General features: G+C 37.5%; 1 protein-coding gene and 1 non-coding gene across 3 annotated transcripts; one reads left to right on the top strand and one right to left on the bottom strand.

Annotated features, from left to right (window-relative positions):
• Positions 1 to 5,055: 5,055 nt before the first annotated feature.
• Positions 5,056 to 52,555, top strand: CCDC186 (coiled-coil domain containing 186). 2 transcript variants are annotated; one of them, XM_029245801.1, is made up of 16 exons: positions 5,056 to 5,251; positions 13,857 to 14,552; positions 18,963 to 19,089; positions 25,729 to 25,857; positions 31,176 to 31,388; positions 32,292 to 32,411; positions 35,749 to 35,853; positions 36,320 to 36,418; positions 36,582 to 36,668; positions 38,239 to 38,381; positions 41,539 to 41,794; positions 42,445 to 42,634; positions 43,826 to 43,906; positions 46,398 to 46,608; positions 47,858 to 48,077; positions 48,759 to 52,555. In XM_029245801.1, exons 2-16 carry the CDS (start codon positions 13,891 to 13,893, stop codon positions 48,840 to 48,842), a joined length of 2,727 nt encoding a protein of 908 aa, XP_029101634.1. In that variant the 5' UTR covers positions 5,056 to 5,251; positions 13,857 to 13,890; the 3' UTR covers positions 48,843 to 52,555. The 2 variants fall into 2 exon arrangements, with proteins under 2 accessions (XP_029101634.1, XP_029101635.1); XM_029245802.1 differs by lacking the exons at positions 5,056 to 5,251; positions 13,857 to 14,552 and adding an exon at positions 17,171 to 17,221.
• Positions 52,556 to 58,803: 6,248 nt separating this feature from the next.
• Positions 58,804 to 58,908, bottom strand: LOC114883502. The gene has a single exon (XR_003790599.1). It is a non-coding gene; the product is annotated as a U6 spliceosomal RNA (small nuclear RNA).
• Positions 58,909 to 61,912: the final 3,004 nt, after the last annotated feature.

Here is a 61,912-nt window from a genome sequence, read left to right as displayed (position 1 = left end):
GGCGACGTGCTGCCGCTGCGGCGACGTGCTGCCGCTGCGGCGACGTGAGCTCTCTGCGCGTTGGGAGCTGCGCCCTAGGCTCGGGGGCGCCATTTTTGTGCTCTAACGTCGGTACAAAAGCTGCAGGGTCAGAGGGAGGTCCACTGCGGAAACTTAAGATAGTCGTTTTTGTTTCTTCTAGAAAGGAGTCCCTGGAAACTCCAAGGGCAAAAATGCAGACCTTGTCTCCGCAAGGGTCACTTGAGTTATATTAATCACTTAAAGTCTTAAGAAGTTTTCTCAAATCAATCCACTGCTTCTGCCTGCACGCGGAAACCAGGTACACGTGATCACACTGTTTGCCCTGAGAGCACGTAATTATAGGTTGATGTTGCTCAAAGAAAAAATATTTTTAACTATTTTTTGAACTATGACCTTTAAAATTCAGAAGAAAAAGGGTACCCTTATGTAACCATCACCCAGTTCAATATTATCAATTTACGGTCAATCTTGCCTGCATGTGTACCCCACATACTCTCCATCCATTGTTTTGAGGCAAATTCCGACTTGTATATTGTTTTCTTTTTAATAGATTTTATTTTTAGAACAGTTTTAGAAATACAAATAGATTGAGAAGACAGTATGGAGAATTCCCACATAAGCCACACCCAGTTTTCCTTATTAGTTGCATTATATTAGTAGGATATGTTTGTTACAATTAAGGAACCAATATTGATACATTATTACTAAAGTCCATATTTTATTTAGATTTTCGTAGTGTTTACTTATTGTCCTTCTTCTGAGCCAGGATCCCATTCAGGATAACACACTTATTTAGTTGTCATGTCTCCTTAGGCTCTTGGCTGTGGCAGTTTTTCAGACTATCCGTGTTTCGATGGCCTTCCCGGCTTCCAGGAGTAATGGTGAGGCATTTTTGTACGATGCCCCATTGATGGAATTGGTCTGATATTTTTCTCATGTTAAAAGAGTAGTTATGGGTTATTAGAAGGAAGACTACAGAGGTAAAGTGTCATTCCTATAGCATCATATGAAGGGTACATTCTATGAGCATGATTTATGACAGTTGATATTTTCCATGATCACCTGGCTAGTACTTGTCAGGTTTCCCTACTATAAAGTTACTTTTTTCCCCTCCCTTTACATACTATACACTTTGGAAGAAGTCATTATGTGCAGTCTACACCTAAGGAAAGGGGGTTATGCTTCACTTCCTGAAGGGCAGAGTACTTACAGAAATTATTTAGAATTTTTTAAATATAAATTTATTTATTTTTAGCTGCATTGGGTCTGTGTTGCTGCGTGAGGGCTATCTCTAGTTGTGGCGAGCAGGGGCTACTCTTCGTTGTGGTGTGTGGCCTTCTCATTGTGGTGGCTTCTCTTGTTGTGGAGCACAGGCTCTAGACATGCAGGCTTCAGTAGTTGTGACACATGGGCTCAGTAGTTGTGGCTCACGGGCTCTAGAGCGCAGGCTCAGTAGGTGGGCTGCACGGGCTTAGTTGTTCTGCGGCATGTGGGATGTTCCCAGAGCAGGGCTCGAACCCGTGTCCGCTGCATTGGCAGGCGGATTCTTAACCACTGTGCCACCAGGGAAGTCCCTATTTAAAATTCTTTTGCATGGGAGATTTGTCTCTCCTCTTCTATTTATTAATATATTCAATCATCTCTATCAGTAGGAACTCATAGATATTTATTTTATACTTTGGGTTATAATCCAATACTACTTTATTTCCTTGCTCAAATTTCAACTTTTGCCATTGGGAGCTCCTTCAGTCCTTCTTTTTTTATAAATTTATTTATTTTATTTATTTATTTTTGGCTGCATTGGGTCTTTGTGCTGCGCATGGGCTTTCTGTAGTTGCGGTGAGCGGGGGCTACTCTTTGTTGTGGTGTGTGGGCTTCTCATTGCGGTGGCTTCTCTTGTTGTGGAGCACGGGCTCTAGGTGCTCGGGCTTCAGTAGTTGTGGTACGCAGGCTCAGTAGTTGTGGCTCGTGGGCTCTAGAGAGCAGGCTCAGGAGTTGTGGCCCATGGGCTTAGTTGCTCCGTGGCATGTGGGATCTTCCTAGACCAGGGATCGAACCTGTGTCCGCTGCGTTGGCAGGTGGATTCTTAACCACTGCACCACCAGGGAAGTCCCCTCAGTTCTTTTTTGTTCTCCTTTGACATGCTCCCATCAATATGGGGTTGTTTTTATTTTTTTGAGCACGTTCTTACTTTCTGGGACATTGTATATTTACATCCATATATATTTAAGGATGTATTTTTAAAAGATTATGACTGTTAAAAAACATCATCAAAATTTATCCCACCTTTAAAAATAGTTTCCTAATGTCATCAAATTAGTATTGAAAATTTCCAGATAGTCTCAAATGATTTTTAACAGTTGGTATGGTCAAATCAGATCCTACATTTGCATTCAGTGATGTATTTTAAAAAGAGATTTCTTGCAGCTTATGTATTGAAGTAACTGCAGTTTTTCTCACAATTTTGTTGATTACATCCTCTCTAGCAAGAATACTTCACAGGTGGTGTGTTCCTCTATTGCTCCACATCAGAAGACACTTAATATCTAGCCCTTTCTCTTTGGGGGATATTAAAATTAACTTAGCAGGTTCTAATGTTGTCAGACCTATCCATGCACTGTAAAGTTTCCAGTCAGCTTTTCATCTAATGATTCTGGATTCACTGATGATCATTACCTGGATACATTATTTCACTAGGGTTTCCAAAATGGTGATAGTCTGTCTTTTCCTCTGCATTTATTACCTGAAATTCTATAAAGAACTTTCTCACATCAACTACTTGACTGAGATTCAGTTTGTAACAGAAAAGGTAGGATGCTTTATTCTTTTATCAGTTTTCAGAATGTGATGATTCCTTGGCATCCTCCAAAGGTGATCAATGACATTTTAAAAAATCAATGCTCATTGATTTTTAACCTGGTAGATGTATCTCTATTGCTGTTATTTTTGAATGCTAAAATTGTCCTATCTTTGACCAGTGGGAACACCTTTGAATTGCCTCCTGAATCTTTTTGACACAACTCCTATGATCTTTGCTTTCTTCTTTGCTTTCTGATACAACCAAAATGTCCTAGGCTTTCTTGTACATTTCTTGCCCCAGATGTAGATTTAGCCCTTGAGCTTCAAGGATCCCAGGTGACTTTTAGTGGTAAATTATATTTAGAGATGATAGGAGAATAGGGGTGTGCATTGGGTTGATCATTGTTCTAGGCCTTTCCAGTGGACAGCCTTTTTTTTAAATGGAAATGAAATGTGCCATGAGTTCATACTGATATTTCTAAATTCAAATTTAGGGTTGTAGTGTTTTTACTTAATTTCTTTGATTTTTATATGTGTATTTCCTTTCTCCAATACTGAAAATCTTGGTTCCCAAGGATTACATATACGCTTTATACTAATATATTTCAGAAATAACAGTATGAATGTTATTACTGACAATATGCACACTGAAAAAGCTTAAAGTTTCTTTTTTAATTTTTCCCCTTGGAATAACATATCAGTAGGAATATTTGGTCAATTTATTGTTTAAAAGTCAAATCATTTCTTGGGACTTCCCTGGTGGCTCAGTGGTTAAGAATCCCCCTGCCAATGCAGGGGACACAGGTTCGAGCCCTGCTCCAGGAAGATCCCACATAGCCCGTGTGCTGCAACCACTGGGCCTGTGCTCTAGAGCCCGCAAGCCACAACTACTGAGCCGACGTGTCACAACTACTGAAGCCTGCACGCCTAGAGACTGTTCTCCACAACAAGAGAAGCCACCGTAATGAGAAGTCCACGCGTGGCAAGGAAGAGTAGCCCCCGCTCTCAGCAACTAGAGAAAGCCCGTGCACAGCAGCGAAGGCCCAACACAGCCAACAACAACAAAAAAAGCCAAATAATTTCTTTACTGTCACACTTTCACTACATAATGTGCTTTAATCAGTATCTTCATTTAAGGAGGGAGGTGCCATTTCCTGTTGAAAGGAAAGAGGAACAGAGTTACAAAATGTTGAATTTTTTAAAGTGGGGTTTGTTTTTTGGTTTTGTTTTTTAGGTTTTTCTTTTTGTTTTTGGTGTGTGTGTATGTGTGTGTGTGTGTGTGTGTTTTGCCAGCAGTTAGTATCAAAGAAGTTTAACCGAAAAAGAAGTTTTTCTTTATAAACTCTTGAATTGACTTGTCAGAATCAACTATATTCACGCAGGAGTTGTATGTAAGATATCTTAAAGAACAGCACTTAACTGGACAGAGTAGGTTTGCAAACCCTCCAGACTGAAACTGCTCTCACCTTACTTCTCAGGACGCGATTAGGCAATTATATTGAATACACATCCTCCACCCACCCACCCCCCCCGGCCCCCAGTACCCTTTTTAAAGTTTTTTGCTAATTATTGAGCTGCTCCAGCATGTCATCCCCCACGCTGCGTGCGGGGTTGAGGACACTTCCAGCGCTCAAGGCTCACAGTGCAGTACAGGAGACGAACGCACCAACAGTTTATTATTAAACAATGGCAGTAGGGGCCGCGTGGTGGACTCGAACGCGGTGTTCAGGAAACCCCCAGAACCTCTCCCAGAGATGAACTGACGGGCAGGTAGGCTGCTCCTGCTGACGCCGCCCACGTCAGGTGCAAGACTTACGCATCAAAGCTTGTAAGTCACAATTTTGAATTCTCATTTTTATAACTTTATGTCCCTGACTATGATGAGTAAGGGCCAAAGGGTTCAGAGGGAACATCTCCAAGTAGCGCGCTCTACAGGAAGCAATAACCTGCTTGGGCCGGGGAGGGGCGTGAGAGATAGGTCGGGAACTAGAGGCGGGAGAACCGGTTCGCCGGGTCGACCGGGGATGCGGGGGAGTGGGAGGTGCCCAGCAAGTCTAACTCTCGTGCCTGGCGCTCCCGGGGTAGGAGACAGCGCTGCGCCGGCCCCGCCCACTGCAGACAGGTTACCCAGGCATCAAGGGGCGTCGCGTCACGCCGCCCGCGCCGTGCTGATTGGCTCCTCCAGGGAGCCCCGCCCCCTCAGCTGTAGTGGGGCCGGCTTCAGCGTCGCCGCCATCTTTGTTGATGTGTCAGCTCTGCGGGGGTTTGGGGAAGTCGCGGCGGAGGGAGCTTGGTGTCGGCCTTGTTCCTCACCGCTGCCCCCCGCCCCCGCACTTCCTGTTCTTCTGGACCCCTTTACGGAGAAGTTGGCCCCTACGCGGGAATTCCAATGGCCTCTTTAGGGGTGTGGCCTAAGGCTCGAAGAAGTGGGGTAAGTGCCTGAGGGATGGCAGGGGCGGGCCGGGGAGTCGCGGTGGCGGCGCGGCGGGCTGCTCATCTTCCGCGCCGTCGTGCCCACCTTCAGCGCCGTCCTGCAGGTCCCGGGGCGGCTCCCTGCCTGGCTTCTCGAGGGGGCGAGGCGAGCGCTGGGGGAAGGAGTTCGGAATCCCCTCCTCTCCCTGCCTCCTTTCCTCAGTCCCGGGCGCCGGGGCAGGAGGCGGCCGAGGGGTCGCCGGGGGCCGTGCCTCCAGAGCGGTGCCTAGAGAGCGGCGGAACTTGGGCCGCCTGCCTGGTCTCCTAATGCGAACTGTAGCTAAGCCCTACCTGCTCGGCCATCCCTCATAGACTCAGTCGCCTATTTCTCCTTTCCTCTCCAAGTTCGCTGTGTATATGTTTTATGTTGACTGTTAGCGACTTTTTAAACTCTCTTACAAACACTTCCATTACTGTGATTTTAAGTAATTTAGAGACGATTCTTTGGGATTGTGGATATGAGAGAAATCGTTCTTGGTGTTTATGTTGCCTTTTTTCCAAGGACATCAAGGCATTTGATAAACCTTGGTTGGTAAGGATCATGTTTCAAATTTGAGCCTCTCTCAAACTTGTAAAATGGTAAAACCCCTTCTACATGTTCCCTAGTAGCAGTCTTGGGGAACAGGTGTAATTATTGCTTGGCTGTTAACAGTTTAATAACTTGAGCTAATATTTACATTTTGATATTGTTTTGAGGAAAGAGGCCTGGATTTGGAACATTTGGATTACCTTTGACATGATAATCTTGTTACCTAGGAGCGTTGTTTAGAAGGCCATGCAGCCCCAGGCGTTTGGCAGTTTTCTCCGTGTATGCGTGTGTAACGTACCTTTGATGCCTAGCTTTGTTATTTTTTCCGAAATGATAGGTTGGGAGTTTTTCTAAGGAAATTGTGCGGCAAATTAGTGGAAGTGTTTCAAGAGGTGTGTTGGTAGTCACTCAAAAAGAAAAATCTATTAAGTGTTTAGGTATGGTAGTTGTGGGTGCAGCCTTCCCAACTACTAACTACATTGTCATATTTGCAGTGTGTGGGAAAGGTTAAGGTTCAAGAGATATTGATAGTAAAACTGAACTATCTGCTTGTGTATAAAGTCTGCTCGTCTCTGTACAGCTACTTTCCAATTCTTTATCCATCATTACACAAATAGAAAACAGTGATGATTGGCCTTGTTCTTTTTTTTTTTTCTTCCTTTTTGGTCTTTTCCTTTTATTTTAAATTCAGTGACAGTATTGAGTGATTAACAAATTTTGCAGTATAAAGAATTAAAACTCCTTATTACATTGTAATAAGCAAGCATGTATAATTACTGAAGATTCTACCTGGAAATGCCTGGATTGTGTTTATATTGGTTTTATTCTTTTTAAGACCTTGTCTAATTCCTAATACCTGGATATAAACTCAGAGGTTTCTTTAAACAGCGGAGATTCCTTAGAGTTTCATTGGTATTTCAGAGTCTTGTTCGTTGCTAACAGGAAAGGAGTGGTGTAGCACAGTAACCACTCTTTAACCTTTTAGTTCCTTCAACCATAAACTGAAGAGTTGTTCTTTGATGCTGTACAGTAACAGCATAGCTGATAATGATTACTTATTCACTTTAAAACCATCTATTTACAGCTACATGCTGACATTCTGGAATGAAGGTAAAACAGTGAAGTATACTCACTCTTTAGGGAGAGATGATAGGTTGAAGCAGCCTTTATTTAGAGATTTAGAAAAATCATCTTTCTCTTTGAAGGGAATCATCTTTCCCTAATTTGTGCTAGTTTTTCAAATTCATTTAACAGTTTCATGTTAAAGTAAGAGTCCTTAACCTGAAGTTCTGTTTCTTTTCTTTCAGTAAAATTTAGGTCTTTCTTTTATCCCTTATCTCTAGCTTTAAATAATTAAAGCTGATTCTTGAGTTTCTCATAAACATGTCATGCTGCTTGCAGTGTTGGGAATGTTATGCTCAGTGTCATTTCAGGGCAACCTTGGGAGCATAGATAATTTAAATTTGCAAATTAACCCTGTAATCTTATCATATTATTGCAAATGTCACCTTTAAACTTTATTTCTCAGCTACTGAGATTTTAAAAATCTATTTGGGCTAAGAAGTAAACAAAAGAAAAAGTATTGGCATGAAGGGGCAATAAACACAAAGTGGAAATCAAACCCAGCAAAGTATTGATTGGATTGTGAGTATAGTTGTCAGTCATTAAGGCACATGAACTGTTAGTCTATTTCAGGGATGATTAATTAGTAGCTAATGAATAATTTATCTTTTTGGTCAACTACATTGTACCAAATTAACCAAGCCCAGGCCAAAGGTGGCTTCAAAATTTAAACATTAACCAGAACTTCTTAATATAATATAAGGCAGACTTAAAACTTAATTTTTTTTTAAGTTATTAGCCTTCCTTTTTGAAAAGGGAGCTATAGGCCAATTACCCCCCCCCTTTTTTAGCTTTCAGATTTGGGGGGGAAATTAGCTGAAAATACTTTTCATGTTTTCTTAGACTTATTAAAGTGCATTTGGTGAGCTCTGTACAAGTAGCTTCAAACTGAGATTTCTGTATTAAAATTTTTTCTATTTTAAAACTTACTATTAGAGATACATAAAATTGCATGGATCTAAGATACCAAACTGATAATATGACATATACTTGATAATGTGATGTATGATGTGGCTACTTACTCTCTTTTTCCTGGAATCTTGATGGACTGTAATGTCTTCTGTTTTCATGTCACAGGATTTGGTACTGTTTGGGGTGGGGGTGGGGTATCCTGCTGCATCTATTGCCCTGAGTCTTTTCAACATCTTTTTTTTTTTTGGTGATATAGTGTACACACTGTAAAATTCACAATGCCCTAACCCTTGGTTGCAAAACTAAACAAATCCCTACAGGGATAATTGACCTTGGCCTCATATAATATGCTTTTTAACCTAGCGGACTAAAGACAACTTTTAAGAGCAAGTAATAATGTTTCACATAAAGGAAACTCGGTATATTAAATTTTACCCAAAAGCTTAGTTATAATGTGACTACTTTACAAATATATCTTACTTTTGGTAAAATTAGAGTTCTTTGAAATAACCAGCTCAGTTTTTAATTGCTTCTGATTTTAATTGCCATTTTAGAACCTTGTTACAACTGGTCGGAAAGATAGGTCATTATTTTGTTTATGCTGCTTTCAGAGTGTATTCGGGGAGTGTGTAAAAGACCTTTGGATGTACTTACTTTTCCTTCAAAGGACAGTAAACCATTATATTGAAGAACAGGAGTGCCTTCACAGGCTCAACTTGCTTATCTTAATGGACATTATTTGAGAAGCTATAGCTGGTATTATTTGAGACTTGGTACAGTTTGTAAGTTTAAAATTTGTAGTTTGTTGTAACACTTATGCTGAACTGAGTCACATGTTTCTGTGGGACTTAAACACTCATGCATTTGGACTTAGACACTCATGCATATCTTATATAGCTTCTGATGGAACACTGACAGACCTTCAAATTAAAATACTGTAAACACAATGCTGCATTTATTGAATAAGCTTAAGTTCTTTTGTTGTTGTTTATACTGCTGTTTACTGAGAAACAAGAAATAGTACTAAAAGCTGTTAAAGACAGTGTTTTCGTTTATAAGGCTTTTGCTTGGAAATAATTTTGTAGAATTGCTAGTTCTTTGATTAAGAAATAAAATCCAAGGTGGATAATGGTTGGCTTTAAGGCAAGTAAATGTTTCTGGACCAGTTGCCTACAGCTGACGAGCTCCAGTAAGAGCGAAACCACTTCTCACTCCACTGAAACAATTTTGAAGTGTGAATTGGTCCTGTAGTACTGTGTCAGAAACAGAAACAACTCTCAGGGGGGAAAAAAGTGCTTGAATTAAGAGGAATTTTGTGACTGTTAAATTTAAATACAGTATTTTCCCCTAATGAGCAAGAGTTACTAAAAAGTCAAATAACCTGTGTTACTTCTTACCTCAAAAAAGCAACAGGTATTGTAATCTGTAATTGTAGTCGCTATATCTATATACATGAGTGTGAATTTGATTTATACAAGCACTTCTTAATTAAAACAATCTTGTAAACAAATGTCTAGTTTTACATCCTACCCCTTTAATCTACTTCTAGGCTATTCAGTCCTCAGTAGCTTTAATGATAACTACCCCCACCCCTAAGAAAAAACTTGGACAGCAGCCAAATTGGCCTATATCACCATTGCCAACTGGAGGCCCACAAGAGGAGTCAGCTGACTCTTTTTTCCCCTGGTTAATCGTGGACAATCAAGCTCATCATGGCTCCCCTCCCCGCACCATTCTTGTACAGTTATTTACTCTTTAGTGATGGCTTTTTACATATATACACATAAATCTTCTTTAACTTCTCTCCTTTTTCTTTTGCCTCCAATCAGTATTCATTTGAGCATCAGAAAACTATGTTTGCAAGTTAAGTGATTCTCAGATGCCAGTTCATCTGAAGAGTTTTTTCAAAGGTCATGGGCATATTACTGAGCAACAGTATAGAAAGTGATTGTCTTTTTTTTTTTTTTTTTTTTTGCGGTACGTGGGTCTCTCACTGCTGTGGACTCTCCCGTTGCGGAGCACAGGCTCCGGACGCACAGGCTCAGTGGCCATGGCTCACGGGCCCAGCCGCTTCGCGGCACGTGGGATCCTCCCGGACCAGGGCACGAACCCGTGTCCCCTGCATCGGCAGGCGGACTCTCAACCACTGCGCCACCAGGGAAGCCCAGTGCTTGTCTTTTGAGGTTGAACTAAGCCTTCTTTAATTTACAGGAGAATAATACGTAAAACAGTCAAAGCTGAGGTAATTATATATATATTTTTTACCTAGATGAATATCCAGCAGAATGAGACCTTTTTGTTGTTCTGTACTGTCTTACACATGACAAGTCTTCTTACAACCTGGTTCCCACCTTCTAAATGTCCTTCAACACCCCCCCCAGCTCATTGTGTAAACCCAATCCCACCCTCACTGAGAACCACTGAACAGCCTTTGCAAGAATGACTGTAAAGGCAGTAGAGAATATATTTGTTAGATTTATTTATCTATTTTTTATTACTATTATATTGCTTGAGATTTAAGAAGTTTGATTCAGTTCAGAGTGTGGTTCCTCTTCTTTGCAAGAGATCATTTAAAAGGCTGTTCAGAAATGTCACAAGGAAAAACAAAAACAAAACAAAACAAAAAAACAAAGAACTGTCACAAGGAAGGCTGCCACTATGTACCTGATGAGTATAAATGAAGTATGTTTTCATTTACATGAGAGATTATTTTTGTACTTCTCATGAGGGAAAATTTGAAGGAAAATGTGGCCTTAGAATATGTCCTTTAAATATAATTAGGCTCTGGATAGACTGAAGGGAAGAACGTTCTAGATTAGAGCAAAGCCATGGAAATGTTAATGAGCACACTGTTTGGAGGAATCTTGAATAGACTGGTCAGGGACTGGCAAAGTATAATACTATAGTGAAGTACTAGGATTTTAAGAATGTGTTGAGAGATAAGATTGGAAAAATACTGCAACTGGTTTATTGAGGAATTGCAACTATGAGGTATAAACATGAAATGCTCACATCCCCTCCACTTCCCTCTGAGGTGCAATCCTTCAATAATGTCTTGGTTTGATGTCATAACTCTTCTGCTGCCACTTTTGATAACCAGAAAAAACTTATTCCAGAAATTAAGACAGGTTTCATTCGCTTACAAAACAAAAGCAACAAAAAATGTTAGTCATAAACTCTATCATCTCCCTAAAGAAGTGTTGAAGCTGTTAGTTCCCAGCTGCTTGGATTAAAGAAGAAGAGGTGTAATTTGGCTCTAAAATATGTTCCCTCTCCTTTCTCTAACTAGCCCTTTTGGAGTTGGGGGAAGAAAACCAGCCAGTGGAGGCAGAGTTCTCACTCTCTGAAACTTTAAAGAGGGAAGAGATAGCTCTGGCCTTACTCTGGTCCATCTGGTTGTATTTGATGGTGGTCTCTGGAGGTGGTATGTGTGGATTTCTGGGGGGCAGTGTTGTAGCTCCCTGGACCCTTGTGTCATTGAGGACTTGCTTCATAGGGCAGCTCCTGTTCCCCTTTGGCAGAGCCAATGTAGTATACTCTTCAACCCCTTCTCTGGATTGGGTGACACAGGAGGGAGGAATGGAGTGAGACTGAGAAACCAACAATTCAGTGTTCCAGGTAGGAAGTTATCAGGCCTGGGTTGGGTTGCAGGTTGGGGACAGTGACAGTAGAAAGGAGGGTATAATTGCAGGAGACATGAAATTAGTAAAAGAATATGAGGCTAAAGGAAAGGAAGGAGTCATGACTAAGAAAAATGATACCATTGACAGAAATAAAGAAAAGATTATCTGGGGGTACTCAATTTTAGAAGCTATTGTTATGATTTTGGATTTAACCATTTTTGAGTTGAGCCATTGGAAATGCCTCTATTCATTTGAGATTTTTTTTTTTTTTTCATTTGAGATTTTATTTTATGTAGAGATAGAGTGAAGACAAAGAGATAATTCATTATCTGTAACTCAAGAGCACAGGAATGAAAATAATTAAAGTGGGCATCAACTGTGAGTTTTTGGTTTAAGTTATCAAAGTGGATGAATTCTGGGAAGGAAAATAAAGTTGAGGACTGAACCCTGGGGAATATGAAAGCTGGATGAGAAGATAACGATTGTTTGCGTAATGCTTTTCTGTTCGCAAAGCATGGTGCACAGGCAAGAGCCTTAAGAGTTCTCAAATGAGAGGTTTTTTTCACTTGCTATCTATGCTGGAGAGTCACAATGCCTTCATAGACTCATTCTCTTTTAAATAGATTCTTTATCTGCTTTCCATTACATTTGGTCAGCTCTGAATTTGACTTCAGTAGATATCACATAGCATTGACTAGTTATGATGTTTCTAAATTAAGATTTCAAATTCAGCAGCAACTCGTTCACAAGTTGTATCTTGAAATTAGTTTCTTTGAGGAAGGTAACGTAGGCGGCTAATGTCCCTGTTTGAGAATTACTTTGTCCTAGATTTGGAATACAGCATACTCACAAGGCTTTTTGTTACTGCATTTATTTGTATTGCCTAAACCAAACCTTTATTGCTAGTGTGGACTTTGTCTTAGTATGCAATATATGCAGCAAGATAATAATGATAATTTGTTTGATTGTTTGGAAATATGTTTTACAGGTAGGTAATTTATAGTATTAAGGCCAATGTCTGTATTAGTCGATGCCAGAGTATTCAACAAACAAGGTGGTTTTCTTTTCCTTTCTTAGAATTATTCTTCCCATTTTCTGCGTTCCTAGTCCTCAAATACTGCTTTTCTCATATTACTTCTTGCTTTAATTTCACAATTATTTGAAAACCTAGTATGTGCTAGAAATTCTATGGTATAATCAAGTATACAAGTCTGTCATGATTTATCGTCCTTCTTAACAACCTTCACTCCTGCATATCATTCTGAGGATTCTACCTGACCATCTTCTCTTACCCTTTTTCACCATCCTCTGACCACCACCTTCACCACAGACCAACGTAAACATGTATCTTTCTTTTATTCAAATATTAGTCTTTCTGTTTTCCATTTATACCTTACATCTGGAAGTATTTTTTCCCTAGTTTCTTTCAAAACTATGATCTGCCCACATTTTTATCCAACCTCACATGACTCCAGTACATGCTTGGTTGATGTCTGACAAAAGAAGTTGACAATTCTTCTTCATCAAGATTGCTGGAATGTTTTTATATTTCTGTCTCAGGATAATTTTTAAAGTTGACTAATTTTCAGAAAATAGCTAGATTAGTAACCCTCATAAACAGCATAAAATATATTTTAACATTGTTGAATTAGTTTTGTAAATGTTTCTTTTATGACCTAAGCAATGTATATGAGGTCCATTTGAGTTGTACTGAACATTGTGTGTTCTTGACGAGAATGTTTGGAAATCGCCATGGTACTTCCTGCAACCCTGGGTGAAAAATGAATTCCTGTCAGGGATCCTTTACACCCTGACTTCTTTCAGCTCAGCTCTAGGTGTCTGGACTATAGGTAGCTGTGTTTTGTTATTGTTTAGTTTTCCTTTTGCAGTAAATATCATTGTTAATGTACATTGTTTTATTATCTTGATTTGTAATTTCTTGCCTCGTGTTTTCATTGCTATCTTATTTCCCCAATAGTTTCTTACAAATTCTTTAGGTAGTCTTTTTCCCTTTGTGGAGCTGAAGGAATTCTAAACAATTCTTGGGCACTAATCTTCCTGTTATTAGTATCATTCCATACCCAACGTCTTATGGGGGTGATTGGGGAATGCCAAACTGCAACTGAAGTGAAGTTGTAGGACTGGACTGAAGGAGAAAAGAGAATGAGCCTTTGTAGCACCTGACTGGTTGTGGCTCACGTGGGTCAGCTGTTATATTCTTCCCCCCCCCCCCCCCCCACGAAAAAAATTTTTAAAAATTATTAGTGGTAAAATGTGCAGCCTTAGATTTTCCACATCATGGAATGTGTGCAAATATATATGGGGTCTTGGTTTAAAAAAACTTCTTTAAAAAAAGTTTTATGTTTTGACTTTCTCAGATGTAAAACGAAGATCAGGAACAGCTTTGAAGAGATGCAAAGTGAATTGGTGCCAGTCAGCATGTCAGAAACAGAGCACATAGCCTCCATTTCCTCTGATCAAAATATTGAGAAAACATCTGAAATAAAGGAAGACTCATGCAATTCGTTTTCTGGTGATGAAAACAGCAGCTTAGAAAATGAGTCCAAACTGTTGTCATTAAAGTTTGATAAAACTTTATGTCAGCCTAGTGAACACAATAATCAAACTGAAACACAGGAGAATTATATTCCAGATCATGGTGGAGGTGAGGATTCCTGTGCTAAAACAGACATATGCCCAGAAAATTCTGAACAAATAGCTAATTTTCCTGGTGGAGATTTTACAAAGCAAGTTTTGAAAACAAATGAAGCAGAACAAACAGTAACACAAATATTGGCGGAATTAAGGTCATCTACATTTACAGAAGCAGCTAATCAAAAGACCTATTCAGAAAGTCCTTATGATACAGACTGCACCAAGAAACTTATTTCAAAAATGAAGAATGTTTCAACATCAGAGGATTTGTTGGAAGAAATAGAATCTGAGCTCTTATCTACTGAGTTTGCAAAAGAACACCGACTACCAAATGGAATGAATAAGGGAGAAAATGCATTAGTTATGTTTGAAAAGTGTGTGCAAGATAAGCATTTGCAGCAGGAGCATACCATAAAGAAGTAAGTGTTTTATTCTTTCAGGTTATTTTTTTCCACAGGGATTAAAGATTGAATTCTTTAAAGGAAGGTATCATTTTATCTACTTTTATTTCCACAATAGAGCCATGCACATGGTAGTTGAGCAGATGTCAAGTTTGCCTAGTTATTTAATATATAACTCTGTTTTTTCTTAGAATGTGGTATTGTATTTTCATTATTTTAGAAATAATAGGTAAACAGTGTTTTTATGAGAGTTATATATAATATACCTATGTCAAATACGTTAGCATATATGGAAACATGTATCTATGTATAAAGGCACTGTTTTGAATATGATTCAAAATTTCTGTTTTACATATGTCTTAGTGTATAAGTTTAAAAGAATAAATGTTTTATTAAAGTGTTAGTTTATTAAAGATCTAGAAAGATTTATAAAGAGAAATAAATTTATATTCTTTCAAATTTTTCAGTTTTGAAAGAATGTAAAGCATAATGTCAGAATTAAGATAAATAAAAGGAATGACAAGTTATAAAATTCAAAAAATTTTCTTAAAATTCCCACTGTAAATTCATTGGTTTAAAAAATTAAAATTAGAACAGAAGAATTGGTTTAGTGTCATTCAGTAAATAAGAACATAGTTATTTTTAGACTTCTCTTGGATTTATGGAGTTAATTTCTATTTTAACAACAGTTTAATTTCATTTTATCTTTTCCTAATAATATTATATCACTCTTTGTTTTAGATTTATATATGTGAGTGATGCATATGTTTAGGTACTCCTATAACCTTTAATAAAGGAAAATAAAACTTGCTAGCCTTCACTAAAATACAGACAGATTCTCTTTTTAAAAAAGTGATACTTTAAAAAAATTTTTGGAATGGTAAAAAAATTTTTGGAATGGGAGGGGTGTGTGTAGAGAAAGGGGAGGAGGAAATCTACACGCTAGAGGAGGATGACAGAGGAAAATATACCATAATCCAAATATTGCTTGATATGCAATTGACTTTTAATGATCTCCTTGCTTCTAGTATTTACTCTTCCAGATTATCAGTAGATCAGTCTTCCCCAAGCCAGCTCACCCTTCATTGGTTTACCCAATGAATTTTAATCTCAGCATCCAGAGCCCTTCTTTTTTCTATTTTTTTATTTTTCAATTGTGATAAAATACACATAACATAAAATTTACCATCTTAAACATTTTTAAATGTGTGCAGTTTGGTAGTGTTAAGTATATTCACATTATTGTACAACCGATCTCCATAGCTTTTTCATCTTACAAATCTGAAATTCTATACCTATTAAACAACAGCTCCCTGTTTGCCCCTGCCCCAGCCCCTGGTAACCACCATTCTACTTTGTTTCTAAGAGTTTAACTGCTTTTGATACTATTTGCCGTTTTGTGACTGGCTTATTTCACTTAGCAGATGTCCTCAAGTTTCATCCATATTGTAGCCTGTGTCAGAGCTTCCTTCCTTTTTAGGGTTGAATAATATTCCATTGTATGTATACATACCACATTTTGTTATCTGTTCATCCATCAGTGGACATTTGGGTTGCTTCTACATTTTGGCTAGTGTGAATAACGTTGCTGTTAACATGAGTGTACAAATATCTCTTGAGAATCTAATACCTTTCTTAATACTATGCAAAAACCAATGTCAGCTACTGCTGCTTATAACTTTACTGGAATGCTGCTATTATTGAAAAAAGTGTGATTTTATACTTGAACCATCAGTATTTCTGCCATTCTTGCTTTTTAGGGTAACTTCCTCATTTTCCTGTTATCTGTGCTTACCTCTTAGACCTTCCCTTTGAGATCATCCTTGATGCCTCTACTTTCCTTAGATTTGGAGACTGAACCACTTTCAAGCTTCTCTTGTAAATTATAAGATGTTACAGATTTAATAATAATATCAGGAACACTTAAATGCTGTTAATTATGTGCCTGGCACTTTACATGTATTAACTCATGGAATCCTCACAACAACCCTATGTGGTATGAACTATTATTATTCCCATTTTACAGATGAGGTACTTGAAGCACAGAGAGGTTAAGTAACTTGCTTCAGGTCACATGCTAGTAAATGGCAAAGTTAAACCCAATTAGTCTGGCTTCAGTGGATTTTTTTAATGTGGTTATCTGAAATGAACAAGTTACATGTTATTAAATTTATCTAAAAACATTAGGAATACAATAGAAAATTAATTCCTCTTTTGTTCCGTCATGTCAGAACAGTGGCCACATGGTAGACTGGGGTGAGCACAGTTCTGGTCAGAAGCCCAGAGTTGGAAGATTCCCATTACCACTTGCACGCTGTTTCCTTAGTTAAATCAACCTCTCCAAGACGAAGATTTTTTCATCTTTATGAGGGGACAATACTTACCTGATGGGATTGTTTTGAGGACATTAAAGCATTATAAAAATGTCAAATATTATTTTAAATCTAAGTTAATTTTTTGTTATACATGTAATTTTTTTTTTTTTTTTTGCGGTACGCGGGCCTCTCACGGTTGTGGCCTCTCCCGTTGCGGAGCACAGGCTCCAGACATGCAGGCTCAGCAGCCATGGCTCATGGGCCCAGCCGCTCCGCGGCACGTGGGATCCTCCCGGACCGGGGCACGAACCTGTGTCCTCTGCATCGGCAGGCGGACTCTCAACCACTGCGCCACCAGGGAAACCCATACATGTAATATTTTAAATTTCAAATAAAATGCTTTGTGATTAAGGTTAGCTCTAAAACAACTCATTTTTTTTCTTTTGCCTTCATTTAATTTTCTGTAAAGAAAACTACCTTTCAATTCCTTTGGCTTAAATTTTCATGAATGCATCTATTTCCAAATGGCTTTGTTTATACATCCATTCCTCTATTTTCTAACATCAATATTATTGTCCAAGGTCCCAACCAGAATTCTTAATTAAGAACAGTTATTTGTGTACAAGATATGCATTTAGCCTGTAAGAATAACAATTTCAGGGCTTGCTGTTCTTCACTTCTCCCTCCCTAAATTGTTTACTTTCGAGGTATAGTCAGGATTCTTGTGTTTCAGATTGTTTTTCGCAACAAATTGAGTGTACACCTTAATCATGTACATAAACAAAGTTAAACCCCTGTGCCATAAAAGGCTTGAAGAAACTTGCATACTACACATTTTTTTCTTTTCCCAAACATTTTCATGACTTTCCTCCTCACTGCATTACTGTCCTCCTCAGAGAGGTCTGTCCTGGTTACCTTATGTACAATCACAGCTCAAGTCACTCTCCCTGTCCTCTTGCCCTCCTTTAGTTTTCTTAATAGAACTTAATCACAACTTGGTATTTCATTATATATCTATTTATTGTTTAATTTCTCTGTTAGAATGTAAGCATCATGAGGGCAGGGACAGTTTGCTGATGTACCCCCAACATATAGACTAATATAGGTACATAGTAGGTACCCAGTGAGCATTTGTTGAGTAAATGAGGGATCTTCAAAGGAGAAGATGGCAAGGAATTAGACCTGGGTCCAAATCTCAGTTCAACCGCTTACTAGCTATATAACCTGGAATAAGTTCTAGGCTTCAGTTTTCGTTTGTTTTCAAATTCATAAAGCATAATAATAATTTCATAGACTTATTAATTTATAGACCTGAGTGTTAAATAATGCATTTAAAGCTAAACTTAGTAAATAGTAATTGTGCAATAAATGTCAAATAATAGCTGTTGCTAGTAATCCTAAAATATTAGCTGTTAACCCTCTTAGGTATCTTACTTTATAGTTCTGAGTACTTTTACAGGTAATTTTTAAGGTTTTATTTATATTTTTCTAGGGAACTCAAAATGAAATTTCTGCTTAAACTTTATTATTTTACATAGACTACTTTTGTAACTATAAGAATATCATTAAAATATTTTAGAAATCTAAAGCAAGATTTCTCAACCACAGCACTATTGACATATGGGGGCAGATCATTTTTTGTTGATGCTGGGGCTATCCTGTGCATTGTAGGATGTTTAGCAGCATCCCTGTCTCTGTGCACAAGAAGCCAGTAGCAACCCTCACCACTGTAGTGGCTACCAAAAAGTTTCTCCAGACAGATGCCTGGAGGGGAAAAATTGCCCCTGGTTGCCACTGACTGACCTGAAGGAATTCCAGTGCTGAAGGGATGAACTACATAATTCATAAGACTGTAGACATAAACTTAAAAGTGTGTGGTTTTCTTTATCTGATTATATTTCTCTTAATTTGAAATAATACAAATTTCTAGGAAAAAGTTAATAGCCTGACTGGCCAGAGAATGTTTTGTAAAGTATAATATATCATTACAAAAGGACTACTTGGGAATTTTCATTTCTTAATCATAGGTATGTACACCCTAGTCTGCAAACAGATTATATTACACATTGTCATTTTTAATTATGTTTTACTGATACTGCCTTTTTATATTTAGGTTAATTAAAGAAAATAAGAAGCATCAGGAGCTTATCTTAGACATTTGTTCAGAAAAAGACAATTTAAGAGAAGAACTAAAAAAAAGAACAGAAACAGAGAAGCAGCATATGAACACAATTAAACAGGTAAAAAGACAAAAATCTTTAAAGTCTGTTCTTCAATATATAAAATAAATACATTCCTGAATATTTGTGTGTAAATTGAAGTTCTGTCAGTTAAATCATACTTTAAATGCAGAAGATTGCTTGGTATGTGAAGCATTCTCTTTTATGAACTGGGAATCATAGTTGATCTTTCTGTTTTATATAAATTAATATTTCTATGTGATATGTGTGACTGTATTCTATATATAATAGAAATCTGAGCGGGAAAGACTATTTGTTTGGCAGTCAAATAGATTGTTTTGGAAGAAGCAGTATATACTTAAAAGTTTATATCTGGCGTTAGAATGTTTTCAAGCTTATAGTTTAATATGTTTCCATTCTCAGTATTTTGTGAACTATACTGAAGACTGGCTCTCTTCAGACTTTATCTGGTGAGCTAGCTTCCCCAGCCTTGCCTTTTCTTTCTTTGTTTCTTTTTTTTTCTTTCTTTGTTTCTTTTCTTTTTTTTAAATGTACTGTGATGCTTGGATTGACAAAGTTCATCTTTGTTTCTTTTTTTTTTTCTTTCTCTGTTTTTTTTTTTTAATGTACTGTGATGCTTGGATTGACAAAGTTCATATTCAAGACTGGTAGCAAAGCTCAGCTGCTCTTTATCTTTCTGAGCTGCTTTTTCTTCTGTGGGAAGGATTAGAAACATTGTAGCCTTAAAAGTCTTTCTTTTTGCCTCATCTTTCACAGAAAGCTATATAATAAAAATAAAAGTAAACAGCTGGTAGTAGTATAATAAAAAACCAAGTTTCACTTATCTATGCCTTGGTATACTTAGTGAACCTTTACATAGTTGGAAGGTGACCATATTTGTAAAATTTTACATATTTAATCCTGATTTTTGTGTGGAAAGGGCTACTGCATGCAGACCAAACTTAGAATTTTAAAGTGTGAAGGTGCCTTAATAGTAGCCTGAATCTATATTTTGGTAGGCAGGTCACTGCTGATGACCGGAAACTTCAGACTAAATAGATGGAGGTGAACCAGAGCTGTTCTTTTCATGAGCTTGTTAGTGGTTGTGCCTTTTTAAAAGAGAAAATTCGATTCACCATTCTTTTGCTAGCCAGTATAGCAGAGTTTTCTTTCCTAATTTTATCTGTGAATCTGCACCACTTAATATGGCAGCCACTAGCCATAGTGCTATTGAGCACTAAAAGGTGGCTAGTCCAAATTAAGAGGTGATGTAAGTGTGAAATACACACTTAATTTCAAAGACTTAGTACAAAAAAAGATAAAATGGCTCAGTTTTTCATGTTGATTACACGTTGATATGATATTTATAGGGTTTAATAAAACATTTATTTCACCTGTTTCTTTTTGCTTTTTAAAATGTGGCTACTAAAAAATTGTGGCTTAGGGGCTTCCCTGGTGGTGCAGTGGTTGAGAGTCCGCCTGCCGATGCAGGGGACACGGGTTCGTGCCCCGGTCCGGCAGGATCCCACATGCCGCGGAGCGGCTGGGCCCGTGAGCCATGGCCGCTGAGCCTGAGCGTCCGGAGCCTGTGCTCCACAATGGGAGAGGCCACAACAGTGAGAGGCCCGCGTACAGCAAAAATGAAAAAAAAAAAAAAAAAATTGTGGCTTATATTTCTATTGGACAGTGTTGCTCTAAATAATTTTGTCATAAGGATAATTAGTAAACATGTACTATATGTAAACTAATATTTAGGGTTTTTTATAACAGCTTTTTGAGATATAATTCACATACCATATAATTCACTTATTTCAGTATACAGTTCAGTGGTTTTTAGTTGTGCAGGGTTTGTCACAATTTTAGAAAATTTTATCATACAAAAAACTCTGAATCCATTAGTAGTCACTCCTCATTTCCCTCCAACCCCTTGCAGCTGTCTTCCCCCAGCCCTAGGGAACAACTAATCTACTTTCTGTCTCTCTATATATTTGCCAATTCTGAACATTTCATATAAATGGAATCCTATAATATGTGTCCTTTTCCTTCACATAAGTGGAATCATATAATATCTGGCTTCTTTCACTTAGTGTAATGTTTTCAAGGTTTCAATCAAATTGTAGCTTGTATCAGTACTTAAATTAATGGCCAAGTGATATTCTGTTGTATAGGTATACAACATTTTATTTATCCTTTCATCATCTGATGGATATTTGGGTTGTTTGCACTTTCTGGCTATTATTAATAATGCTGCGATGTAGAAGTTTTTGTGTGGACATATGCTTTCATTTCTTTTGGGTGTCTACCTAGGAGTGGAATTGTTGGGTCAAATGATAACTCTATGTTTAACTTACTGAGGAGCTGGCAGACTGTTTTCCAAAGTGGCTGCACCATTTTATATTCCTACCAGCAGTGTATGAGGGTTTCATTTTCTCCACATCCTTGCCAATGCTTGTTATTATTGGACTTCTTTATTATAGCCATCCTAATGGTTGTGAAATGGTATCTCGTGATTTTGATATGCATTTCCTTAATCACCAATGAAATTACACATCTTTTCCTGTGCTTCTTGGCCATTTGTATATCTTAAATAGATACTTCTAGGGAAGTATTTTCTCTACCCATTTTTAAACTTTTTTATTGTTGAGTAGTGATAGTTCCTTTTATATTCTGGATTATAAACCTTTATCAGATATATGATTTGCAAATATTTCCTCCCATTCTGTGGATTTGTTTTCACTTTCTTGATAGTGTACTTGGACAAAAGTTTTAAATTTTGATGATGTCCAGTTTTATCTATTTTTTCTTTTAATTGCTTGTGCAGTTGGTGTCATATGTAAGACTCCATTGGCAAATCCACGATCATGAAGATTTACTCCTATGTTTTCCTCTAAGAGTTTTATAATTAGGCTTTTATATTTAGGTCTTGATTCTTTTTGAATTAATTTTTTTTATATTGTATGATATACAACTTCATTCTTTTGTATATGGCTATCCAGTTGTCCCAGAACCATTTATTAAAAAGAGTATTCTTCCTCTATTGAATGGTCTTGGCATCCCTGTTGAAAACCAATTGATACATCAACTTATTTCTAGGCTCTCAGTTGTTTCATTGATCTATTTGTCTTTCATTATGCTAATACCACACTATCTTGATTTCTGTTGTTTTGCAGTAAGTTTTGACATTGGGAAGTGTGAGTTCTCAAATTTTGTTCTTCTTTGCCAAGATAGTCTATTCTCAGTTTCTTGTATTTCCATATGAATCTTACTATCAACTTGTCATTCTACAGTGAAGCCAACTGGGTTTGTTAGGGATTGCATTGAATCTGTAGACTTCATTTGGAGAGTATTGCCATTTTAACAATATTATGTTTTTCAATTCACAAACAAGGGATATCCTCCCATTTATTTAGATCTTTAATTTCTTTCTAAAGTGCTCTGTAGTTTTCGGAGTAATTTTTGCATTTCCTTCATTAAATTTATTCCTAGGTGGTTTATTCTTTTTGATGCTATTGTAAATGGAGTTGTTTTCTTAATTTCATTTTCAGATTGTTAATTACAAGTGTATATAAAACTTTATTTATTTTGCTGCATTGACTCTTCGTTGCTGCATGCAGGCCTTCTCTAGTTGTGGCAAGCGGGGGCTACTCTTTGTTGTGGTGCGTGGGCTTCTCATTGCGGTGGCTTCTCTTGTTGTGGAGCATGGGCTCTAGGTGTGCAGGCTTCAGTAGTTGTGGGTCGTGGGCTCTAGAGCACAGGCTCAGAAGTTGTGGCGCGTGGCTTAGTTGTTCCGCAGCATGTGGGATCTTCCCGGACCAGGGCTTGAACCCGTGTCCCCTGCATTGGCAGGTGGATTCTTAACCACTGCGCCACCAGGGAAGTCCCAACAATTTTTTTATATTATATTCTGTAACTTGGCTGTACTTGTTTATTAGTTCTAAAATTTTTTGGCAGATTTCTTAGGATTTTCCATATATAAAATCATGTCATCTGCATGTAGAGAGTTTTACTTCTTCCTTTCTCATCTGAGTGCTTTTTATTTCATCTCCTGCCTGATTTCCCTGGCTGGACCCTCCAATACAATGTTGAGTAGAAGTGGCAATAGTAGATATCCTTCCCTCATTTCTGAAGCATTGTCTTTCACCACTAAGTACGGTGTTAGCTAGCTGTCGGCTTTTCATAGATGCTATCAGGTTGAAGAAGTTCCTTTTTATTCCTAGTTTGTTGAGTATTTTTATCATGAAAGAGTGTTGAATTTTACCAAATGCTTTTTCTACATCTGTTGAGATGATTATGTGTTTTTTGTTCTGTCGATATGGTGTATTACATTAACTGATTTTTGGATATTAAACCAACATAGTTTTACTGTGATAAATCCCTTTTGTTCATGGAGTATAATTCTTATATATTGCAGAATTTTTTGCTAGTATTTTGTTGAGAATTTTTCTGCCTATATTCATAAGAGCTATTGCTCTTGTAGCTTTCTTTTCTTGTGAGGTCTTTGTTTGGCTTTGGTGCAGCATAGTACTGACTTCATAGATCGAGTTGGGAAGTGTTCCTTTTTTTGGGGGGGGACAATTTGTGAAGAATTAGTATTAATTATTTAAATGTTTGGTAGAATATACCTATGTAGTCACCTGGACCTGAATTTTTCTTTGTGGGTAGTTAAAAATGTTTTTTTTTTTTTTACTAATTTAATCTCTTATTATAAGCATGCCTTTTTTAAAATTGCACTTCACCATATTGCACTTCATAAGATATTGTGGTTTTTACAAATTGAAGATTTGAGGCAACCTGTGTTGTCAGATGGTGGTTAGCATTTTTTAGCAATAAAGTATTTTTTAATTAAGGTATGTACAGTTTTTTTAGACATAATGCTGTTGCACACTTAAAAGACTACAATATAGTGTATACATAAATTTAATATGCACTGAGAAACCAAAAACTTTGTGTGACTTGCTTTATTGCAGTACTTGCTTTATTACAGTGGTCTGGACTAAACCCGCAGTATCTCTTGAGATATGCCTGTGTAGGTCTATACAGATTTTCTATTTCTTCTTGAGCCAGTTTTGGTAGTTTGTGTCTTTCTAGGAATTGTGCATTTAATCTAAGTTAAATTGTTCATAATATTCATTCATAATTATTTATTTCTGTAAATTTCATTTATTTCTGTAAGGTCAGTATGTCCCTCTTTCATTTTGATTCTTGTGATCAATCTAGCTAAAGGTTTGTCAGTTTTGTTGATCATTTCAAAGAAGCATTTTTTGTTTTGTTGATTTTTCTCCATTTTCCTATTCTCTATTTCATTACTTTCCTCTCTAATCTTCATTATTTCCTTTTTCTTACCAGTTTTAGATTTAGTTTGCTCTTTTTTTTTTTTTCCCAGTGTCTTAAGATGAAAGTTTAGTTTTGATTTGAGACCTTTCTTGTTTTTCAATAGTGATGTTTATAACTACGAATTTCCCCCTAAACACTGCTTTAGCTGCATCCCATAAATATGTTGTATCTTTATTTGTCACCTTATTTTCTACTTTCTCTTTGATTTCTCCCTTGGTCATTTAGATGTTGTTTAATTTTTACATATTTATGAATTGTCAAGTTTCTCTCTGTGTTACTGAGTTCTAATTTCATTCCATTATGGTTGTCAAAGGAAGATACTTTGTGCGATTTCAGTGTTTTAAATTTATTGAGATTTGCTTTAAGACCTAGCATAGGTTCTGTCCTGAAGAATATTTCACGTTCACTTGAGGAGTAGGTGTATTCTGCTGTTGCTGAATGGAATGTTGTATAGATGTGTTAGATTTAGTTGTTACATAGTTGTGTTCAAGTCTCCTATTTCCTTGTTAATCTTCTTTCTAGTTCTGTTCATTACTAAAAGTGAGGTATTGAAGTCTCCAACTATTATTATTGAATTGTCCACTTCCTTCTTCATTTCTGTCAGTTATTGATTCATGTATTTTGGTGCTATATTACTAGGTGCATGTATATTTATAATTACCATACCTTTCTGCTGGATTGACCCTTTTATCATTATGAGATGAATCTAAAGTACCTTATTTTTTTTTTTTTTTTTGGCTGTGCCGCGTGACTTGTGGGATCTTAGTTCTCCAACCAGGGATTGAACCTGCGCCCTCGGCAGTGAAAGCACAGAGTCCTAACCACTGGACTGACAGGGAATCCCCTAAAGTACCTTTGTAAACAGCATTTTGGTTTTTATTCCAGTCTGGATCTTGTTTTCTATTCCAGTCTGAAGATCTCTGCCTTTTGATATGATTATTTACTCTCATTTAATGTTACTATTGACAGTTCGATTTTTGTCTACCATTTTTTAATTTTCTATATCTGTATTTTCTGTATGTCTTTCTGTATGTTTCTGTTTTGTTTCCCTGTGTCTCATTTACTGCTTTATTTTGCATTAAGTAAATATGTAACATTAAAATTTTTTTCATGGTATTTTCTGAATTATTTCATTGGTAATTACTCTAGAGCTTATCATCCATCTTATCAGAATCTGCTTCAGATTTATTCTGACTTAATTCTATTGATATATCAGAACATTGCTAACATTTACTTTTGATTTCTATGGCTGAAGTATATTCATTGCCATCTTTATGCTTGTTTACATTGTTTATATTTATTTGAAATATTGGTGGTCTGTTTGTTATAACTATAAAAATAATCTGGAAATAATTTTCTTTACAGTTAGAATCAAGAATAGAGGAACTTAATAAAGAAGTTCAAGCTTCCAAAGATAAAGTACTAGCTCAAGACATTGCAACTAAAAATGCAATTCAGCAATTACACAAAGAGATGGCCCATCGGATGGAACAGGTATTTTTCAAGGCATTATTATTATTAACTTTCTGATGATTCTTTGTATATTAAGTAACCTTTTAGACAGTTTTGGACATTAGTGTGTATTAGGATTAGGATTTTAAAAATGCTAAAGCAGGGGGCTTCCCTGGTGGCACAGTGGTTGAGAGTCCGCCTGCCGATGCAGGGGACACGGGTTCATGCCCCGGTCTGGGAAGATCCCACATGCCGCGGAGTGGCTGGGTGCACGAGTCATGGCCGCTGGGCCTGCGCGTCCGGAGCATTTGCTCTGCAACGGGAGAGGCCACAGCAGTGAGAGGCCCACGTACTGCCAAAAAAAAGAAAAAAAAAAAAGCTAAAGCAATACATAAATGCATGCTAACAACAAAAAACTTCAACCTTTATTCCTGTGATTCCTTACAGTATGCTTACCCTGAGCATTACGAATGTTATATATTTAAAATTTACACTATCAGTTCTCAAACCTTTTATACTAATTAAAGAGAAATGTAGAAGATAAGACATTAAGAAGTTGTTGGTTTTAGTGGACCCAAACATAGCTTCATTAGAATAACTTAGTGAGCTTTAAAAATATATATATTCTTGGGGACTTCCCTGGTGGCGCAGTGGTTAAGAATCCGCCTGCCAACGCAGGGGACACGGGTTTGATCCCTGGTCCGGGAAGATTCCCCCATGCCGTGGAGCAAATAAGCCCATACACCACAACTACTGAGCCTGCGCTCTAGAGCCTCCGAGCCACAACTGCTGAAGCCTGTGCACCTAGATCCCGTGCTCTGCAACAAGAGAAGCCACCACAATGAGAAGCCCAGGCACTGCAACAAAGAGTAGCCCCCGCTCTCCGCAACTAGAGAAAAGCCCGCACACAGCAACAAAGATCCAGTGCAGCCCAAAATAAATAAATTTATAAGAGAAGAAATGTGTGTGTGTGTGTGTGTGTGTGTGTGTGTGTGTGTGTGTATATATTCTTGGGGACTTCCCTGGTGATGCAGTGGTTAAGAATCCACTTGCCAGTGCAGGGGACACAGGTTCGAGCCTTGGTCCGGGAAGATCCCACATGCCACAGAGCAACTAAGCCCATGCGCCACAACTACTGAGCCTGCGCTCTAGAGCCCATGAGCCACAACTACTGAGCCCATGTGCCACAACTACTGAAGCCCACGCAGCTAGAGCCTGTGCTCCGCAACAAGAGAAGCCACCGCAACGAGAAGCCCGCGCACCGCAACGAAGAGTAGCCCCCGTTTGTCGCGTCTAAAGTCTGCACGCAACAACAAAGACCCAACGCAGCCATAAATAAATAAATAAATTTAAAGATTTATATATATTCTTTGGAATTATATTTTAAAATAGAAACAAAATGATAGTAAAATGTGCACAACAACAATTCAAACAGTAAAACATGTCTTCTTCCAAACTTTTTCTCCCACTCCGCACCCTTCCCAGAAGCAACCATTGATGCCAGTTTCCTGTATATATCCTTCTCAGAATATTTGTTGCATGGACAAGCATGTATATATTTCCTTTATTCCTCCCATCCTCCCCCGTTTTTAAACAAATGGCAACATACTACACTCAGTACTCTGTATCTGTTTCCTCTCTAATGATGAGTGTAGGTGAGGTTAATAATAGTAGCTGAAAACGGTTTACAAGTATTCACTTATTTAATATTCAGGATAACCCTAAGAGGTGGGTATTATTATGTAGATTTTGGAGATTGTTCCATTCAGTTGTTTCTAGATTGGCTTCATTCCTTTTCTCCCCTAACTTTTCCTCTCAACTTTTTGATTTGAGAATTTTTAAGCCTGTAGAAAAGGTAAAAGAATAGTAAAATGAACACTTGTATACCCTTAACCTAGAGTCACCAAACCTGGTGAGTTTTATTTAGAAATAGCTTCCTAGCATGAGTGTGCACATGTTCCTGCTCACACATGTGTACACTCCCCAGTTTAATTTTCCAGTTTGAGGTTTCTCCATTTCTCAGAACAGATATGTAGAATGTATCTGAACCTCAAATTTACAGGAGGGTAGAGTTAGTTATAAATTCTTAGGGACTTTGTAGCATGTCTCCCTCAGCCCCACATGACCTCATATTGGTAAGTATTCAGCCCTAACGAAGCATTCCTGCTGCTTCTTAGATTTTTTGGCCCTGAAATTTCCCATACTTTATTTATTTATTTATTTATTTTTTCTGTATGCGGGCCTCTCACTGTTGTGGCCTCTCCCGTTGCGGAGCACAGGCTCCGGATGCACAGGCTCAGCAGCCATGGTTCACGGGCACAGCCGCTCTGCGGCATGTGGGATCTTCCCGGACCGGGGCATGAACCCGTCTCCCCTGCATCGGCAGGCGGACTCTCAACCACTGCGCCACCAGGGAAGCCCTCCCATACTTTCTTGTGAGCTCAACTGTGCATTAAAAAAACATTTGTTGTACTTCATCTAAAATTTTAGGTGTTTTGAATGGGGAGGGTTCATCTGCCATACTTGGAGAAGCAGAACTACTTCTACAATTTATCTTAATTTTAGTTGACTATTGAATCCTATCAACTATGTTATTCATATCTTCATCCAAGTCAATGGTAAACATCTTAAAACTAGTCAAATCCGAAGACTTTTACTGACTCCTCTTTATCTGTGCCGTAATGGACTGACTTTCAATAGAAGCTTAAAGAGTAGTCAATTATCTCATTTGATACTCCCAACAATCTATGAAGTAGGTGCTGCTATTATCTGGGGTGGGATATAGAAATGTGAACTTTTAGCACCCCAGGTTATTCTTTTTTTTTTTTTTTTAATCCATTTGTTTTATTTATTTAAATTTTAATTTATTTATTTATTTTTGGCTGTGTCGTGTCTTAGTTGCGACATGCGGGCTCTTCATTGCACTGCACGGGCTCCTCTCTAGTTGTGGTACGCAGACTTCTCTAGTTGTGGCACGAGGGCTCCAGAGCGCATGGGCTGTGTAGTTTGCAGCACACGGGTTCTCTAGTTGAGGTATGCGGGCTCAGTAGTTGTGGCGCACGGGCTTAGTTGCCCTGTGGCATGTGGGATCTTAGTTCCCCAACCAGGGATCGAACCTGCATCACCTGCATTGGAAGGCAGATTCTTTACCACTGGATCACCAGGGAAGTCCCACCCCACGTTATTCTTTTGCAGCTGATTCAGGGATGACTCTGGGTAACAGGACATTCTGGTGCATATCCCCTCCTGTAGTTAAGAACCTTGTAATATGTTATCTCATGTATTATAATTATCTGTTTTCTGCTTCTTATCTCTTCAGTGAAGTTTCCATGTTGCTACCAGGTATCTTTTTAAAACACAATTTAATTTAATAAAATTTAAAACACCTTTTATTAAATCCGTCTTTGGCTTCTCTTTGCCTGTAGGATAAAATCTCAAATCATTAGCATGACAAGAAGAGAAGTCCTTCTTCCTTTCAGGATCTGATCTCTACCTCCTTTTCTGTTTTATAACTACTTCCTCTCCACTGCAATCAACACACCAAATTTAATCACTACAGAATAATTTAATGTCCTCTAAATATATCATGCTATTTTATACTTTTAGGCATTTGAGCCTAAAATAACCACATGATAACCACTCTAGCTTGAATTCCTTTCCTTGACTGATCCCTTTACTGAGTCCTTCAATGTCTAGCTCAAGTGTAGCACCTAGTTCAGGTACAAATAGCATCTTTCACCCTTCATGCCAACCCTTCCCAGGGACTGTTAGTATTTTTGTATTTTCAAAGAACTTTGTACATTCATCCACTAGAAATTGTTTCATAATCTTCGTTTATGTGTTGTTCTTACTAGGTAGTGAGCTCTTCCAGGACTTACCATGGCTTATTCTTCATTGTGTTCCCAAAAGCTAATCCATTATCTAAGCATTAAGTTATCATGGAACTGGACTTCTTTTAAAGTTGACATTACCATTAGTTGACTTTTTCTAAGTACAGTTATTCAGTTATCTAAAAATCTAGCTAATTCTGTCAGCCAATTCCATCACGGTTTTGTCAATCATTTGTCCACAAGCATGTCATCAGATCCTCAGGGATCTCTGCCATCCCTATTCCAGTGTTTTCTTTAATTTCTCTTGAAAATTAGTAGGCTATTTCAATGGGGGAAAAATCCAAATTGGATGATTTTTAAAAATACTTATATGTATAGTATTTTGAGTGGTTACTCGATGTGCTTATCAGCTGTAGCAGAACTTCATGAAACATTTTTTGTCAGTCACTTTTATCAGAGCATAGGAGGTTTCCCCACATTATCCTAACGCTAAACCTACTTCAATTCAGTTATAGTATTAGTTGGAGTTTACCACTAGATGCCATTGAAGATCCTTAAAGTTTAAGGATCCATCTTCTGTAAAATAAGTATGTGCTTCATCATATTTGCAAACTATGAATTTACTTAAATGAAGGGCTATCTGTAGAAGTTTTCATTGTATGAAATTTCACAGTATGGAGTACCAGCTTATAGTTACAGAGAATTTTAAGTTAGTATATAGATAGATGTCACACCTAATCCAATTAGGTATTTCTTGTTAAAATGCCAAATACTTTTCATACAGAGGAACCCAGTGATCACTAATTAGCATATTACTTACTTTTTTGTGAGGGAGCTAAGATTATAGATTTTAGAAATTGTCAGCCATAGACTCAGGATCCTGACAGAAAACAGAAACTGGTGATTTGGGGAGAATTTCATAAAAGGACTCTTTACAAAGGTATGGGTGAGATTAAGGGAGTCCAACCTGGGAAAATGCAGGATCCTGGGGCTGCTGGAGGAGCCATTATCACTCTTTGGGCTAAAGGAATAAGGAGACGGTGCAGGTAGTACAACCCAGAGAAGGTAGTTGCATAGAGAGGTCACCTGACAGGAAGAGTGTATGATTCTGGAGGAGCCAGATCTCATTCTCTGCCTACCCTCCTAATCTTCTGCTTAGTGCCTCCTGTTGGCCAAACCCAACTGGAAGTATGAGGGCAAAGAAACTTGTTGATATGGTCCCTGATGGTTACTTTCCCAGAGCACAGGGTGGGCTAGGAAAGAGTGGAAAAGTGATCTGAAGGAGTAAGCAGAAAATAGCAACCATATTAGCTAAATGAAAAGGAATAGGAAAGGGAAGAAGCAAATATTAATGATATTAATTTGTTCATTGTATCATTTCTCTTTTTTAAAATTTCATGACACAGGTCCTGAAAATCTTGTGTAAAAGACCAAAAAATACATTGGTGATATTATAGGAAAATATTATTTGTTTTAATTAATTTTTATTTGAAAAATAAGTTTTATTAATGCTAGATATTATTTTCAAAGGCCAACAAGAAATGTGAAGAGGCACGCCAGGAAAAAGAAGCAATGGTAATGAAGTATGTAAGAGGCGAGAAGGAATCTTTAGACCTTCGAAAGGAAAAAGAGATACTTGAAAAAAAACTTAGAGATGCAAATAAAGAATATGAGAAAAACACTAACAAAATTAAGCAACTTTCTCAGGAGAAAGGACGGCTGCACCAGCTGTACGAAACAAAGGTATAACTTTTGATATTGTATCTTATTTGAAACTTACTCTCTTTGCTTTTCCTTATTTAATCAAATAATCATAACTTAACATGGTTAAACCACTGTTAAACATAAAGTTTTTCTTAGTTTACCTTCAAAGAATGCTTTAATAATTCCAATACCTTGTTACTTAGCTGCAAAAAGTTTTTCCTATGAAAAGATAAGAAACTGACATGTTGTTTATTAGACAGATCTTTTTAAAAACTTTCTTTTAAAATCTACATGTTGAAGAAATGACTTTGTGCTTCAAAGGAAGATTTTATTTTGGTAAAAGATATACATGGTGTGTCACAATGTGAGTAGTTTTTGAGCCAGAAGTATACTTTGACCAGAATCTTAATGTAACACTTACTTAGACATCATAGAATTTATATTTTACTTGTAGAAAAACATGTTCTTACATGCTGTCCAAGGAGATTTAATTACTGTGCTATTTAGAATCCTTGCTATTAGCTAGCATCCTCATGGCGTAGTCTTGTGTCCAGTAGGTTATCATTTCTTGGTAATCAATGGTATTTTTTATTAATTAACTTTTAGTTCAGGAATGTTGTCATTGTTCTCAAGAATTCTGGCAAAACCAATTTAATTCATATTTCACCTTAATGTCAGCCAGTTGAGAAGAATCAGAAAGGTACGCTTATACTCACAGTGTACTAGTTGGTTAAGATATAAATGTTAATCACCTTATGTCTATTAATTGGTTTTAGGCTTTTACTGTCCTCTTATGAATTGAACTTTAAGTCAGTTTATAGGCCGTAATGTGCTAGCCCTGAATTATAGTGTTACTGCATTGATTATCTTGAGATATAAAAGATACACAAATGATTGGTTGGTTGTTTAAATGAAAAATATGACCTGGTGATATTATTTTAGGAAGGTGAAACTACTAGACTCGTCAGAGAAATAGACAAATTAAAGGAAGATATCAACTCTCAAATCATTAAAGTAAAATGGGCACAAAACAAATTAAAAGCAGAAATGGATTCACACAAGGTGAGTACTGTAATACAGTGGAAAAATTATTAGAATCAGTTTTAAGAGCACATGCAGTAATAGTTATTAATGAGGCATAAAGCTTAGTGACTCCTGTAGGATAGCTTGGGCCTGAATATTTGGTGATCATAAAAAGATACTTCCTTGCATGATTTACATATTAAATTGGATAGAATGTTGTTTTATCATTCATTGTTTTTAACCCCTCAGTGACTTTGTTCTTTAAGCATTTTTAGTGTTCTATATTTTCTATTAAACATTGTCAGGTTCGGGGGAAGAGAATATGTAGGTTATCAAAATTGAAAGTAAACTCTGGAAATTCTTAAAAAAATGTTAGTGATGATACAATTCTTATAATCAAGAAATATGAATTTTTATTTAAATATAAACATAACAAAGAAAGTTTCCTTATCTGTTTATTATGAATATAATTCTTTTGGTATTGTATATAATGAATATCATATTATTAAACAATATAATAAAAAGTGGTGATAAAGGCTGGTACCTGATGCCATAATTTTAAGCAGTAACTGAACTGGTGTAAGCAGTAATAAAAATCTGAAGATGATAGAATGTGAAGTAAAAAAAAAAACTTTGAAATATGATTTAAACAAAAGAGCCATGTTATTTATAACAGTTACCACATTTTCAAAAATAGGCTTAATGATATTGTTTAAATTATCATTGGCATCTCTTTAAATAATCCTAAGTTGGTAGAACTGTTAACCTTTGGATATTTGTATATTATAATATCAGAGAAAACTGTAGGGAGAAGTGTCTGTTGACAGTGGTCAAAGATAGGTTAGAGAATGGTAGGTTTCTGAGCTAATTGCTGATCAGCAAATGAGTGTTAGGAAACTATATGGGCAGAGAAAGAACTGCCAGAAGGAGTAGGGGCAACAATCCTTAGGGCTCACACAGGGCTACAAACCATTTGAAATTGTATTTGACACAGGAATCTCTCAATTGCTATGTTTTGAATAAATGAAGTGAGTACCTACTATGTATCAGGCTCTGTTTTAGTTATTGATGATATAGAAGTGGGGGGGTAAAACAGATAAAGTTCTGTTCTCTATCTCTCTCTCCTTCTTGTTGTTGAGCTAATATTCTCATATTTTAAAAAACAATATTTGAAAAAGCCTTCAAATGTTTAAATTTTAAAAGTAACACAGTTTTAATATAAGTGAAATTATTTTTAAAAGACCTGCAACTGAAAGTATGTAAGTAGGCACTTAATTGTATGGTAGGTTTATCCAAAACCAAAATGATGTATAAGAAGCCGTGTGTGAAGGATAGATGCAACTTACATTAAGAGATGACAGGAAAGGCATTCCAAGTGGAGGAACAGCAAGATAAGAGAGAAAAGGGAGATGAATATTTGGTGTTTGAGAAAACCAACCTAACTAGAACAGAAGGTTTATGTTAGGTATTCCTTTGTTAGTTCAACATTTATTACATGAACAATTAATATGTGGCAACTACTGAGCTAGGTGTTATCCAGAAGCTGTATCCTCAGTGGGGGAAGCATGTAAGCTGCTGTACAATGTATCAAGTGTTACAATCTAGGGATTCCCTGGATTCTATCTATGGGAAGGCAGAATAGCAACTTCTACCCCTTTCTGAAGGGAAGCTACTAGGAGGAGATGATACCTAAACTCTCATTTGAAATCCACATGATAGCCCAAATTATGGGACTGGATGGGTACTCTGAAGGAGAATGTTGGAGCTACAGGGTAGGGCTGTACTGGGACAGTCACCACAGGAAGTCTAGCTAGTCAAGGAGACAGCGAAGGCAATGATGAAGTGGGCAAAAACAGGAGTATGTTGTCTTGTAAACAGAGGAAGGCTATTCAGAGTCAGGAGTGATCAGAACTGGAACAGGTAAGTCAAGAAGAAGAAATGAGAAAAAGCAATTGGATTTGATGAGAAAGTAGTCCCTGCAGACCTTCAGAATTGTTATTTTAGGAGAGTAGTTAGGAACAGAAACCAAATTGCAGCATGAATCTGTAAAAAAGTTTTGAATAGATACGTTGGCCATAAACCAAACAATTGACTTTTATATGGATCTACAAAGAACTGCTTAAACACTTTGCTCTTTTTGTCTTTTCAGGTTAGTAACTTCTAGTGATTTGATGAAAACTCTATCAAATTTAACTTTATTTAATGACTATCAATTAACTGTTCAGGCCACATTTAGTTTTTTGTCAGAAGCATAAAATGTTATTACTAAAATAGTATCTGACTCCAGTGGCAGTGCTACGACAAGAGCTTCTCTACTGTCTGGTCATTGTTCTCACCATTCATCACATCACTATGCCAACCTTGCTGTCTGTAAAGGAAAAGCCCAGTTTTCCTTCAGTGTAGGGAAAAATCCAGTTCTCCCTACTGTGGGTTTCTTCCCTTTGTGTCTCTTTTACTTTTACACAGAACACTTCACTTCTGTCACTTCTGGTTACCAATGTGAGAAGGCTTTTCCCCACAACAAGCCATTCTCTGTGATACCAGCTGAGTGGCCTACAACTTAACTCAGTTTTGACACTATCGATCCAGAGATAGTGTCAGATCCCACAGGTTAAAGGCTCAGTCCCACAAGACTTCCCCCACCTCCCACTTCAGGCACCAGTCCCAAGCCCAGGTTATCACCTGTTCTTCTGATCAACTGGCTATAGATTGGAGGTTCTAACAACCCCCCCCCCCCCGCCTTGGGTTCAAAAATTTGCTACAGTACCACACAGAACTCGGGGAATGAGTACAGTTATTTACCTTTACCAGTTTATTAAAGGACATTATAAAGGGTCAGATGAACAGTCAGATAAAGAGATACATAAGGTGAGGTCTGGGAAGGTCCCAAGTGCAGGAGCTTCTGTCCCTCTGGAGTTAGGGTGTGTCACCTTCTCGATATTGGATGTGTGCACCATCTGGAAGCTCCCCGAGCCTCATACTTTTGTTTTTTTGTGGAGGCTTCATCACATAGGCTTGAGATTGATCATTAACTCCATTTTTACCCTTCTGCCTTCTCAAGGGAATGGGGGACAGGGTTGAAAAGTCCAAGCTTCTAACCATGACTTGGTCTTTCTGGGGACCAGCTGTCATCCAGAAGTCCAGTCAGAGTCACCTCAGTAGAACAAAAGACACTCCTATCACTTGGGAAATTATGAGGATTTCAGGAGCTCTGTGGCAGGAACAGAGGTTAAAGACCAGTATTAGAACAAGAGATGCTCCTAATGTTTTTATCACTTAAAAAATTACAAGGGTTTTAGGAGCTCTGTGCCAGGAACTGGGGACAGAGACCAATATATATTTTCTATCATCTCACATTGTCTTTTTGTCAATGCAGGAAACCAAAGATAAACTCAAAGAGACAACAACAAAATTAACTCAAGCAAAGGAAGAAGCAGATCAAATTCGGAAAAATTGTCAGGATATGATAAAAACATATCAGGTATGCTTAAATTTTTGAATAGATTAGTAACAAATTATGCCAGATATCAGTACTCTTGTTTCATAAATTTTTGTATCTACAATATTCGAAGTGTGGAATAGATTTGGTAGGGCAGCTAAATTAAATACAGGCTATTTCCTATGTTAAAGTACTTGCAGGTTAAATAGAGATCTTACTAGAGAAGTTTTCAACCAAATAAAAACACTAGAAAACGTTAGAAGAATGAAGAGTACAAGAAAATGTATAACTTAAAAAAAGAGCCCATTCTATTATGTTATATATGTTAAGTATGCTCTTCTAGTTGGTGCAAAATTGACGTATTTAAAATATTTGAGTACAGTCATCAATTTTACATACATGAGCTATGTATTTCACGATGAGGAAACTTAATTGCAAAAGCCTTCTTCACATTTCAAAGCATAAAACTTTAAAAATTGTCATACTTTTGTCATTTCTTTCCCATTAGGAATCAGAAGAAATTAAATCAAATGAGCTTGATGCCAAGCTTAGAGTCACAAAAGGAGAACTTGAAAAACAAATGCAAGAAAAATCTGACCAGCTAGAAGTGAGTAGCTTTGTTCTTTGTATACCTTGGATGGTATAATATAGAGGAGAGAAACAAGTACTTATTGCCAGCTACTTTAAGGCCTTCTGGAAGGAGCAGGTAATAAATTTTAGATCTGGTTTAGTATATAATGATTTGTGGTTTCTTTTAAACTTTTTTAAAGATGCATCATGCCAAAATAAAGGAACTAGAAGATCTGAAGAGGACATTTAAGGAGGGCATGGATGAGCTACGAACACTGAGAACAAAGGTAATTCAGTCTTTAGTCATGACTCCAGAGGAAGGATAACTATCTTTAATTTTGTACTCATTCTGATTTTTAAATCTTGGGGAAAGGATATTTATATAGAAATATTCCAAAATCAAATAGTAGCATGTCTATTCCCTAGCAACAAAATTGACTCTTAGAGAAATAAAAGTGTCTTCCATTTCAGTCCCTTTAAAGTGTTTGCCAAACATTCCTGTTTCACAGCACATTTGCTTTATCTATAAGTTATCCTTGGTCCTCTGTTACATGGGCTTTAGAGCTGTGTCAGAAAATAATAGAAAGGGACTGCCCTGGTGGCGCAGTGGTTAAGAATCTGCCTGCCAATGCAGGGGACACAGATTCGAGCCCTGGACTGGGAAGATCCCACATGCCACGGAGCAACTAAGCCCGTGTGCCACAACTGCTGAGCCTGTGCTCTACAGCCCGTGAGCCACAACTACTGAGCCTGCGTGCCTAGAGCCTGTGTTCCGCAACAAAGAGAAGCCACCACAATGAGAAGCCTGCGCACCGCAACAAAGAGTAGCCCCGCTTGCTGCAACTAGAGAAAGTAGAGAAAGCCTGCACGCAGCAATGAAGACCCAATGCAGCCAAAAATAAATAAATAAAATTAATTAATGAGAAAAGAAAAGAAAGAAAATAATAGAAAACCTTTACATTTCTCCTAGGTATATTTAATAGTCTTGTATACAGTTTTTTTAAAAAATGTTTGCTTGCTTGTTTATTTATTTATTTATTTGATTGCGTTGGGTCTTAGTTGCAGCACACAGGATCTTCATTGCATCATGCGGGGTCTTTCGTTGTGGCATGTGGGCTCTTCATTGCAGCGTGCAGGCTTCTCTCTAGTGTGGCACGCGGACTCAGTAGTTGCAGCATGCGGGCTCTCTTAGTTGCGGGCTCTCACGTGGGCGCTAGAGCACGCAGGCTAAGTAGTTGCGGTGCATGGGCTTAGTTGCTCTGCAGCATGGGGGATCCTAGTTCCCTGACCAGGGATTGAACCCACATCCCCTGCATTGGAAGGCAGATTCTTAACCACTGGACCACCAAGGAAGTCCCTTGTATACAGTTTTAATTTCTAACAACCTCTTAAATCTTTTCTAGTGTTATGGTTCTCATTTTAAGAATATTTGCCCTTTTAATATAAGTGTGAAATATGTTATCATTATATATCTTTCATTTATTTAGAAATAGGCTTTTAGGTAACCACCTTGAATTTGCGATCACTTAATAATTTTTAAAGTGTCTTTCATGTACCTTTCTATTTGTTTTTCATGCCAGTACTTTGAGGCAGATAGGGAACGTACATCCTCTTTTCAGATGAGAAAATGGAGATTCAGCCAGAATGAAGTGGCATGTTAAAAATCCCATGACTAAATCATGAGAAATCTGAGACTGAAACCCAAGACTGTTAACTTCCTATTATATTTTCTTCATGTTAATTAATATTGCTTCAGAATTTAGCTTAGATTATTAATATATAACCACTGTCTGAAATAGCTAATAAAGAACAAGAAAATATTGTTTGTAGTTTAACTCAATTATGATGATTTGATAGGTAAAATGTCTAGAAGATGAACGATTGAGAACAGAAGATGAATTATCAAAATATAAAGAAATTATTAATCGCCAAAAAGCTGAAATTCAGAATTTATTGGACAAAGTGAAAATTGCAGGTCAGATACAGGAGCAGCATCAAAGGTATAAAATGAGCAACTTCTGTTTATGCTAATCGACAGGCTTTTTGATTCTATCTTGTTTCTGTTTTTAAATGCAATTGTTGCATTAAATAAGAGTAATTTTATATTTTACTAGATAAAAAAAACTTTAATTCCTGTCTTCATTTGAACTTATTTTGGGTTTTCTTTGTAGTTCCCATCACGGCTTCTAAAAATCAAAGTTTATATTCCCTAAATATTGGCAGTAGTTTTTTTTTTTTTTTTTGGCAGTAGTTATTTATAAGACAGAATGGATTGTAGTTTTTTATCCATTCCTTAGCTTTCAAATTCTATTACTTATACACAGTATAAGTAGGTTTTCTTCTAAGAGATAGATATGTATCTATGTCTATATCTTTGCATGTATGTAGCTCAAGGTCAGGAGGTAACATTATTCCTTGGCTTCTTTTCTTTTTTTTTATAAATTTATTTTATTTATTTTTGGGGGCTGCTTTGGGTCTTTGTTGCTACACACGGGCTTTCTCTAGTTGCGGTGAGTGGGAGCTACTCTTTGTTGTGGTGCGCATGCTTCTCATTGTGGTGGCTTCTCGTTGCAGAGCATGGGCTCTAGGCATGTGGACTTCAGTAGTTGTGGTGCGTGGACTCAGTGGTTGTGGCTCGTGGGCTCTAGAGTGCAGGCTCAGTAGTTGTGGCTCATGGGCTTAGTTGCTCTGCAGCATGTGGGATCTTCCTGGAGCAGGGCTCGAACCTGTGTCCCCTGCATTGGCAGGCAGATTCTTAACCACTGCGCCACCAGGGAAGTCCTATTCCTTGGCTTCTTATAAAGCCATTTAGCTAAATTCTACTTACGACATTACCTGAGAGAGCCTGGATTCAGGCTGGATCCAGATACCTTCTTCTTCATACCCTAGCAACACCCAGGCTGCTGAGTGTTGCTGAAGAAATCCTCAAGATCATCCAGATTGATGCTGCTATAAATTCATGGTTAGCAACCAACCTCAACTGGGAATCCTAATGCACCTCCAGTCCTACCATATGTCCTTAGTCAGAGCGTTCTCCCCATCTTCTTAGCATTATTCCAAACCTTACTGCTTTCTTCACACTTCTGATCTTCCCTCTCACCTTGCTCTTTACTCTTGTCAGGCGATTACCTCTTACTTCACAGAAAAAAAGGGAGCTGTCAGGTGACAGTTCTCTCAACCTCTTGCTATCAGTCCTATGAACTTGCCTGCATCTGCAGTCATTTCTCTTTTCCTTCTGTTATTATGGAAGAAATGTTCCTATTCTTTCTGAATCAAATTGTGGTCCCTACTCCTACTGTGGATCCCATGCTCTTCTGCCTTCTCAGGGTCTTTCTTGATTATTCCTTCTTTATCCTTTATCTCTTACCTCCCTCTTTTTACTGACTTTTCTTCTTTCTACATTTAAATATTATATCTTAAAAACATCAAAACTCCTATGATCTCCTTTCTCCCTTTCTTCACAACCAAAAATGTCTTTATAGAATCATCTGTGCTTGTTCTCCATTTCTTCACATGCTTTGTTCTTCTGTTCCTCTCCATTTATTCTAATGCCCTAGCATTCCATTACAAACTGCTAATGCATCCTTAAATATAGTAGATATTTCCCAGATTAAGCCTTGCTTGAATTTTCAGTATGGACACACTAAGCCCATTACCTTTCTTGACATGCTCTGTTCTTTTGGCTTCATTTCCTTGTACTTTCCTGGTGTTCCTCCCCACTTTCTGGCCAATCTTTTCTGTCTCCTTGGCAGCCTTCTCTTTATGTCATAAAGCTGTTTTTTGTTCTTATTTTATTATAACCCTGGGTAATCCTAACTCTTTCAGTAGTGTGCTGCAGGACCTTCAAGTTAATTATCATCAACCCTTTTTGCTGAGCTCCAGATACACAAGTATCAAAGACACCTCAAACTTATAATTTGTCCAATACTGATTCATGTATCTTGTCCACAAATATGCTTCTCTGATGTTCCTGAGATGAATGATGAGTGTGACATCCACATGATTTTCCAACCCAGGAACCTGGGAGTTACCCTTGGCTCTTCTTTCCTTTCCCTCACACATGTAACCAGTCACAAAATATTTTTGATGCTAACTCTTTAATATCTTTCAAATCCATTTACTGTTTACATCCCCACTGCTGCTACCATTGTCCAACCCATTATCAGCTCTCCTGGCAAACTGCCAGGGCTTCTAAACTGTTTTGTTTTTTTGCTTCCCTTTTAGTCTGTTTCCTACACTGTGGTTAGGATAATCTTTTTTACAAAGGAAATCTCAAACCTCTCAATGATTTCCCATTGCCTCAAGGATTGCCTAGTGAGTTCAGATGGCTTAACATGGCTTGGAAGATCATTGGTAACCTTGCTTCTCCCTCTGTGCCTTCTCCTTCTTTATTCTGTATTTCAGCAATAGTTGGTTAACAAATGTTAATTAATTGTCTCCTAGATGCTGAGCCCTGTGTTAAGTGCTAGGATATAGTACTGTCCTTATCCTCATTGGTATTGAACATCTGTTTGTTAGTACCAACAAGAAGTCATTCTCTTGTTCCCTTCCCAGCTTTGCACATACTGTTTCCTCTACCTGGAACATATTTTGTTTTCCCACTCACTGTTACTTTCCCTTTAGCTCAGGAATTAGCAAACTATGGCCCAGAAGCCAAATCCAGCTCACTGCCTCTTTCTGTCAATAAACTTTTTTTTGGGAACACAGCCACTCTCATTCCTTTATGTATTATGTGTGGCTGCTTTCACACTACAGTGGCAGAGTTATAAACAGTTGTAACAAAGGCCATATGCTCCAGAAGCCTACATTGTTTGCTGTGTGGGCCTTTTATAGGAAAAGTTTGCTAACCCTTTAAATATTAGTTTACTCATCACTTACACTAGCTTAGGTGACCCACTCTGCTTTCATCATCAAAAATGTTTTTTCACACTACTTGACTAAAAGTTCTTTGAAAGCAGGGGCCATGTCAGTCTTGCTTATGTATATTCCCAGCTCTTAGTTCCTAGCATATATTAGGCATTCATAGTAATCCAAATAAATATTTGGATGAATGAATAAAAGTACCTTCATAAAGAATTTCATTTGATGAAAATTCTCAAACCATTAATGTCTTTTAATAGTTTAATTTTTTTCTTAATTGTGAACTTTGTTTTCTAGAGGTAAACAAGAAATTGAAAATTTGAAGGAAGAAGTGGAAAGTCTTAATTCTTTGATTAATGACCTACAAAAAGACATCGAAGGCAGTAGGAAAAGAGAATCTGAGCTACTACTGTTTACAGAAAAGCTCACTAGTAAGAATGCACAACTTCAATCTGAATCCAATTCTTTGCAGTCACAGTTTGATAAACTTTCCTGTAGTGAAAGTCAGTTACAAGGCCAATGTGAACACATGAAACAGACAAATATTAATTTGGTAAGTATAAGTGTACATTTAACTTTTAAAGCAACATAGCAAGTAGCACAAATTAAATTTCCCTAAAAGCATAAACTTAATGGTAGTTGATTAAACTCTTTTTTTTTTTTTGGCACTGACTTTCTGATAATTTCAAATGCTATGAGAAATGTCAGTTTTTCCTTTCAACTTATGTAGTTTATAATAAAAATTTTTCCCTAACATCGTTAGGAAGAAATATTTCCCTTTTGAAAGTAAGAAAACCAGGGTTTTTTTGTTATTCCTAACTGGATTTATTATATATTTCTTAAAAGAACTTTAAATTTCTATATTTTTATAGCTTAAAAATGGTTTAATATTTCCAAGTAGTGAGAGTATCTTCAGGTTACTCATAAAAATAATTTGAGACTTTAAACCAGAAATAGAGACATGAAAAAAAAAATACAGAGACCCGTATCACATGTTGTTTTACATGTATAGAATGGCAGATGCATTAATATCCCCCTGCGTTACTGTATAAAGAATTTGAGGAGCTCAGTAAACAAAACCTGATAGTGAGTGATGACAGAAGAATTTACTATGAAAGACCTAGTATTTTTAAGGTTTTAAACTGTGAACAGTAATTGAAACAGATATTAAAGTTGGTATTTTTTATCTTATTTAATATTTAGGAAAGTAGATTGTTAAAAGAAGAAGAACTGCGAAAAGAGGAAGTCCAGACTCTGCAAGCTGAACTCACTTGTAGACAAACCGAAGTTAAAACATTGAGTACCCAGGTCGAAGAATTAAAAGATGAATTAGTAACTCAAAGACGTAAACATGCCTCTAGTGTCAAGGATCTTACCAAACAACTTCAGCAAGGTATAAAATTTTTCTACACTTAGACCTTGAATGTTTTTGTTTCTTTTCACTGTTAAGGATTTATAGAAAAAGTATATTTTACATCAGTTTCTCCCACATTGATTAGAGCTGTGTGTTCTTTTTAATGTATTAATGTTAATAAACCACATGGCTGACCTTCTTGTAGTTCCATGAATAGTTTATAGCATGTTCTATGTTAAAAGACATTTATTCACAGAACCACAAAATGTAGGAATTGAGAAAGTACCTTACCAAGGCAGTAGTGTCTAGACTTTGTTGATCACATACTGCTGTCAATAAAAAAGTATTTAAGTATTTGTTCTCCAATTTGTATCTAGTTATTTGTAAATTTTAAACATGTATTACTCTAGTTTATGCACATTAGAAAAACATGAAAAATACAAATTTAAAAAGATTAGATTAAATATAAGTATAAATAGAGTTCTGATATTTTCTCCCTACCCTTGTCTGTGAGTTGTTTTGTGCAGCATCTAGGGTACCTGCCCCCACCTTGTAGACCTCTCACTTAGAGATCATTGAACCCTAACCCTTATTCTTAGGGGAAACTGAGACCCAGAAAGGTTATAAATTACCTGGACACAACAATTAACATCTAGAACTGGAACCCAGATTTCTTACATTTAAAAATTCATACAAATTGGGAGTCTGTGCTATGTGATTGGATACAAAGATGAATAAGAGATGTATTCTGACATCCTATTCTCTACTATTCCCCACTGCTATATTTGTATTAAAATAGGGTGAAATATAGTAATATGGTAAAAGAGACTTAGTATTTACTTAATATAAATATATTCAGATATTTGCCGTAAGAATTTAGTTTGTTTTCATAGATGTGATTGAAGGGAAATTTGGGGGAAATTTGTGGTAGTGTAGAGCTCTTCGAAATCTTTCAGGACTCCAAAAGTTAGGTTCTGTGTACCTAAGTGATGCCTGTATCAGTTGTTATCATAATGTTGTTTCCATATATTTTGTATATGACCTGTACATTTCTAGATGTCATTTTATATGAATGACCCTACAGCCCTCCTTTCGAAAGTACATGTTCAAGAAATTTCTCTTGTTGTTTATGCCGTTTTGGCCTAAGTGATTTTAGCAATTAAAATCAGAGATAGTGGGGGCCAGTGGTCATGACAGTTGTCACAAGTAATCCATTTCTTTTTCCTGCAGCACGAAGAAAGTTAGATCAGGTTGAGAATGGAAGCTATGATAAAGAAGTCAGCAGCATGGGAAGTCGTTCTAGTTCATCAGGTGAAAAACTAATGTTTTTACAGTTGTTTTTTAGTGATTGATTATAAAAAGAAATAGCATTTTTCGGGAATTCCCTGGTGGTCCAGTGGTTAGGGCTCTGTGCTTTCACTGCCGAGGGTGTGGGTTCAATCCCTGGTCAGGGAACTAAGATCCCATGAGCCGCGGCATGGCCAAAAAAAAAAAGGAAAAGAAATAGGATTTTTTGTTTAAAAAGTATCGATATGCTTTTCTTTAATTTTGAATTATAAAAAGCAGTAGTTGTACATAATTATGTTGTAAAAAGTATTTCCAGTTAAATTTTTAATCTCCAGTTAAATGTTTAATCATTAGACAGGGTTTCAAGTTTGTCATGGGTTTCTATACCATCTGTCTCCCTACCTCCTTTTCCGTACCTGCTTCTTTATTCTGTGCAACAGTTTACTCTTCCATTTTTAAATTCAGATTTGTATCCATCTATAGAGAGATTTGGTGTAGTATGCTCTTTCGTTTTCTTTTAATTTTATATTACTTTTAACACCTGAGAGCTAATGAAATGGTCATCATTATATATCAGATTTTATATATATATATGTATGTGTGTGTGTGTGTGTGTATTTTTAAATCTTTTTGCTTTTCTCATGGTAAATATACCTATAGTCTAAAGCAAAAATTGAATCTATAAAATTATGATCAGTAGCACTGTGAAAATTATAGTTGGCAAAATATCAGCATATTTACCATTTTTGGAATGCCAGGAACCGTGCTAAATGTTTTAAACATATCATTTACTCACAGAACAGCCATGTGAAATAAGTGTTGTATTCCCATTTTACAGATGGGGAAACTTAAGATTCATAGTGGTTGCATGACTTTCCCAAAATCCACAGTAACAGAACTCTCAGGCTCTGGAGTCTGCACGCCACTACATACACTGCCTCCCAGGAGTTGCACATTAGGGGAAAAAACATCATCAACTGTTACAATAGTGGGAAAATTGTGTAGTAGAAAGAACATGGGTTTGAGATTACACATTGGGTATTTAGATCCCAGCTCTACCATTTATTTGTGCATGACCTTGGATAAGATATATTACTTGTCTTAAATGTACATAATAAGGTTAGGAAAAAAATGTGTCTTTGTAGGATAAAAAGGATTAGAAATTCTTCTCAAATAATTTTGGTAAAAATAATAGCTAACATGTACTTAGTGCATACTATATATGCTGTTCATGCACTTCAGACATGTTAACTAATTTAATGAGGATAACAGTCCTACGAGGCAAATCATATTATGATTCACATTTTGAAATGAAGTGACCTTGATACAGAGAGTTAACTTGTCCAAAGTCACACAGCTTGAAAGTGGAGAAGTAAGATTTGAACCTAGGAAGACTGGTTCCAGAGCTTAACCCACTGGCTATATTCTGTCTTCTGTCTTCATCTGTGTCTGTCTCAGTTTAATTTTGGTGTCACTTCAGACTTGTTTTTCTGACTTTTCTGGAATTTCTCATTTCTCTATTGCACTTACTCATTCTGTTCCTGAGAGACATACTAGACCCTTCTTCCTTCCTCCCTCCCTCCCTCCCTCCCTCCCTCCCTCCCTTCCTCCCTTCCTTCCTTCCTCCCTTCCTCCCTTCCTTATTTATGGCTGCCTTCAGCCTTCATTGCTGTGCACAGGCTTTCTCTAGTTGCCGTGAGTAGGGGCTACTCATTGTTGTGGTGCACGGGCTTCTCATTGTGGTGGCTTCTCTTGTTGAGAAGCACAGGCTCTAGGCACGTGGGCTTCAGTAGTTTTTTTTTTTTACATCTTTATTGGAGTATAATTGCTTTACAATCGTGTGTTAGTTTCTGCTTTATAACAAAGTGAATCAGTTATACATATGTTCCCATATCTCTTGCGTCTCCCTCCCTCCCACCCTCCCTATCCCACCCCTCTAGGTGGTCACAAACCACCGAGCTGATCTCCCTGTGCTTTGCGGCTGCTTCCCACTAACTATCTATTTCACGTTTGGTAGTGTATATATGTCCATGCCACTCTCTCACTTTGTCACAGCTTACCCTTCCCCCTCCCCATATCCTCAAGTCCATTCTGTAGTAGGTCTGTGTCTTTATTCCTGTCTTATCCCTAGGTTCTTCATGACATTTTTTTTTCTTAAATTCCATATATATGTGTTAGCATAAGGTATTTATCTTTCTCTTTCTGACTGACTTCAGTAGTTTTGGCACACGGGCTTAGTTGCTCTGTGGCATGTGGGATCTTCCCGGACCAGGGATTGAACCCGTGTCCCCTGCATTGGCAGGCAGATTCTTAACCACTGTGCCACCAGGGAAGCCCTAGACCCTTTTTTCTATCATCAGTGTATTCAGAAACAAGAACTCAGGTCACGTATGACTTGTGTTCTGTACCCAACTCTGTTAAATTGAATATGTGAAAATGATACTAGAAGAAATAATATATGAGATTAGAGTTGACTCCAGACTAAGTACAATAAGTGGATTTTTTTTGTCTTCAGGGTCCCTCAATGCTCGAAGCAGTGCAGAAGATCGATCTCCAGAAAATACTGGGTCGTCAGTAGCTGTAGATAACTTTCCAGAAGTAGACAAGGCCATGCTGATTGAGAGGATAGTAAGGCTGCAAAAGGCACATGCTCGGAAAAATGAAAAGATAGAATTTATGGAGGATCACATCAAACAATTGGTGGAAGAAATTAGGAAAAAAACAAAGTATGTATTATTATGGTACTGTAATCTGTGTTCAAAATACCATTATTCACATGGTAAAGTTATTGTGTTCAAAATTAGTCATATCAAGAGTTTTTCTTTCAAAAAATAGTTCTTAAAACTATAGTCATTCAGTTCCCAATCTTTTACTGATAACTTATTTATGTTCTAGGTTTTGGGACTACAGACATTAAAGAAAACACAGGTCTTTCCTTTAAGGTGATACAGAGTTCAGTAGACACTAATTTTTTAAGATACTAAAATACCTTTGGACTTAAAAACAGATAGTGCTCTACTTAGCTTTTTATTTTCAAGATGGTGGTTTTAAGAGATACTGGGGTTGTGGATTATCATTCCTGTTGGGCAGGACATAGTGAGTTATTATTGGGCATCTACTAAATATAGTAGAGAAATATAAATATAAGGCACTGTGCCTGTGAGTTAACAGTATCTCATTGATTTCTTAAAACTACCCAGGGAGAGAATGAATCCTCTAGTTCAGGGGTCCCCAACTCCCGGCAATGCAGGCTTCCCATCGCTCGCATTACTGCCTGAAGTAGCCCACCCCACGCCCCAGGCCGTGGAAGAACTGTCTTCCACGAAACTGGTCCCTGGTGCCAGAAAGGTTGGGGACCACTGTGTCTAATTTGATAGGTTAATTAATTGGGGCTCAGGTCAAATTACTAAATGTTCCAGAGTCACCACTCATCCTGTAAGTGACAGACCGAGAGTTGGAAATCCAAACCCAGCTCTGACTGGCTCCAGAGCCTGTGCTGGGCCAAATTCCTCTCACAGATACCATATTCATTTAAGTAATATTGTGGGTCTTTACCCATGACTTAAAAATTTTTATTTTGAAATAAGTTTAGACTTAGAGAAAAATTTGCCCATGACTTTTAAACGAAAAAGAGTAAAACACAGTTTTAAGTTTAATGACAGGAAAATAGAAAATATTAACTGAAACTGGAACAATAAATTGCTCACATATTTTGATTTAAAGTAATAAGGAAAAAATAGAAAAGCAATGTTTATATATCTTTAATCTAAATACCATGTTAGAACAAAAATGGGATTGTTTAAGAAACCATCTGAATAAGGAAAACCCCTTTATTTGCTAATATAGTTCTGTCATTAACTAATAGATAATTAACTTTATGCTAATCATCTTTAAGCTTATGATTAGTTGACTCTTGCAAATTACAGTGTTTGTAATTCTGCAAGGCATAACTGATAGTGTCGTTTTATTTTGCAGAATAATTCAGAGTTACGTTTTACGAGAAGAATCAGGCACACTTTCTTCAGAGGCATCTGATTTTAACAAAGTCCATTTAAGTAGACGGGGTGGCATCATGGCATCTTTATACACATCCCATCCAGCTGATAGTGGATTAACATTGGAACTCTCTTTGGAGATCAACCGAAAACTACAGGCTGTTTTGGAGGATACGTTATTGAAAAATATTACTTTGAAGGTATTTGTATTTCTCATTCACTTACCAACCAATAAACATGACAAAAATGGTGCCTCTTTCATAGTTCGATCCAACACATGGATGGACTATTTCTGTAATGCAGGGTAGCCGTTTTTTCCATATATAAAATTTTGTGTTTTTCTCTTTTTGAAAAGTACAATTTTTTAAATTAGCAGGAAAGAAAGAAATAGCAAAAAAATCAGTTTAGCTGTTGGATAGACGCTAAGATGAGTTTACCGAGTCATTTACTTTGCAGTGGGTGGCCTTTGACATATATTACAATTAGTTATAATTGATTACTGAGACTTTAAGATTGAGGCATTTATTTTCTAATGTATTCCAGCTTTATTTTATTTTTTGCAGCTGTTATCTGACCCAGCTATTCTATCTGTGCTGTCTGGGCCTTGATGGTTAGTAATGGATTTAAAAAATAATTTTTTTAATCTGGTAATATTTTTAGGCACTAAAATTTGCTATAGCTTCAGTAAAAAGAGTTTCTGACTCTGAAGTGTACAGGATTACTTTACTGAAAACAGCCGTGTGCCTAGTTTATCTCGCATGGCATTTAAGACTGTCACTGTTTCAGTTCAGAATTTAGGCAAAAATAGTTCAAACTGAATCTTTTTACTTATTATACTTAGTAGTTCTGTTTTCTTTTCCCTCTTTTTCCAATTGTTAAAGGAAAATCTGCAAACACTTGGAACAGAAATAGAACGTCTTATTAAACACCAGCATGACCTAGAACAGAGGACGAAGAAAACCTAACACAAAGTTCTTCCTCAGTAAACAGACAAAAGCTACACAAGGAGCAGGTGCCATTGCCCAGTATTGTTGGAAACTTTTCCCTGCTTTGTGTGTCAGCCAGTAAAAAATTTGTTTTGCTTCATCTGTATAAAAAAGTACCTTTTTACAATACAAGTGCATTGCTGTGTATACTGTAAGAATGTAAGCTTTGATGAAACTTGTTTTTGTGTGGTGACAGCCTGTCATTGAATCAGAACAACTTATTTAATTTGCTGATAGTCATATGAAGTGCTGAACATTATGACAAGGGCTTTTGAAAACCCCTTCTCCGTATTTCTTCCCTTTAAAATATATAATCTCAAAAATGATTTCACTTTTTAAAATTATGCATGAAAGGACAGGTGTTAATCATTCAGTAATATGCTGTTTCTCCAACATGAAGAAAACTAAAGAAGTGATAAAAACTTGTTTTCTTTCTAATATAACATTTGCTTGTGTGTTAGGGATGCCAATGAGTTCTTAAACCATTTGATTTTAATGGAAGCTAATAGGAAAGCTAGCTTTTGGTAACTAGCAATGATCAGGCATTGTATGCCCCTGTCAGGTTTCCTTATTTGTGCTAGGTACATTTTTTTCAGATTCGAATTGAGTTAATAGTTGAGTTTTTTAAATCTCCAGTTACATAAAATATGATTTTAAATGATCTGCTCATTTAGAGAATTCCTGTGGACTTCAGTTATATTTTAAAATGTGAAATGGATTAGTCTCATTAGAACAGAGAGATGAATAATGGATTCTTTGAAACTGAAGTACTTTAGTTTTACTGACATCAAGTATAAAGATAAATTTAAGATATTTATAAAGAACCAGTTCCCAAGAAAATCCAGCATATGGCACTGTTAACCATTTTATCTGTTCACCATTCTTTACTGTTGGTATAATTACATATTATAGTGGGGTGATCTTACAGTCCCCAGATATGATGTGTTTGGTATATTTATTTAAAATACAAAATAATTACATCTCCGTAACCAAAGGAATTTTAGAACCAAATTTATGTATCCTGTTGGAGTTTTACAATATTTATGATGTACACTTAAATGTTGACAGTCATAGTATCAGTATTTCTGTCATTGAATTTTCTTCTCACCTCTTGTAATTTCTCACTTATTTTAATTTTTGTGTGTGGTTTTTCACATTTCATTATATTCAGATAATTTCTGTAGTAGATACCTTGGCACATACACAGATGTTGCAGCAAGCCTCATTTTCGTTTTGGATTTTCGCCAACTTCTTTCTCCCCTTAACAGAATTAAGCTTTGCGGTGGATTAAAAGCCTTTAAAGAATTGTGTGGCTGGGCTTCCCTGGTGGTGCAGTGGTTGAGAGTCCGCCTGCCGAAGCAGGGGACACGGGTTCGTCCCCCAGTCCGGGAGGATCCCACGTGCCGCGGAGCGGCTGGGCCCGTGAGCCATGGCCGCTGGGCCTGCGCGTCCGGAGCCTGTGTTCCACAATTGGAGAGGCCACAACAGTAAGAGGCCCACGTAGCGCAAAAAAACCCCAAAAAAACAAGAATTGTGTGGCTTTAAAAGTTGGGCTGGGCTTATGGCGGCAATTTCCCTTTAATGTGTTTTAACTTTTTTTTTTTAAATGAACATTGCTTAAAAAGATCAGTTACTAAGGATTAGATAATTCAATGCAGCATTTTTTCTGTATATTGAGTTATATATGTTGTCATCTAAAAACAAAATCTTTTCACTTCAGAATGGAAATACAAGTTCAGAAACATTTTATATTTAAAATAGCTATAAAACTTTTAGCCTTACCATAATGTATCTTGTTCTTTCTACCAGTAATAATTTATCAAAATAAAGAAATAAGAGGGTAAGTGCAATCACATCTGAATTATTTTCCTAGTTGTTTTTGACAATAATGTCGATACTCCCAAAGACTATTTAGAGTAGTCAACATAACTAAATTTTTATAGCTTCTTATGTGATATAGATTCATACACTACAATATTTGTTTTTTTCCTCCGAAGACACAAAATATATTAATGGAGACCAAATAGTGGTCAGAACCATAGTATTCTGGGTCTATACACCTTAAAAATATATATACATTTTTTTGCATACATATATTACATATGAAAATGAAACATTCCAATATTAACATTTGTGCCAGCATTCACTTAGAGAAGTTTAATGGTTAAACAATTTTAGAAGAATGTAATTATAAACCATATTTTGACTTATTATTACTTTTCCCACCCATAAGTGTATGGAACTGTGGAAAACTTGAAGAAAATCCTTTATTTTCCTTTTGCTCCTTAGTTTCTACTGTATCCTTTTGTATATGGATCAGGACTGAGCAAAGTGTGTACAAAAATGTGCATTTATCAGCTCCCTCTCTCTAAACTGATTCACAGACAGATTCTGATGTAAACATTTAGAGGACCTTCTACCCTTACTGTACTGAATATATGGAGAGAAGAATGGGGTGTCTAGAAAAGGAAAATGGTCCGGATAAACTTGAGATCTAGCAGAAATTTTGTTTTATGTGTTTATTATTAATTGAACACATCAAATGCTGTTTTTGTTAGCAGTATTTTGGTTTCTTTGAGCAGCAAATGATTTTTGTGTGTGTGTATATATATGTATACACTTCACTAGGTTCACTTTTAAAGTGCATACTTGCTGTGACTCCCTTTTTCCCATACCACTTCAAACGTTAGCCTGATAAGTTTTAAGGATTGAAAATGGTGGGTTTGGGCAGAAGAATGAGTTTAAACTTTAGTGTTTTTTTTTTTTTAAACTTTCTATCCATAACCATTTAAAGCAGATTATCTTGAAATTAAATTTTGTCAGGCTACCAACATTTATTATTATTTATTCATGTAATAAACATGAATAAATTTATTCATGTAATAAACACAGTTATTAGAAACCTCTTATTGCCAGGCACCATACAGGGTATCATCATTATACTGGTAGACAGACCAGACAGGGCAATTCCTGTCCTTACGGAGCTTATGGTCTAGTGAAAATAGCTGGGAGGCAGTAGGAGCGGCTCTTTAAGCCTCTGCAGCTCACAACCAGCCCCTGTTGGAAGAGGGTTAATTCACTGGTGCAAGTAGGTGACCCAGAAGTCTCACTCTGGCGTGAAGCTTTGGGAAATGAATCCTTGCTGAGGTACACTGAGAGCAGATTGCTGTTTTCATGGTGGTTCTGCACGTTCCTAACTTTTTCACAGCTTGATGTTTATTCTTTAAGAAGAAGGAAAAAAATCCAAAGACTATAAAATGGTATTTGATTTTTGCCATTTTAGTAAATTATTAATGTCTACTTGATGCTTATAAAGATGAATCTAATCACATTGTCATGCATATTTCCAGACTTTGTTTTGCAGTATACTCTAAAGACTTTTACATATAATTTTAGACCAAGATTTACCAGTAGAAGGAAAAAAGCACTAGAAACCATTAATATTGTAAATGTTATATATGCTACCGTGGTGAAAATATTTTTATCAATCATGTTATTCCATATCATTAATTTGCCTTATGGATGCTGAGTTCAGTGGTCTATCTTCCAGTAACCTTTTTAAAACAAAACAATTCTTTTTTGACGCTAAGATTGTTAATTTTTAACACCAGTTGGTGGCACTAGAAACCTGAAAATTTTCAAGGCTGAACAAGAGAAGATAATCCAAACAAAGAATTTTCAGGAAAATAAATGAAAAATATAATTGTATATTAAAGATGTATTTTCTTCTGGAATGAAATTCTTTTTTAAAATGCATATGGCTGTCCATTTTGACTATGATGAAACTTGTTTACCTTCCAAAGTTCATGTATATATATGTGTGTGCATTGTACAGATAATCTTTAGTTTGATTATACTGTTCATTTTGTAAATATGTTTCTGTATAAAATGAAGCTTTTCAAGAGAATTTTATGTATATATTGTACTTATTAAATAGGTAATGCCTATTTACCAAGTTGTATTTTACTGGCATCTTTGTTTATTTATTTACGCACACCACTTGCTAACAGACTGATTCTCCAGACTTGGCGAAACCTGATACAGATTGCTTGAATTTTCTTTTTTAAACCAGATTAAGAATTTTTGCTTTCCATTTTTGTCTTTACTGATTACCATTAAAAGTCAGTGAACAATAGTAAGCGAACTGAATGCCACGTTGTATTTTAAATTTTTGTTTAAATTATTGATAGCAAAATTCGGCCTTTTATAAAAGGCCTTTTATACATGCCTGTGTGAAAATTTCTCATTGAACTTGACAAGCCAGTAATAAATTCAGATTTTCCACAAAATTATGGAACTTACTTGCCCAAATTATCCAGCTTTAACAATAAAGATCTAATACGTTCAATAAAAATATATTGAAATGGCATTAATTTCATGAAGGTAATGTGTATGGTGGATATTTCACATCACAATGTGTTTTCCATTTCTCTTAACAGTTCAAGTACACAGATTATGCATCGTTCCTTAAAGAGTTTACTATTGGAAAGAATCCCCTGAAATCAGGATCCTTGGAATAAAGGTAAAAGTAATAGAATAGAGGAAGCTTTCCTGACATCCTTAATAGTCTGCGTTCAGCAACTTGTAGATTTGTTTGCAAGAGAGGAATATATGAAAGAAGGGGGTGAGTTATTGGAAGAGTATTGGCTTACAGTTCTTCAGTGTGACCCACAGTCGTAAAAGACCGTTCCAACAAAGTTAAATCCAAGTCTGTTTTTTCTTAATAAAGTCTGCTTCAATCAGTGAGTGTAGAATGAATGCACACTTCTTCAGGACCAGCAGCTTGGGAGGATGCCTCTGGCTGACCAATGCTAATGCTCTTTTAATGATTCTGAGAACAGTGTGACTAGACTTGATGTCCCTGCCCCTGCAGAGATGCACCATTAATTCCTAAGTTACATTTAAGAGACTTGATTCTTATTTTTTAAAAGAAGCATCCACTTAAGTAGTTTTCTATTTCTGAAGAATTTTCAGCCTTTAAATTGTCCAAAGGCCATGCTTCTTGCCAGTCAGACTTGCCAGTCTGCCCCCTAATTGTACTTCAAAAAAAAGGATAGGATGTTAGACCTGAGAGGAAAATCTCTACCATTTAACCCAGTGCAAAAAGAGTTCTATTGAAAGTTTAGGATTCACTGAAATAAGAAAACTTAGCTTGTTGAGAATCAACTTCTAGTTACATTTACTTGGGAACTATATTAAATACTAGAATGGCTTTCCACATCATCCATTTCACTGTGTAGTTTTTGCTTTTAATGACTAATTAAAGGCCCAAGGACAGGAAATTGTGTGTATGTGTTTTCAGCATCCTTATGCTTTACTTGTCCCAAGAAATAGCAGTTAAACCTGCCACAGTAGCTATTGTTTCTTTGGCGGTTTCTTCTTTATGAAGTCTGACCAGGGAAGATACCCCCAAATGTCCACTACCTCTGATGCCCTTGATCTAGTCTGCCTGCCCACATGAAACACTTGCAGCTCTATTCCCACCAGAGCCCCCATAGATCCCATCTCCCCCCAAAAAACAGGTCCCTAGGAGTCCATGCTAAAGGAGGCTGTTGCTTTGGGCTCTGAACTGACTTCTTCCTGGATTTTGTGTTTTGTTTTGGGGTTAATTTGGGGCAAGCCTGGAGGGATTGGAAGGAGACCCTGCTGGGACTTGCCGGCCAAGAAGAGTCTGTTCCTGGCTTTCCTAATTGAAATTCAGAACCCACTTTCTTATAGAAATCATATTTTGAAACAGTGACTGACTAAGTCTTATCAAAATTTATGAGTAAAAAGGCTTTGTGTGCTTGCCTGTAACATTTATTACCTTTTTTCTTTATGTGGTTAAATGCCTTCTAAGCTCCAAGGCACCAACTTTCAAAAAAAGTTAAAGCAGAGGCTTGGAAGCATAACTTCATGGCAGAATGGTGCTCCACATGCTCAAGCCCCAGGTGCCTTCTGAGAGACTGGATGATCCAGTATCACAGTCTGACAAAGGTGTTGTGAAGTTTAAGCAGTCTGAGTAACTTGTTTGCAAAGTGCATACTCTGAAGCACAAACGTTGCTGATGGTTTTTAAAGATCGCACTCTACCTGCAGGCATGATGTCGTTCCATTTCAGTAACAGCTTTGGGATAAAGCGGAAGAGGACCTTTCCTTTTGTCTTTGCCCACACTCACTGCCTCCCCCATCACACAACTTATCACAGAGCAGAGCTGGTTTGGCTGTCTCTGAGTTTCCAGCCTTCATCGATTCCTTCAGCATCCTGCTTGGATGGGCTTTTATTTACCAAGTCAGTCAAGTGAGGAAGAGATTAAAGGGAAAAGAGAAAGTTCAGCGACATTCCTTGTCACATTCAGTTCCTTGTCAAATTACTATTTCGCTGGTGGAAGTGCTCCATGTCATAGACGGGCTTGCCTGTGCTGTGGACGATATACCGCAGGAGGCGAGACCCATGTAATGTGGCTGTTCAGAGAGGATGGTCCATGGTGATTCCTGATCTCACTTTGTACCTTTTTGAAATTATAAGTCGAACTAGAGATGTACCAGCTTATCATATGTTTTTTTTCTTTTTTTGAAGGAGGGGATTCCAGAGAGTTAAACACTGAAGTCCTAGTAGAAATTAACCTTGTGTGATTGTTGGGGGCATGGTGTAGGGGTGCAGGGTTAAAGGACTGTTTCAGTTTTTAAAAGAATGTATTCATATATTATGTAATTTAAAGTTGACTTCTATTAAAGCTTCCAGAAAAAGAAAAAAAGCTAGTCAATCCTAGGAAACAGAGTATACTGAAATGTTTTTCTAGATTAACCTCTGTCTTAAATGCTCATTAACAGGTAAATAGGTGTCATATTGTATTGCAGGCTGTGGAGATGAGAGGCAGAGACCTTAACAGGTTTGGGGGGATGGATAGCGTTGGGGTAAGGACTAAGTTCAAGTAAAGGTGAGGTCTGCGGTGATGGCCTGAGGGCCATGGAGCTCATGGTCTGATAAGCTGGCTACATGATCCATCCCCCAATGAAGTTAAAAGGCCCTCTGATTGGTTCTGAACACTTGTCAGTATAAGAAAAGTAGCTGCATATATGAACATGGTTTGTCCTGCGAGGTGCTCTAATGTGTTTTAGGAGTTTACCCAATGCTGTATTTACTTAACAGTAGCATTTAGAACCTAGTCTCTCTGGTCAGAAATAAATCAGATACAATGTACTGTATTGCTTTTGCATTTTAAGAACGTTTGTTTTCCCTTTGAAATGATAAGGAACACAGTTAAAGGACGAACATCAAGGCAGGGGCAGGGAACAAATACTAATGAACTGCTTTGAGGGAGGCTCTGACAACCGTATGAGGTAGGAAACAGGTGCACAGTAGTTCTGAGGATCTTCTTGCTAGGGATTTGTTGAGCTGGAATTGGAACCCAGTTTTGGGGTCCCTTTCACTATCCTCTGCTGCCTCCCAAAAGTCAAAAGTGCTAATACTCCAGTGAGTGGGTTGAAGTCATATTTAGATTCTTTTTCTTCGCACTAATATGGTTTAAGCAAAAGACCAATAATCTATTAAAGAAGATGGATGTGCAAGTTTGTGTGATTTAGCAGACTCTTAGTTGGAGACTTGGTGCCCCTCTTTTCTTCCTCTTTCTGATTGTCTTTTGACTAAGCTCTTCCTCTAACTGCAATCAGAGAAGAACAGAAATAAAATCATTTTGTTCCCTTTTAAACTCAGTAAAGGTTTGCCGGGGACTCACAGTTGATAGATGATATTATAATTTTCTTGACAGTCTGGGCAATGAATAGGTGTTCCTTAAGCCTCTGAATTACCTATGGGTATACCTTTTCATGCTGCCCTGTTGGTGACTGTAATGGAGCCTCCCTTTCCTGCCCCATCTCCATCTAAGGAACCGGAGAATGCTGAGGGCTGTGAAATGATCTGGACATGGACTTGGACAACCCTGCCCCGCCACTGATCGTAAAACCTTAAACATGTCACTTTACCACTTTGAGCTTCAGTTTTCTCACCTGTAAAATGGGGATGATAAAACCTATTTTTCTGAGGACTAAATAGGATACTGAATGTGGAAGAACTTTGTAAACTGCAAAGCTCTGAGATGTGGACATATAAGCTAGGTCTTTAAAAATAAAGGGCTAATTCCTGTTTTTTTTAAAAAAAACTATTATTCAAAATGTTGAAGGATGCATATATATGTGTATTATAAAAATTGTTGCTTTAATAGAATAACCTTTACAACAAAGTGAAAAAATACTGTTATATATACAACTATGTGTATATGTAAAGGAGAAGTTCTGATTGGATACATAGACTCAACAGTGGCTTCCCCTGAGGAGTGGTATACTTTCATATTTCACTTTAAATTCTTGTTTCCAAAACATTTTTCAATGAGTATGTACTCTTTTTTGCTATAGTTGACTTTTTTTTTTTGCGGTACGCGGGCATCTCACTGTCGTGGCCTCTCCCTTTGCAGAGCACAGGCTCCAGACGCGCAGGCTCAGCGGCCATGGCTCACGGGCCTAGCCGCTCCGCGGCATGTGGGATCTTCCCGGACCAGGGCACGAACCCGTGTCCCCTGCATCGGCAGGTGGACTCTCAACCACTGCGCCGCCAGGGAAGCCTGCTATAGTTGACTTTTAAAATTGTATTCTAAGAATCATATCACATGCTGGTACCGTAGGAGTGCATAGTAAGAGAAAGGGAGGAGTGAGGGGTGGAGATTATACACACACGCACACACACATAGTTACCATCTGGAAAGATCCTATTGTTCAGTTTCCTTATTCTCTTGAAAAAGATTGAGTTTGGAAAGAGGTAGGAGAAGGTGATGTATTGCCAGTGTTCATTTGAGCAGCATTCCCTGAGAAGGTCTATAATTCAATTCTTGCTTCAGACCTTTGTGCAACCTAGAGACACCTGCAGCCTGATGCCATTTCTGAAGGTGGGATGGCGGGTTCGGCGGCTGCATGATGAAAATAAGTAACGAGAAGAATGCAAGTTACTCATTTTCGAGCCAACCCCATCCTCTTGTGCACAGCCACTGAGGTGTCAGCAGAGGGAGTGTTTAGATGGCTGGAGCTTTAAAATTAATACTTGTTTGACATTGTCACATAGACTTTGTCCTGAGGGCCTGGTTCTAACTGTGAACATACTGTGAGTGTTTCACCCTTTTGTAGGAAGGAGGAAGGAAAGGGAAAAAAAGCACTATGGGGCTTAGAATTTTACTAATACCAGCCAAAGGGAGGTGTTCACATGACTTGCCTCCTGTAGCCTCTGGAGGTCAGGAGGTCTAACCCGGGTTCCAATTCCAGCCACCCCCTAGCTAACACACAAGCACTGGTGGGCTGTTGAAGATAGGAAGGCAGACGGTTAGCTGGCACCTAACCACGTGCCACCCCTGCCACGTGGTTGTCGCTCATTTTCTTAGTTTAAGAAAGCTCCATTGTCAATATTTCCTTTAGGTTCTGTGGTGCTTTCAAAGCAATATAGATAACTCAAGCACTGCTCCTGACTCAATGTGTGTTTTGATAGAACTCAGGCTCTGTTTGCTGCCACTAAGACTCAGTCATTATGCTAAGCAAGATACACGTGTAAAATAAATTTTCCATCCTTTTCTAGAATTTCTGCCTGCTTTTGGATTAATTCGTTTGTATGATTCAGTTATATCTCCAGTACTGGCTTAGGAGTTAACCCTTTTTAAAAAAATGTCTTGGGGGCTTCCCTGGTGTCGCAGTGGTTGAGAATCCGCCTGCTGATGTAGGGGACACGGGTTTGTGCCCTGGTCTGGGAGGATTCCACATGCCGCGGAGCGGCTGGGCCCATGAGTCATGGCCACTGAGCCTGCGCGTCCGGAGCCTGTGCTCCGGCAATGGGAGAGGCCACAACAGTGAGAGGCCCGCGTACTGTAGGAAAAAAAAAAAAAAATGTCTTGATGGTTGCCCTGGGGTTTAAAAAATATCTTAAAAATATGAAATGCTTCACTTATTGGTGAGTCATCACTGTGCAGGGGCCATGTGAATCTCTGTGTTGGATGCAAATTTACAACAGGTGCTGCTGAAGCAAGCACCTTTTCTAGATTTTCTTCTGCCTGCTTTAGAGTTGGATGATGAGAAGCAAAGACCACAGGGCTCTGTGGAACCGCAGGTCTGAGAGATGAAGGAAGGCTCGAGAGAGAGCATCTAGGCTCAAGTGACCAGACTTTCAGGTCCTACAGGCTAGTAAAATTTCAAAAACAAAATTCTGAGCTTGCAGACTTTTATTTTGCTAAGTGAGAATCAAAAAGAACTGCAGTTTATCACCATAATTTCATGAAAGACAGGATGTTTTAACACTTTTCAAAAAAGGCTGAAAGATTCCACTTTTCAACTGCATGAGTTTAGTTCTGCAAAACGCTCTGTTTTCTTCCTTCAGTGGAGCCTGGTATTTGAAAACCACTGATTCACTTCAGTCGCTCATTATAAGATGAGGGAAAAGGCTCATGGGAGGAAGTGATCTGCCTGAGGTCACACCTCATCAGGCTTTTCTTTGCTCCAGAGGCACCGATGACCCTGATAGTGCCCGAAACAGTTAATACCAATACCTTATGGTTCTACAGCTCCTTGGAACCAAATGAGTTAAGGAAGCTCTGAAGATGGAAGTTGTGTGGGTTATTGACTTATTGCCTCTCAGGTCCCAATGCACTCCGAAATATCTGCCCCGTGATCAACAAGAGAATTCCTTTAACCATCTCTCCTTTAAAGTAAGCATGGTGTTAACCTTCCTTGGCAGAGAGCAATAGAAGCAACTTACAGGAGGAAGAAGTTGCTGGCAGGGGCTGGGTGTCAGCCTTGTGCATGAGAGGACATCCAGTGGAGCCTGCCCCAGGCATCCCTCTGCAACTTTGCAGCACTTTATGGTAACCGTTCCATGGCCTTCTAAACATGGAAACCAAAGCCCCTGCATGGCTACACAAAGTTACATGTGGTCCAGAGAGTTACACACAAAATAGCCCGTGCAGGTCCACACCACTGGTTGCTGACCACCTGCTCCCCAGCTGGCACTCCTACCTATTGTTTGCCAAGCAGCTCCAGACCAGCTCCATCCTGGCCAAACCTGCTAACACCTCTGCTACCCAATGGGCTGAACCACACCTTCTCCAGCGCAGTCTGAACCCCTTCCAAGTTTGTGCTTCCTTGGGTTCTCTCCCTCAGCCAAAGGTATCGTACAGAATTTCCTTATATCTTATAGTAACTCTTTATCACAGTAATTCTTTGTATTAAGCTTTTGTTTAGCATATGTATTGTTTCTGTGTCCTGACTGGACCCAGACTGCTACTGAAAGTGAGAGTGAAATACGTTGTATGACCTTCTGAAAAGGATCTCCTTTTTTAAGGCTGAATAATATCCCATTGAATATATATACTACATTTTCTTTATCCATTTGTCTACTGATGGATATTTAGGTTACTTCCATATCTTGGCTTTGTGAATAATGATGCAATGAACGTGGGATGCCGATTTCATCTCCTTTGGATATATACTCAGAAATGGGATTGCTGGATTCTATGGTAGGTCTATTTTTAATTTTTTGAGGAACCTCCATACTGTTTTCCATAGTAGCTGCACAAACTTACATTCCCACCAACAGTGCACAAGTGTTCCCCTTCATCCAATCCTTGCTAATACTTATCTTTTGTCCTTTTATTTTTTTAAATTTTTTTAAAGGTTTATTTATTATTTTATTTTATTTTTTATTTTTGGCTGCATCGGGTCTTCTTGTGGCACCTGGGATCTTCGTTGAGTCATGCGAGATCTTTTTGTTTCGGCGTGCGGGCTCTTCGTTGTGGTCCACGGGCTTCTCTCTAGTTGTCGTGTGTGGGTTTTCTCTCTCTAGTTGTGGCTCGCAGGCTCCAGAGCACGTGGGCTCTGTAGTTTGCGGCATGCAGGCTCTCTATTGAGGCATGTGAGCTCAGTAGTTGTGGCGCGAGGGCTTAGTTGCCCCGCAGCATGGGATCTTAGTTCCCTGACCAGGGATCGAGCCCAGTCCCTGCATTGTAAAGTGGATTATTTACCACTGGACCACCAGGGAAGTCCCTTTTGTCCTTTGAATAAAAGCCATTCTAACAAGTGTGAGTTGATAGCTCATTGTGGTTTTGATTTGCGTTTCCCTGATGATCAGTGATGTTGAGCACATTTTCATGTACCCATTGGCCTTTTGCATGGCTTCTCAAAGCCCATGTTCTTTCAGCACACCTGGTTCCTAAAAATCTGGAGGAGGTACCTAACACACTACATATGCTTTAGCTAATAAACATTTCAGTTAGAAAAATAAGTCTGGAAATTGTTATAAATTAGAGGAAACTGGTGGTATTCTGAAGACAGTGGCACCTCTGCAAGGACTCTGGAGTCCATTTATTCACCCATCAAACAAATATTTCCCCAGTGCCCATAAACGCCTGGCCTGATTTAGACACAGGGATAGTACAATGAAAGAGCAGGTTTTGTCTGCCGATGCATAGAGCTTACAAACTACTTGCGAGTAGGAGTGAGGAAGAAAGAGGGCAGAAAGTAAATAAGGGAACAAGATGATTTCCAAATATGCAAAAATTTTGAATTCAGAGCTGGGTTCAAATTCTTAACATTGTGACTTTGGGTTTTGGACCTATATCTATATCTGCTCTCTCTGAGCCTCCGTTTTTATACCTGTAAGAACACTTACAACATACATTTGTTGTGAGGATGAAAGGGGTTTATTTTATAAAGCATATAACATGGGCCTTTTAGAATAAGTAATAAGGTGTTATTACTATGAAAAAATCTTACACATTTCTTGCAAAATATCCATAGAAATCTATGCACCTCTTTTTGTTCAGACTCTATTTCTAGGATCTGATTATTCAGCCCTATAGAGAGGAAATATTAGCTAAATTAATTACTGTATATAAATCACTTATAATAGTGCCTGGCAAATACTAAGTACCATATATATTTATTAAATGAATAAATTCTACTCTGGATATAGTTCACTGAATCCTCTTCATATCATAAGACCCATCATATAATTCTCCGAACAATCTTATATTGATAATCATG

The sequence above is a fragment of the Monodon monoceros genome, unplaced genomic scaffold, assembly GCF_005190385.1.
Source record: "Monodon monoceros isolate NGI ecotype Baffin Bay Population unplaced genomic scaffold, NGI_Narwhal_1 Super_Scaffold_4, whole genome shotgun sequence".
NCBI classification, from domain to species: Eukaryota; Metazoa; Chordata; class Mammalia; order Artiodactyla; family Monodontidae; genus Monodon; species Monodon monoceros.
This window is presented reverse-complemented; position numbering and strand designations above follow the sequence as displayed.

Excerpts from the sequence above, each read along its gene's own strand:
- CCDC186 (XM_029245801.1), top strand. The coding sequence starts at position 13,891 with ATGCAAAGTGAATTGGTGCCAGTCAGCATGTCAGAAACAGAGCACATA. Across the intron at positions 36,669-38,238 it reads TACGAACACTGAGAACAAAG|GTAAAATGTCTAGAAGATGA; the intron begins GTAATTCAGTCT and ends ATGATTTGATAG. Across the intron at positions 46,609-47,857 it reads GAAATTAGGAAAAAAACAAA|AATAATTCAGAGTTACGTTT; the intron begins GTATGTATTATT and ends TTTATTTTGCAG.